Consider the following 51,466-nt stretch of genomic DNA (forward strand, 5'->3'; position numbering starts at 1 on the left):
CGTTGCCTCAAATAAAAAGATGAAAAAATTTTGAAATTTTTTGACAAAACCCATGGACTATCCTCTTTGGCAAAATTCAATTTTTGGACTTTTTTAACTTATTGTTTTTATTGTCTAAATAGACGTTTTTTTCCCTTCTAGTATATAGTGAAACGTATTATTCTGGCCTTTTTATCCTAGACTAGAAAGATAGAAAATTTTCAAATTTTTAACCAAAACCATGTACTTACCTCTTTTAAAAAAATGCTAATTTTTCGACTTTATCAAGTTCTTGTTTTTATAGTCTAGAAAGGCATTTTTCCTCTGTAGATCATCGTGAGACGCATTTTCCTGGCTTATGTTGCCTCAAATAAAAAGACAAAAAAATTTCAAATTTTTGGACCAAACCCATGGACGATTAACTTTTGATAAAATTCAATTTTTGGACTTTTTCAACTTCTTGTTTTTATTGTCTAAAAAGACGTTTTTCCTTTCTAGTATATCGTGAAACGTATTATTCTGGCCTGTTTTGCCTAGAATAGAAAGATAGAAAATTTTCAAATTTTTAACCAAAACCATGGACTAAGCCCTTAAGTTCTTGTTTTTATAGTCTAAAAAGTCATTTTTGGTCGGTAGAATATCGTACTACGCATTTTTCTGGCCTATGTTGCCTCAAATAAAAAGACCGAAAAATTTTAAATTTTTTGACAAAACCCATGAATTATCCCCTTTGGAAAAATTCTAATTTTTGGACTTTTTCAACTTCTTGTTTTTATTGTCTAAATAGACGTTTTTCCCTTCTAGTATATGCCTCAAATAGAAATACAAAAAAATTTTGAAATTTTTTGACAAAACCCATGGACTATCCCCTTTGGAAAAATTCTAAATTTTTGACCGAAAACATGGACTATCCCCTTTGGAAAAATCCTAATTTCTAGTCTTTTTTAACTTTTTGTTTTTATAGTCCTAAAAGGTTTTCTTCCTTTTTAAAATGTCGTGAAACGCATATTCCTGGCCTATTTTCCCACAAATATAAAGATGGCAAAATTTCAACTTTTTGACTAAAACTATGGACTAACCCCATTAAAAAAGTGCGACTTTATTAAGTGTTTGTTTGTATAGTCTAAAACAACATTTTTCCTCTTCAGAATTTTGAAACACGCATTTTCCTGTCTTTTTTTGCGTCAAATAAGAAGAACGAAAAATTTTCAAATTTTTTGACAAAACCCATGGATTATCCCCTTTGGAAAAATTCTAATTCTTGGCCATTTTTAACTTCGTGTTTTCATTGTCTAATAGACGTTTTTCCTTTCTAGAATATCGTGAAACACCTTATTCTGGCCTGTTTTGCCTTGAATACAAAGATGGAAAATTTTTAAAGTTTTGACCGAAAACATGGACTATTCCCTTCGGAAAACTCCTAATTTTTCGTCCTTTTTAATTTTTTGTTTTTGTAGTCTGAAAAGGCGTTCTTCCTTTCTAAAATGTCGTGAAACGCATATTCCTGGCCTATTTTTCCTCAAATATAAAGATGGCAAAATTTCAAATTTTTAACCAAAAGCATGGACCAACCCCTTTGAAAGAATGCTTATTGTTCGACTTTATTAAGTTTTTGTTTTTGTAGTCTAAAAAGGCATTTTTCCCTTATAGAATATCATGAGACGCATTTTCCTGTCTTATTTTGCCTCAAATAAAAAGATGGAAAAATGTCAAATTTTTTGACAAAACCCGTGGACTATCCCCTTTGGAAAAATTCTAATTCTTGGACTTTTTTAACCTCTTGTTTTTATTGTGTAAATAGACGTTTTTACCTTCTTGAATATCGTGAAACGTATTATTCTCGCCTGTTTTGTCTAAAATAGATAGATGGAAAATTTTCAAATTTTTGACCAAAAACATGGACTATCCTCTTGGGAAAAATTCTAATTTTTCAAGTTTTTTAACTTCTTGATTTTTTAGTCTAAGAAGGTGTTCTTCCTTTCTACAATGCCGTGAGACGCATTTTTATGACCTATTTTTCTGAAATGAAAAGGCGGAACAATTTTAAATTTTTTTACCAAAAACAATAGTCTCCCCCCTTAACCCATTCGCCTCTGAACCGCCCGTGCAGATCCACGTCCTTTCTACCCTTTGTGACGTCATCAGTTTTAACGGTCAAGGACAACTTTGTCTGCTAACTTGTGCAGAGTGAAGAGATCTCTCAAACCATAACAGAATGAGCATAATTCAGTCAAGGACACCGGGGAAAGAGGCAAAAAACCATGTAACATTGACCTGAAAATCTCCATGGAAATCTTGTTCCATTGCTCACCTACCTTTCCTTTCACCTAATCCTAAGATCCTAAAAGCTTTCCTAAAAACTATTCCCACCAAAATGAAGCCTACTAAATGCCCAGCAAGAGAAAAAAAAATGAGGCAAGAAAAGCGAAAAAAGAGGGGAGGAGAGAAAGCGAAAAGTAAAAGTCAAGACTGCTGTGTCACTTTTAAACCCCAAAACTATCTCGAAATTTTGTTTTCTGCGCATGCCCGAACTTCGCAAGCTGATATTTTGCATCTGGATCAGAAGGCCGTGAAGTGTACGACCTGTACACCGGTTTGCGGTAAGTTTTTGCTCTTTATAGCACGACAGTGACCAGAAAACCACTCGACTAGCTTCAAAACGCGTTTTTCGGCAAAATCTCCAGGAGCGAATGGGTTAAGCAAAGTACCGAACTTTTTGAAAAAAATTCAATTTTCAGGATAAAACAACCAAATCTGTCTATTTCATGTCCAATCAGGCGAAAAAGTTGGTAAAAAGCCATTTTTACGTTTTTTGATTAACAAGAATTCTCATTTTTCGACTTTTTTGTCTTCTTTTTTTTTTGTAGTTTTAAAGGGCGTTTTTCTTTTCTAAATATAGTGAGAGGCATTTTCACAGGCCTATTCTGCCTAAAATACAAAGATTGAAAAATTTTAATTTTTAACGAAAACTATGGACTATCCCTTTAGAAAAATCCCAATTTTTCGTCTTTTTTAACTCCTTGTTTTCATACTTTAAGAAGGCGTTCTTTTTTTCTACAATATTGTAAAACACATTTTCATCGCCTATTATGCCACAAAAATAAAGACGGAAAATTTTTAATATTTTGACCAAAACCAGGTTCGTTTTTATTCGTTCAAAAGCATTTCTAGGATCTATATTTTTTCTTTTCCCGCTGTTACAGTAATACGGGTATCCCCAAGTTTTGGCGTCCCTATTGCAAAAACCCTAGTGATAACACTGGCTGCCCAAGTTCAACATGAGAGTACGTTCGGTTACGTAATTTTTAACATGGCCATTATTATAAAGGATTTTTATGGGAATAGGCCATTTCCGAGTTCCCCAGGGCCTCTGTTTCGGAACGAGGGTAGCCTTTGATATGGAGATCATTTTTCATTCTCGTGCAAATAAAACTCATTTTCATATTAAAGAACGGTTGTGCACTCAGCCTCATTTTGAAAGTGAGCGCTTTTGGAACTCGGAAGTGGCCTATTCAGGTAATAGATTCGAGAAGATAAATACTCGCATGAATTTTCAATAAAATACGCTTTACCTTATTTACTTGCTGTCTTCTTGCTTCCTGTGTGGTTATTTTCCCGATCAGTTGCGATTTCCCTTATCCCGAGATTGCACTAATATATTATTACCTCCAAGTAAACAGGCTCTAAGACGAAGCTTGAATGAAACAGTTGTCTAGAGCATTATCATATGACCTCCATTGGCCAGGGTTGGAAACCCCGCAAGGGATACCATACATGGGATAAATTCTTTGCAGGTCTTCCCTCTTTCTCCTTCGGGTACTCCGGTTTTCCCCTCTTCTTATAATCCATTGCTTCCAAATTCCAATACAATCAGGAACGCACGAACTCCTCAAACGAGTCTTACATTGAGAAATCCTAACTGCTTCGCAGGTAACCAATTTTTGCCTGCGGAATGAACGTGATTTAGCGATCAACCCTGGATTTTCCTTGCCCTAATCCGCCAATCCAAGTAGTTAAACGCTCAAGGAAATCAGTTATAAAGTGGCTACAGACTGGCCCGGTATTATTGCCACATTTTAAGAGACTTTTTAGTTTTCTCTCATAGGTGATCGAGTTCGAGACAAAAAGAACTTCAGCTACACAAAAGACAACTTACTCCTGAAGACCTTAAATGACTCTTAAATTCCTCCTTTATTTTCCATTAAAAATTTTACATCTCACACCATTTTGTATTAAACTAAAGTTTTCTTTTTCCAAAGTTGCATTCGTAGTCATTACATTATTATAACGTCCCGCAATTGCTTCTGGGATCGTTACTGTGGACGCTCCGGTCAGCTATTGGTCAATTTTTTCCCCTGTGCCTAGTAACAATCCCAGAAGTCTTTGCAGAAGTTAACTGGACCCAGTTCCCTTATCGGTCCTAAGTGGCAAATGAACTGTTGTATCTTACTGCGAAACAGCTTGCCTTCTTAAAGAATATTTCCCCTATGTGGGCATGCATTTAGTAAGCTTAAAACAATAGAGTGCAAGACTCCATAGCTTGAAAATATGGTCTCAAACCAATCAAGTGTCTTTTGAATTCAAATTGCCAAACAGGTTATTCCTTTAAAAATATATGTATATATACCAACAAAGCCCCATCAACCAGTAACGGTGCTAACAGAAAGTTGAAGGCTTGCGCATTTCCGAATTGATTTATTCTATGGCGCAAATTCATTTTCAAAGAGGCTATAACAAGGAAATTTTTTCAGCTGATGCAACAGTTCGATGAAACACATGCGCCCCCGCTTAGGAGCTTGTTGACAACAGCTCTCGCCATGTACGTAGTGGTACCTCCTTTGCCTTCACAGGGTGTGTTGTAAAATTGGTCCCTTACACTCTACACAGAAAATGGCTTTGTGTTAGTATGGAAAATTATAATCATAATCATAATCAGTGTTACAAATCGGCTAAAATTTCATAATCGATCATCGGAAATAGTTGGAATGAACCTATGACGTCTATATTTAGTTGGTAAACAGTCGATGCCATCAATGCTTATCAAGCCCTGAGGGATGATGTGTTAGTGTAGAAGACGATTATGATTGGTTAAGATTATGGTTATGATCATGGTAAGAGTATCGTCTTTCATAGAATACAATTGTAAGCTGACTGGCGTCCAGGCAAATAAAATATGTTAAAAAGCACAGAAAAAGTATCAAGGTTAGATGTATAAGATAACAATCAATAAAAATTTAAAATGAAAATTTATAGCCATCAAAGTGTCGCGGTTAGCAGCAAACGGGCTCTAGATCAATAGGGGGTGTTGAACTTCTTTAGCCTGTTTGTTTGAGAGAAGGGGGGATGTACACAGGCTAGAACTTCATTTAAACAGTGAAAATGTGCAATAACATGTTTGTCTTGAAACAATATTGAGCGTTTACGAAAAGGAAAATTGTATCCTCGACAAAAGACCTCACCTGATTGTCACCTGGTCCAACATCGAAACTGAACAGTTCGATGGCTTCGTCCACAAGCTGACAAAGAAAAGAAAAAGAAAAACAGTGTTGGAACTGTAAAGATGAGGAAATAGTCTCTTCCAAGAAAATGTCCCAGAACATCTTGATACGCTGCAAAAATGTAACAATCGACGCAATGTAACATAGGCGCGAAATGTAACATCTTAAAACGAGACATGTAACTTAAACATTGCATTATTACGTTGCATCTTAAAACACCATGAAGGTTGCAGCGTGGCCAAGTGTTTAGAGAATTGAACTTGCAATCCGGAGGCATTTACTTATATGCGTTAAAGGTTGAGTCGTAAGCTCTTGTAACTTTCGCATGAGTGTTGCGTGTTGTTGAGTAATCATACCTCGTCTAAATCAATACACTGACTTAGCTCCACTTCTGGGTTTCTTTCAAGAATCGTTGCAAGTACGACCAACAACTAACAAGCAAAAAGTAACAAGATCTTGGTAGTGTCATCATAAGTAAGCTTTCAATAACCTGCTTAGACCCATGGCGCTTGGAAACTAATTGAAATGATACAAATTCGCTGACAAGTTGGCAATAAACTGACGATTGCTAAAGGGGACTGGCCTTTGATTCGTCTGATTTTGTCTTAACAATTTAAAACGCACAAGACCTTGAATGGATACTGCTCTCATTAACCTGCAAGAGAGACGCTTCGGCTGAAGAGGACAAGCTCAGCGAACTCAGGGTAGGTGATTCTAAATTTGAATACGCAACGTTTTAAACTCGCGAGCATTTTTCCCGTAAATTTGTGTTGTTGCTTCAGTGATAATTCGACCTAGAACGGAGAATGCGTGCTTGGTACTGTCGTGAAGAAATGTAAGAAGATACAGTTTTCTGAATTGGAAAAACATAGGGTATTGTATGGCCGCGCGGAGATATGGAATTTCTTTTCGAGTGTTGAAAAATATTTCACGAGTGATTTCAGCGCTTCTCAACAGGAGAAGAGAAAATTTCATATCACTAAGCGATCATATCATGATCTGTTTATAACATAAACAGCAATGAAATACCAAATCTGCGAAAAGTGCGATTGTCGTGTAATCATAGCAACGGTAATCCTTTCACGTGTGAGGATTATCATGTTTCCGCGCGAGAGCTCAACTGGTATTTGGTATTCATTGGTTATTATAATAAAGTTCTTTAATCAAGTACGTACCTCCACCACTGTCTGTCTGTATTCCGGGTTGGAAATATCACTAAGCAACTCTTCTACTTTCAGCTGAAAGTTCCTTTCACGATGTGTCATATCCGATATGGTAGGAAGCTGTGAACAAAAAGTACGCAAAACATGCGAATCTCCTCCGGTATCACGTAACTTACACTTAAGGTATTAAAACAAGCTTTTACGTCACTAGACCAATGACGGGCGCTTTCCTTTCAACAAAACTTCCGGTTTAAAATTTCGGAAATTTCACGTGCCTAATGGAACGGTACTTTCCGGTTGCACAGACCCGACCCAAGGCACCGCGCGTTTGGTTATTGTTGGTGTAAGCAGGATACAAACGACAGAAATTTATCAAAGCTATTGCTTATGTTACCATTTAAAAGGGAGTCAAATCATACCAGATGAAGCAAAAAACACCTCATATGTTTGCGGTGAAACGGTTAGTGTCTATTAGCAGAGGCTCGATTGTACATTGTCTAGAATAGCTTTTGCTAACTGCAGGCAGTGTGAATGTGTAAATGTATTTCTTTAAGACTTAATAAAGTTGTTGTCGTTGTTACATTGTCCTGTTCATTTTCTATTGAAAATGCCCGTAAAACACTATCCAATAGGCTTCTTTGGCTTGTATGTTTTGTTTTCTCAATATAGGTCATGTGATAATACTCAAGAGAACTGTTTAATTCAAATTTTGTTTTATTCACGTGCATATTTACATATAATTTATGAAAGACAAAGGGTCAAGTTCCCCTAGGACGTCTTTTGGGAAAACAAAACATACAAGCACAAGAGGTCTATAAACGCGAGGAGGTGAGCACTGGCCACTGAACACCTAAGCCAATATTTTGCCCTTACTGAGAAGTAAGTGTTAAAATGTTGGCCTGTGGGAGACGTAGGTGGGGAGTTTCCCGAAAATGTATAATGATCCCAATTTTATGTATAAGCTTAGGGTGGGGAGAGTGGAAGCGGGTCAGGTCGCCCCCAGACCTACCTAGAAAAAGGGACCTTCCTCGAGAAAGTGGGTTAAAACTCTGATGCTAGTGAAAATAAAGTTATTAAGAAACACCTTTACGGCAAACAGCAAACGCGATTTTGTAGCACCAGGTGACCAAGTGTTTTCTTTCCCAGTTCATTTTACTTTTCATTAAAGCTACATAACAATAAGACGCGTCATGCCAGTTTCATCCAAATGAATTGGTTCGAACAGTTCTTATCTGTTTTTGAGAAGTTGTCAACTAGAATCTGACGCTTGCCGTTTACCGTAAACGAAATTTCAAATCTCTTTGTTAATTCAAAGGAGGGCTTACCTGTGATAAGATGTTATGTTTAGATACTTTTATTCCTTCAGGAGCTCTTTCCAATATACTCCACACTATAAACAAAACAATGGATACTCCTGTTACTTTTTTAAGGCGTTCACGCGAAATGATAGTGAGGTTACGCAACACGACGGCAGGAAGAAGAGGACGGCAAAACGCTTGTGTGTGACAAACGTGACAAGGCTATAACTTGCGTGTTATGTCGTGATCATGTTTTCTGGCCTTTACAAAAACATCTGTTTCAAACATTATACTACTACATGAGAAATTTCTGCAATTTGATTGCCTTAGAACAGTGGTATTTCAGCTTAATTTGAAAGACCTACATGTGATATACACGACAGAACGAGATCATTTGCTACTGCATACTTAACGGCTACGCTATGTTCTCTTCCCTTTGCGCCATTTCAGCGGAACATGATTTACATTTCAAGACTTCAACTGAAAACAGAGAATTTTCCTTGTTTTATCTAACCACGAGCTTAAAAGTGTCTGATTCTTGATGGCTTGAGTACGATTGACAACGTGAGCGAATATAAATAGAGGTAGCTTAGCGCTTGTGTCGGCACTGCGCTTTAATCTTTCTTTCTTTCTTTAGTCGAAGCATGGACCTCGGATGTTAGTAAACAAGAAACCAAACTGACCTTTGTCGTAAAACCCAGAAGGCACTCTATGGACAGCACCGTCCAGTTGTCTGTGCTGCAGTGGGCTCCTAAAACAGAAATACTTTTATTTAACAATTGCCACTAACTTACAACATTGACGTTTAACTAAGGCCTCGTCCACACGTATCCGTTTTTGTTTGAAAACGGGTATTTTTTGAAAACGGTCACCGAAAACGCATCTTTTAAAAAACGCTCTTGAGAGTGGGGATTTCTGAAAACGCTGGCTTCTTGTTTACCTGTAGACGGGCGAAAACGGAGTTTTTCGAATACGACGATGTCATACATCATACACTTCTAGCATGACGCATGCTCATTAAGGAATGCTATCGTATGCTATCGAATACGCTACGTGTCGATGCGTATTTTTTTTTGAAAGCGGAGAAAAACATATCCGATTTCAAAAAATATCTGGATACGTATGCAAGGGGCTAAAGTAAATAAACCTTGCGCAGACAGAGGTCTATCGGAATCTTCGCCGGAGGGAAAATTACCACAAACTTCGCAAATGTCAGGATTACTATTGCGTTGCCCTACGACTTTCATTTTGCGTTACTATACGGTAACTATTAACAACAAAATGAGATAAAAATTAAAATACCTGGGGGCCACGTCCTGTCCATGGTGCGTTCCTTTCGAGGTGAGAACAATCTTGAGTAGTGCCTTGACATCGCTTGGTGACTGAGCGTATAGCGACTACACAACAAAGAAGAACAGTCCAACCTCTATCTTGGTACTACTGTGAGCAGGCATCAGCATTTGCCTCTAGAGTCTATCATAGTACAATGGACCCCCCATCCCCCTCCCCGTCACACCTTCTCATATGGCCTTGTTGTTAATAAGTCCGCTTTGGGAAATGCCCATTCAATTTCTTACAAGCAAAACTCCGTTAACGCCACCTCTCTCTTTAGCGTTAGGCCAACGGCCACGTAGTAAAGTCCCAACGTGTACATTCATATATCACCTCGCTAAAACGGTAACTAAGATCAAATGTGTTTTCTAAAAGGGCAGACGAGTGACAAACGAAAATGCTGAGATCTTGAGAAACCCAATGAAAGGGTCCGCCTTCAAAGGTCACATGGTTTACATTTTCAATAACCATTGTAGTGTAGCAGTGTAGCCTCTGCTGGGACTAAAGTCTTTTTTTCTTAGGCAAATTCTGCGAACAAGCGACATGGCCACCTCGTCACGTGGTTGCAAACCAAGAAAAGCACCCTACAAGATTTGACAGAAAGGAAAACAGCCACGAAATGTGATCCTACCCCGTTAATGGATCTTAATGACGTCAACCTCTTACCAGTTAGTGCGGCCAAATTCTTATGATCCGTTATTTGGCTGACTAATACGAGATTCAATTGCAACAGATGCAACGAATGACACGAGCGCTTAAGATCAAATTTTAATAAATAAACAAGTTGAGGATTTATAAGGCCGGGTCCACACGTAGCCGCTTTTATTTGAAAGTTTTTTCCTCCTGTTTGGCCTGACGTCCACACGTATTCCGTGAAAACGGTCACCGCAAACGTATCCTTTCAAAACACTCTAAGGAATGAAAATTTTTGAAACACCGTTTTCCTGTACTGACGTGTAAATGGTCAAAACGGAGGTTTTTGAAAACGATTACGTCACGGTGTTGGATACAACTACACGCGCATGTCCCGATCAAAGATGGGACCGTTTTCAACCACCATTACATTTTGTGAGGACGAGCAAAAACAATTGAAAAACGCAACGTGTGGACGCGGATTTCTTTGAAAACGGGGCGAAAAATCTCAGTTTTGAAACAAAAAAGGATACGTGTCGACGGGGCCTAAATGCTTTTTTTAAATGCTTAAATATAAGCAATCTTACCCCGAGGCCTTTACTTGCTAGTCTCTGTTTCATTGCTTCAATAATCCATCTGTAAAATAAGCAAATGTAAAGCTAACTCTACCCCGCCAACGGCAAACGTATTTCCGGTCGTCCCTTCTCTTCGGAGGGAGAGAAGCGACAACCGGAAATACGTCTGCAGTTCGCAGACTAAGCTTATTCATGACGAATGACTCTTGTAACGCAACTGAATAGGGAGCTTAAGCAAAAGCATTCTTGAGCGACGGATGTCAACCGGAAGAGAGGCCTTTTCCCTCTTAACATGCCTAGACGATATAAAATTTGTATTGCTAAGCTTCTTTACTTTTATAGAGACGATTTGACTGAAAATTTGGGCGAAACCACCGCTCAAGAATGTAAAAAATCCACTTCCGGTTGACGTGCGTCGCTCAAAAACGCCCTAATAACAATTATTCAAGGAAGCGTAGGTGGCTAGTGGTGGTGGTATTTACCGCGCCGTACAAAAAACCATTTAACTTAGTTGTAGGATTATTTATGAACATGTAAGCTAAAATAAAATAACGAAAGACTTATTTTGCGTTTGTAAACAAAAAACGTTTTCACCGGTTTCATCGACAAATTTAGGTTAAAGAGACAAGGCTTTCCATGTAAAAACTACCAAATCAAATTTCCTCGCCTTCTTCGTGTTTTTCGGGAACCGCTTCTTCGATTATTTGTGACAACAGTGACAACAGTGACAACAGCGACAACAGTGACAACAGCGACAACGGCGACCAAAGATGACAACAGTGACAACAGCGAAAACAGTGAAAACAGTGACAACTGTGACAACAGTGACAACAGCGACAAAAGCGACAACAGTGATAACGGTGACAACAGTGACAACAGCGACGAAAGCGACAACAGTGAAACCAGCGACAACAGTGACACCAGTAAGAACAGAGACAACAGCGACAACAGCATCAACGGTGACAAAAAGTAACAACAGCAACAACAGTGACTACAGCGACAACAGTGACAACGGTGACAACAGTGACAACAGCGACAATAGTCATATCAGTAACAACAGCAACAAGTGACAAAAGTGACCACAGTGACAACAACGACAACAGTCACAACAGCGACAACAGTGACAACAGCAACAACAGCGACAACAGCGACAACGGTGACAACAGTGACAACGGGGACAACAGTGACAACAGTGACAACAATGACAACAGCAAAAACAGTGAAAACAGTGACAACTGTGACAACAGTGACAAAAGCGACAACAGTGAAAGAAGTGACAACAGCGACAACAGTGAGAGCAGTGACAACAGCGACAACAGTAACAACAGTAACAACAGCGACAACAGCGACAACAGTGACAACAGCGACAACAGTCACAACAGCGAGAGCAGTGAAAACAGTGAGAGCAGTGACAACAGTGTGAACAGTAAAAACAGTGACAACTGCGACAACAGTGACAACAGCGACAACAGTGAAAACAGCGACAACAGTGATGACAGCGACAACAGTGATAACGGTGACAACAGCGAAAACGGCGACAACAGCGAAAGAAGTGACAACAGAAACAAGTGACAGCAGTGACAACAGCAATAACAGTGACAACAGCAACAATGGTGACAACAGCGACAACAGTGACAACAGCAACAAGTGACAACAGTGACAACAGCGACAACGGCGACCAAAGATGACAACAGTGACAACAGCGAAAACAGTGAAAACAGTGACAACTGTGACAACAGTGACAACAGTTACAACAGCGGCAACAGTGAAAACAGTGACGACAACAGTGAAAACAGCGACAACAGTAACAACAGTGACAACAGCGACAACAGTCACAACAGGGACAACAGTCACAACATAGACAACAGTCACAACAGTAACAAGTGACAACAGCGACAACAGTGACAACAGCCACATCGGTGACAACAGTGACAACAGCGACAACAGTGACAACAGCAACAAGTGACAACGGTGACAACAGCGATAACAGCCACATCGGTGACAACAGCGACAACAGAGACAACAGTGACAACAGTGACAACAGCGACAACAGTGACAACAGTGACAATAGTGACAACAGTGACAACAGTGACAACAGCGACAAGAGTGACAACAGCGACAGGAGTTAAAACAGTGACAACAGCGACAACAGCGACAACAGTGAGAGCAGCGAGAGGAGTGACACAGTGTGAACAGTAAAAACAGTGACAACAGTGACAACTGAGACAACAGTGACAACAGCGACAACAGTGAAAACAGCGACAACAGTGATGACAGCGACAACAGTGACAAAGGTGACAACAGCATAAACGGCGGCCAAAGGTGACAATAGTGACAACAGCGAGAACGGTGACAACAGTGACAACAGTGAAAACCGGGAAGCTATTTTGTTCGTAACTAACGCGAGTATGGCTTTGCTCGGAGGTGTCAATTGCACTGGATATCCCGAGTGTGAGTAACAAAATCAAGAAGAACTAAAAAAAAGTAATACTGTTTTTAGAGTTCACAGAAGATTTTGAAAGGGGAAGCAAACATTATGGTATATTCTCACAATACGAACTGTAGAACACTTAGGAGAGGTCGGGTATGGCTAGGATGATTGACAATATTCAAAACAATGGACGACTATATAGCTTACCCAATCCTGATTTTCAACATCCCTTCAAAAACGTGAGGAATTGTGGCAACAAAAGAGGCCAAATAGAGAACCATCTGTGGAAAAAAATGCAGAAGGGAAAAACGAGCGACTTTACAACGAAAATCATTTCGAACCATTTGACTAACGTTTGGAAAATGCCAATTGGAAAATGCCTGGAAATGGTTAGCCTGCACCACAGTAGCCTGGAGTGTAGGCGTTTTCTTCGGGCGCGCAAGTGATTTTGCTCGCGAAAGCGCCATGTTGAAACTTCCTGAAGAGAGGAGGAAATGGGGCGAGTCAAAGGGAGCGAGGAGAGAGAAGAGAAAACGGCGTACGTTTTTCCTCCCCTCCCCTTCCCCCCTTTCCTCCTTTCGCCCTTGAACCTACCCTAAGGGTTACTATTTCTACTCTCCCCAATCTTTCACTGACATAAAATCAAAGATGGCGCCTACTATGGCGCGTTTTCAGGGTCAAAAATAAGTGTATAGTTACCACACAAACTGAATTGCCAAATAAATGATTATCTTAGATGATGATTGTCGGTTTATGACCTGTTTTGACGTGCTGTCTTGCGATGGAATCCTTTCGTCGTGTCATGACTTTCAAATCCACACTTCTTACTCGAATTGATTTGAGAATGGTTTACGTGCATGCATAATTACTTTAATTTGAAATCTTTTTGCATGCTTTCTATGGAACCAAATGAAGCAGTTTCTTAAATACGATTTTTTAAACACGACCCGCATCACTTTTGAAATCACTTTTCTGCATGCTTACTTGCGAAGGATTATTCGATGATCAATTTCGTAAATACGTGTTTTTTTTAAACCATCATTACTTTTGAAACCTCTTTGCATTCTTACTTGAGAATTATATAGCAGTAGGATTATTTTATGATAAAAACAAATGAAACAATTTCTTCAATACAACTTTTTTCAAATCGTTATTACTTTTGAAATCCGTTTGCATGCTTACTTGCAAAATACGTAGCAGGAGGATTATTTGATAAAAGAAACGAAGCATCCTTTTTTACATGGGGATTTAGGTTTACCCGCGTCACTGTAGAAAACGCGCTATTGTGCTTCACTGCACCCAACACGAAACGCGACTCAGTGACTCCCAAAATGACTTTTGAATTCACTTTCGCTGCACAACAGGATGACTTGCGAACTTTCAACCAGGCGTTTCTGCCCAGAAAGGCCCGAAAAGAGTCTGGAAACTCCTCCCCAGTGTCTCCGGGTCATCGATCAAAAATGGCCGCTCGTCGTTGAGTTGATCGACCTTGATCGTTTTTCTAAGAAATGAGCTTTACACCTGAGCAATCGCATTTCTTGAAAAACCTTCGTCTACACCTAATAGATCTTTCGTGAAGATTGGAACAGGATGTTAATGAAGATGTTGCTGACTATGTGTTGTTGGTTTTGGGTATTTGTCACGTCTAAGCATGATTTAAACACATTATGATGCTGTGTCCTTTAAAAGTCGTTTTAAAAATCAATCGCTTTGTAAATGTCACTTGTAGTTTTAATATCAGAGGAGAGTATATTAAAACTCAATATTTTTCAATACCATTAGCATGTTGTTTTCTTACCAATCAGTTGACTGGCTTCTTTGTGCCACTACATAATGTGTGTAGTTAAATATAAGTTTACAAGCAAGACCGGCGGTTTCGAATCTTACGATTCTCATCAGTTGCTATATGGTGGGATGGTTGAGGTGAACTCTGAACCATTCCGTATTGTTTGATTTAGTAAGCGTTTATATATCCACCCTGGTTTGTTTGGAGGATCGAAAATGGTGCGGATTGATTGGTTCCTTGCAAAAAACCAATCAGGTTGTTGTAGGTTCGATCCGTGTTTTCCCAAAGCTAGGGTGTGTTTTTATAAAGGTTTAAATTTGAAAAATAGGTGTCTTGCCTTGCTTTTTGTAAAGTATAAAGACATCTTCTCAAAATGTTTAATGATGCATAAGTGTTCCTCAAAATGGCGAGGGACTATGTTGTATATTTTCGTTTCAATTTAAAGCAAGGCTTGCGAATATCCGTCTTTCTTTCGCTTATTGAAATTCCATATTCTCTTAAACGCCTTTTGATAGTGCTTCTACTGACTCCGAGAGCCTCGGAGATGTCTGAAATTTTTAGATTGTAGTCCACGAGGTACTGCAACTGATCCCTTCTTATTTCAAACTTTGGACGACCAACCAATTCTTCATTATTAACATCAGGGTAAATAGGTTGCCAGTTACGCTCAGCGTCTGCCAAAATAGTCGACACTTGAGCAAGAGAGTTTGAACTTCGTTGAATACATCTAAATCCACACTGGCTACCAGCCTTGACAAATGATTCGAAGCTTGTTGCAACAGAAACAACACATAGTCAGCAACATCTTCATTAACATCCTGTTCCAATCTTCACGAAAGATCTATTAGGTGTAGACGAAGGTTTTTCAAGAAATGCGATTGCTCAGGTGTAAAGCTCATTTCTTAGAAAAACGATCAAGGTCGATCAACTCAACGACGAGCGGCCATTTTTGATCGATGACCCGGAGACACTGGGGAGGAGTTTCCAGACTCTTTTCGGGCCTTTCTGGGCAGAAACGCCTGGTTGAAAGTTCGCAAGTCATCCTGTTGTGCAGCGAAAGTGAATTCAAAAGTCATTTTGGGAGTCACTGAGTCGCGTTTCGTGTTGGGTGCAGTGAAGCACAATAGCGCGTTTTCTACAGTGACGCGGGTAAACCTAAATCCCCATGTAAAAAAGGATGCTTCGTTTCTTTTATCAAATAATCCTCCTGCTACGTATTTTGCAAGTAAGCATGCAAACGGATTTCAAAAGTAATAACGATTTGAAAAAAGTTGTATTGAAGAAATTGTTTCATTTGTTTTTATCATAAAATAATCCTACTGCTATATAATTCTCAAGTAAGAATGCAAAGAGGTTTCAAAAGTAATGATGGTTTAAAAAAAACACGTATTTACGAAATTGATCATCGAATAATCCTTCGCAAGTAAGCATGCAGAAAAGTGATTTCAAAAGTGATGCGGGTCGTGTTTAAAAAATCGTATTTAAGAAACTGCTTCATTTGGTTCCATAGAAAGCATGCAAAAAGATTTCAAATTAAAGTAATTATGCATGCACGTAAACCATTCTCAAATCAATTCGAGTAAGAAGTGTGGATTTGAAAGTCATGACACGACGAAAGGATTCCATCGCAAGACAGCACGTCAAAACAGGTCATAAACCGACAATCATCATCTAAGATAATCATTTATTTGGCAATTCAGTTTGTGTGGTAACTATACACTTATTTTTGACCCTGAAAACGCGCCATAGCCTACAACAATGCGAACACGAACTAGGTTTCGCCCACCCAAAGTACGCCTGCACTGCAGGCTAGCACCACAGACGAAACTGAACTCTGGCTGAGTCCGTCTGCGAAACATCGCCGAAATTCTTGATCTTGGCCCCCACCTGTGTACCAGGATTTGATTACGCGCCATGATTGGCCTGTTAAAAAAGCCATTGTCGATTTGCAAATCAAGGATATCAGCGCTGCTTCGCAGACGTTACTGACCCAGGTTAAATTGCGTATACGACGCAGGCGTGGAACTCGGTGTTGCGTTGCGTGACGAGACAAAAACAGCTGCGTGGGAGACTAGGAAATGGAAGGCCATTGAATCACGCGCCAGTTTAAACGGCGTAGTTATTCCATTTGAACTGCCAAATCGAACTTTTCTATGAATAGTTGTATTTTAAACGGGCACGAATGGTTTCTTAGCAAAAACTCTTCCTCAATCCACCCTCCACTCTGCCGTATATCAAAGGTCCAACTATCTGTAAACCGCGTATCTACACATTGCTGGAAAAGTGAACATTCGTCGTCGTCATCATCATCATCACCATCATCTTGATTATCATCATAAATGTAAATAACAGTTTGACAGTATTTGACGGTCATTCTCAAAGATTTATATACATGTGCCCCATTACGGACGGCACAGCCAATGCAGAATTGCATGAATAACAAGGATCTTTTTTGACACTTCTTAAATTCAAGATCATGGTAAAAAATAAAAACACCAGTAAAATGCCTTAAAATAACACACTAGTTTTCAGACCTCTTGTTGAAGGACCGCCTCCCGGACGTCATGAGGAGTACAGAACGAATAAAGGATTTTCTGTTGAGAAAAGAGAAGGAGACCGCCATTAATGAACAGGACAGAGCGTTTGTTTTATACCAGTGCTTGGTAAAATGGACTTGGTTGGTATTACTGTCAGTTAATTCTTTTACGTTGAATTAATAAATGAAACTTGGGACATCAAAACCAAAACTGAGCTTTGTTTTGCAAATTAAAATAGGTAACATTGCTAGTATTTTCTACTTTTCTTTTTCTCTGTTTGCTTGCTGGATTGTTAAATATCTTTTTTTTTCTTTGTCCATTCGCAAAGGCCTGTTTGGATCGACTTCTGCTAACTAGAAAAAGAGCGACACAAGTAGTTAAAGAGTGGCTTTTTCTACAACTCGTGAGTGTAAATTTTCGTGGTACCTATTCTGAGCAAGAACCTAGACTTTAGAGAACAAAACTACCTGAATAGCTGCCGGCGTCAGAGGCTCGTAAATCACTTTTTCTTCATGGCCAAACACACCAATAGTCACCTTAAAAGTAAAAGTAAAAACAACTATTTATTAGGCAGCTTATAAGACGGAGCTGAAATACTTTCGTACGCTCCACCGCTCCCCCCCCCCCCCCAAAAAAAAAGGCTAGAAAAAAGGTTAGATAAAGTAACACGTTCTAGCAAAGCATCTTACCACTTTGCCGCTAACCAGTAAAGTAGTGATCCCGGGCGCTAGACTATCCACCAGTTTCTTCAGCAGAGCGGCACCGCGACGAACCGCTGACCATTTCCTATCATACGCAGCTTGCTGATAAAGGACATTGATCATATCGATAATGGAGCCCTCAGGAGTTTGAAAGTGTTCGCCTTCTCGCTTTAGCAGTTCCTGAAGCAGCAGCAATTGGCGTTCAATACCTGGCTTCTTTTCCAATTCGTTCAGGAGAGCTTCGCGTGACTTGGTTACGAAATCCCTGGGACTGAAAAATGAAACCGGCCAAACCAGACTAAAGCAAACTTTCGGTTACGTTCATTAAGGAGTTGAGCGGTAAAAAAAAAGTACATTTACGGAGTATGTAGTTACAATTTTTGAGTTAGTGAACGAAATCCTATGATGTTACCATTCAAATAAAATCTCTTCAGCAGTACTTTCACATGGTACCATTTATTAAGTATGCAGTTCTAACGATTTTTTTTTTTTTGAGTCTGTGGATGAAATCCTATGGTGATGAAATCCTATGGTGTTACCATTCAAATAAAACCTCTTCAGCGGTACTTTCACATCGTACTATTTATTTAGTGTGCAATTCTAACTTTTGAGTCTGTAGACGAAATCCTGTGGCGTGACCATTCAAATGGAACCTCTTCGGCAGTATTCATCTAATACGCCTTGATTCAGAGCATTAATTTTACAAAATGAAAAATGGAAATATTCTTGAATTTTAACTACGCCCACGGGTTAACGAGGCGGTCGGTTCGGTTGTAGCGATAAGGGGCGTAGACAGCTTTTGACCTAGTTGTAGGTCTGGTTGACTTTCATTTCCACATATCCTGAAAATTGCACGCATGACAAGTCTGACCTCACCAACACTTTGACGTCTTAAGCTTTTCAGCTCACCACAACAGAGCATAATTTATAACAAGCGGTAGAGGGTATCCCTATGGGGATATGATCAATACACTGTTCATGACACCGAAGCTGTCGACCCTACTTTTGTTGATTTCCTTTAGCACTCGCAAACATATGTCCATGGCCGCTCGTGCCATTCTTTCAAATTTCTCTGAAGAACCGTGAACAGAAAACCACCTACAATACCTTTTGGGAATGTCGCGTGCACTTTTTCCGATATGGAAAGTATTAAAGTAAACACAGTCTTTTTTTATGGGCCTTTATACCTGCTGAGCTAATTTTTTTTCGCTAACTTACTTGGAGTCTTCCTCATCAGACATATGATCATCATCATCTTCAGACACGGTCATGGAGCGGGACAAGCGTACCGGCCGACTCATCCTATGTCCCTCGGAAACACAAGGGCTCTGGGGATTGGAGTCTGGTCCTTCTTTTTCTTTGACACGTACATGGTCCAGACCTCCATCGTTATCATCAAGATCGCTAGAGGGGAGACAAGGAAAATACTTGTATCAGGCTATGTGTATGTTGTGGTTCGATTTTAACCTTGGGTCGAACTTATTTACCTTTGTTCTGGGGTATGGTTATGTATGAAAATGAGTTTAAAACAAAGAAAAATGACATTTGAACCAAGGATAAAATTGAACCACAACATATACCACAACATCACATTTCGGATGGGTTTCTGCCACTTTTCGTCTTTTGGACCGTGGCGGAAGTTAATGAATGGAGATGAGGACTGGAACCCACTGAAGTTAATAGTCAGAAATGAGTGCACGGAACCCTTGCGGCCAACCTCTCCGGAGCCGACGATGTTCGACGTGTACGACTTGTTCCGTTCTGTGTCGTTGCCGTTCGTTCTGTACCGGAAAGCTTTTTCGACGATGTTCGACGTTTACGACTTGTTCCGTTCTGTGTCGCTTTTCTTGTCGGAAAAGAACTGTAACATGTCGAACAGATCGAACATTGTCGGCACCGAAGAGGTTGGCCCCAAGGGTTCCGTACACTCATTTCTGACTATTTACTATACTTCCGCATTAGTAAGTTCCAGTCCTTTTCCCTTCTCACGAGGGACACGCGGGAGACAAGGGACACAGGGGACACCGGGGACACAAGAGGACACAAGGGAACACAGGGGAAACAACAGGACACAAGGGAACACAGGGGACACAAGGGATACAAAGGGACACAAGGGGACACTGGGGACACAAGGGGACAGGGAACAAAAAAACACAGGGGACACAAGGAAACACAGGGGACACGGGGGACACAATGGACACAAAGGGACACGGGAGACACAAGGGGACACAAGGGGCACAGGCGGACAGAGGGGACACAAGGGAAACAAGGGGACACAAGGGACACAAGGGGACACAGGGGACACATGGGGACACAGAGGACACGGGGGACACAAGGGGACAGAGGGGACACGAGGGGCACAAAGGGACACGAGGGGACACGAGGGGCACAAGGGGACACGAGGGGACACAAAGGGACACAGGGGATACGAGGGACACAAGGGGATACAAGGGGACACAGGGGACACAAGGGGATACAGGGGACACAAGGGACACAAGGGGACTACTTTCGCTACGGTCCGAATGCCTGTTCACACAACGACGAAACGTGGCAGAAACCTATCCACTATGTGAAGCTCGACTTTCGAGATCGGCGCGGCGCAGCTTTGCTTCGTTAAAGAAATTGCGCCAAAATCACCGTTTTTATGTGTGAATGGAAGACCTTTCTGGTATGGTTTTCGTAGCTGTGCTAGAGGGTTAGAGCTATCCAGAAAAGTGTAATCATAGCCTTAATATCACCGTTTGTATCTTCACGAAGAAAATGCGGCAGGCTCTTGCGCGAAAACAGAAACGGCACGCCCTGTGATTTTCCCCTTTCACCCTCCTTTTTGATCGCCTGCCATAAGGCTATTGTCATGTGGTAAAAAAAGACAAACAACAACAACATTAACAAAAATAACTACATTCAACAAAGAAAAATACCTGAAATAGCGGTCTGTTTGAAGGAAGTCCAAATGATCTATAACTGCCGTTGATATCAACGTCTGCGTTAGAAAAAAAAAACAAAGAAGAAAGAAAGAAACATACTAATGGAATCAAGATATAAATGGATTTAGGGAGTAGGTTTTTTCTTTCCGACAAAAAAAAGGCAAATTACCAAAAAGTGAAAAAAGAAAAAAAAACGAAACCGGCAAGTATGGAACAACAACAACAACAACAACAACTTTATTCTTTGTATACAGGAGTTGGATAGTTTGCCCCGAAAATAGTTGGAAAACTAGTCGTGGCGGGGCAAGACAAGAAAATGAATAACTTAATTATCTACTAAAAAATGAAATGGTATACTAAACCCAAGGAAGAGAGCTGATCAAGCGCGTCGGTTATAGACTTGTAGATTATAATTGAGTACCTGGAATTTCAATCCGCTTGAGGTTCTTCACAGTACAGTACGTATGGGTTTACAATAACACTAACAAATTCAAAACCTGTCTTGAAGTGGGTGGGAAAACATGATACAGTGGAACCTTGATTTCACGAAGTGCCGAGGGACTGGGGAAATTTGTTCGTTATATCGAGGGTTCGTTATATCCAATACCTCCATTTACCGAATTTTCGGAAAAACTACCAAAATGTTCATTATATCGAGGTAAAGTTAATAATTAAGTTACAAAACCTGGCATTTTCGGATCTGAAAAATTACTGTAATAACATTTCAGTACCGAGCTATACATAGCTACGGCACTAGAAACTCAAACACATAAATTTTATCCTTGGTGGTCTGATTGGCATTCATGTTTTATCACATAGTAACATTTATTCGTTATATCGATGTTAATTGTAAGTTTGCGCTTGTGGTTTGTGTTCGCTATAACGAGGATTTCGTTAAAACGAGGTTCTGTTCCATACATTTTACTGTAATTTTAGCCGGGCTGAAGAAAATCGTTCCTTATGCCGAGAACTTTGTTATATAGAGGTTCGTTAAATCGAGGTTCCACGGTACCTGGAGTTTCAATCCACTTGACGTTTATAACAGTACAGTACGTATGGATTTATAGTAAGACTAAAAAATCAAAACACGTTTTCAATTGGGTAGGAAAACGTGATGACTACAAAGAAAACAGAAGCAGCATTCACACCTGAAGTCGTCCAAGTTTGATTTTCACTCCCCCACAAAGTCCTCGCTTGAATGCTGCCAACATCTCAAGCGCCTCGTGAAACTGCTTGCCTCTGGAATAAAGTAAAACATCAGTCTTATGAGTATTGATTCACAAGTTATCTTAAAGATAACGATAACCCAGGGAAGCGAGGGTGGCGCTGCAAATTTCCCTTTCGTAAACTTTCGCTGCCATTCTTTTAAGACACTTTTGACCTGTTATTGAGAGTATTTCTATTATAAAGAAAGAAGACCGTCACCCAGGGTCGAACCCGGACCACGAAGCCGGACCTTTCGTATCCTAATCTCTCTCCCTTACACAACACGCCACAGTTCCGCAAAATTTGAGTCCATGATTGATCGCAGGCTCAAGTTTATGTTTTTTTCTCCCCTGAAGTTAAGTATGAATTTTTGGATTACCTTGCAATGTTTAAAGTCCATTGTCTGACGCAAAAGTAAAACGCATATAGCTCTGGCTAAATCTATATATTATATACTCTCAAATATAGGACAACCACTTGCACAGCCGCAATAATAGGCACAGTTTTTTCGATAGGTTGAGTAGACAATAGGGTTTAGAAATCAGAGATTTTGTTCCGTAAAAGGGAAACGAATATTACGAAACTGATCAAACGTCGATTAGACGTCTGGGATGGGGCCTGCCTCGTTCCTTGGCGTCTCAAGTGTTTAGACAACGGAAAATGCGACTTAACGCAAGCAATTAATGAGTATCGCGCAATGGACCATGGGAAAGTTTAACGTTGACGCAAAGAATGCAGCGAAGGGTGAGCACCTTTCCCATGATACCTAGCGCGGAACCAAAATCGCTCCAATTGCTCTCGAATCTGCTAGAGACAGGGATGGGCCGAGGATTTGTTAATGTCCAGTCTACAAGAGGGATTCCATAGATACAGTTGAACACTGGTAAAAAACAAGTGTTTCAGAGCCCCGGCAGCATACTTTCCTTCAAATTTAAAAAAGTAACCCTCCCTTCCCGCCCTTTAGATATATTCTATTGACCACTTACCGTAGGTTTTTTTCTCTCAGCAAGAGGCATAATGTAGGGCGTCCTTTCATATTCCAATTGTTTCGTGTGAAGGCTAAATTTGTCTACGATAAGAAAAGTGACAAATAAGCTTCGAAAGATCTCTTGACGGTTTTACACTCTTAAAATGAACATTATGAGGGATCTAAGGTTCCATTCCTATATTGAAATTACTATCATTATCATTATTATTATTATTATTATTATAAAACTATTATTATTATGAATTGTAAATAGGTTTTAATAGCTAATTTTGTTGCCGATAAAGTTATTACTAAAATATTATTATTATTGTTAGCGGAGCTCCCGCGCGCGAAGCGGAGCACCATTGGTAACAAAATTTGGTAAAATATCCATCCGAGAAAATTTGGTTATGACGTAGCGTACGCCCGCCCGGCCACCCGTACACACACTTCATGTAAGCCGATGTCAAATGTCACAATAGATCTTGCACAACTTGACTAGCCTTTCAGTTTTGTAAGCCATCCGTATGAGTACGATTAGATTGACAGCTGTCAAAATCAGACATCCGCTGACAATTATCACATGACCATCTCGCGGGCTCACATCAAAGACCAGTCGTTTTGCCCCTGCATGTAAGCTGATATAATATGTCACACTTACCAATTCAACATAAAAACGAAACTACCCCGGGCAAGGCTGTCAGTCGGCTGACAGTTGTTTAAACTTATATTGGCAAGCTAAATTAAGGTCAGTTGACAGCTGTCACTACAAGCCGGACGGATATATCTTACTCACACTCGTAGTCTGTTATTTCGAATATTTGCCATTCTAATGAAGGTTAATTGACAGCTGTCAAACTAGAGTATACGCTGACCATCATCACCTGACTGTATCGCGGGCTCATTTTTCTATCTATTGAGGTCACCCATACATAGCTTAGAAAATCTATCCATCCGAGAAAATTCGCCATCACGTGACCGCACATCGACCACCCGACCTTCCGTCCGTCCGCACCACAGGCATACCAATGTTTAATCTTACACTTTCTAGCTAGTTTGGGAGCCTGCAACCTGATATTGTACATCCATGTTTTGATTAATTGACAGCTGTCAAAATTGTGTTTTTGCTGACCAGTATCGCCTGACCGTATCGCGGGCTCAGGTATCGACCCACTGAGTTCGAGTGTTTTTGGAAGTTATCCGCTGACAAGTTGCTACTTTTCAAATGATCGCAGGCTCAAGTTCAATTTTTTTAAAATGAGGGTATGAAATAAGTCGTGTTCATGAGCCGCACTTTTAAAATTTTGATTTCGAACTGACCTCGGACGCGAAAATTTAACCGGCCTTTACATGCAGGGAAGGCAATCGTTTTTGACTTTTCTCACTGTCACGCGTTGATCACGCTCTACGTCCAATTTTTATGTTCTGATTGGTCAAAATTTGACAGGTGAGAATTACAGGTGAGTTCATGCGGAAAATTTATGCAGCGTCTGGAAACTTGCTTACTGATAGCTGAAGCTGACAGAGTTTTGTGTCATCTTGTAATGTTTTAAACTGTCTTTTTCCACTTGCTGTACAAAATGAAATACAGCTGCTATCAAGATTGTTCTGTAATTCATGGCTGGTTTGTTTATTGTGCTTTTTGTTGACAAATGCACCGCTTGTCAAAGTCATTGGAAATCCGATTTCGGATGGCATCGTTTTCAAAAATGAGCTTACTCACTTGCCCTTGCTTGAGGCGTAAGAGGGTTGAAAAGTCTCAAGTGATTCTGGAACACTTGATGACCTACAGAAGCAGCATCTCGACTGGTAAGCCTGAGCAATTATTGTCTTTGATGTGTTTTTTTTTCGGTTTCCTGAAGTCGAGCGTATTGTTTATGCGGCTTAAGTTTATACACGAGCACTAACCTACAATAGTATCAGGTTTAAAAAGCCTTTAGACATTTTTTTGACCGCAGATTCAAAGAAAAGGTTCCGAAGAATATTTAGTTATGATTTTGGCTGTAAACAGAAAGCTCTGAACGATTTTCTTGCCTCGAGTTCATCTTAAAAAAGAGCAAACACCGGGAAGCCGGCTTAAAACATAAATAAGCTTATGCTTACCTGACTCATGATTTTCAGAGACACTTTACTCTCAATACTTGTCTTCGTGAATGAAAATTATTGTCTCTGTACATGTTTCACCGAATTATATTTATTTTATTGATTGTTAGTAGTCCCTCTTGCAATTTTTATCGCTGCACCGGTTGTTTCGAGGCGAACATAAACATCGCATGCAGGAATACTCAAGACGCCGCGCGTAGCGCTTTTAAAGATTACACATAACAAAACCATGAACAGTTTTATAAATAAAGGGAATAAAACCTAAACATAACAAATTCTCTATCATGTTGAAGCGTAAATGGTAACTCTTTTAATCGCACTGCAAATTTGGTGCCTGTCAAAAGTGAGAACCCGTCCGGCTGGCCGAAAAGGTGATTTTGGGAATTTTTTTATCGTTTTCACTAAAAGCCCATAATTATTACCCTGCATATCACATAGGACCAGATTTTTCTAACTGAAAAGTCCCGGCATTATGGAATTCTGTTCATGAAAACGTTTTATAATGCGGTCAATGCTATAATTTGCTGTGCAAAGAAAGGGCTTGCTTTCATCAAAGGTAACCCAGGCTCACTGTTAGTGTCACGTTCAAATTTCATAACATGCTTAAATATAGAGAACACTTGGGGCGAAGTTTAGGTCTGGCCCCGGTTGTTCAAACGTTGGTTAGCGCTATCCACCGGGTAAATCTCTATCCAGCGGATAACGTAATTAATCATAACTATAACAAAATTCTCAAATCTGATTGGTTCTCAACTGCCCTGATTTCAGCCTTAATAGGACAGTTTAATAGGACAGTACGCGTCATGCCTAAGTAATTGGACAGTACGCGCCATCACGCGCGCGCTTAAATGGCTTTTTTTTTCATAGCTAGCGAAAAAATCATGGAATTTCTTGTGTTTTGATTTTAAAAAGAGCCCTATATATCACAAATTTTGTTAAAGTTATGATTAATTGGTAACAGAACTTCGTGTCGTCCAATTCGGTCTGTAATCATACTCGTGATTAAACAAATCGGACTCCCGCTACGCGGTCGTCCGATTTTGTTAATCACTCGTATGATTACAGACCGAATTGGACTCCACTCAGTCCTGTTACTATTACTAATTTCCGTAATACTTATCCGCTGGATAGTTATTTATCCGGCGGATGGCGCTATCCGGCGTTTGAACAACCGGGGCCTGGAAATTTGCTAGAAATGGAAATAAAAATCGATGAAACTTACCATGTGGCAAGTTGTTGTTGTCCTTAATGTGTACACGAAGTTTCGGGAAAAATAGTCTGCTTCACCGTTCCGTCATAGTATTATATTTCGGGGTTGTCCAATTATTAGTCTCTCAAACGGAGCAATGTTGGAGAGACTAGTGAATGCCACATTATGATGCAACAGTTAATGCAAATACAATACACTTTCCAGGCCTAATCTACTGTGATCAAACATGATTGCTATTTTTGGGTGTACAATTAAGACTATTAACTCGATGTAAAATTTGTTTCACTCTTGGACTGTCAAATTATTTTTCTCTAAGATCACTTAGCCTTTGCCTCAAAAGTCACATGAATGTGCCCTGATCTGAGGATTACAAGTTTATTGTTTGATTTAAATTATGAATTTATTAACGGGAGCTTCGCTTTTAGCCCTGGCTAAATCTATATATTATCTTTTTCTTCTTTCACAGTTTGTACTGTCCAGGGTTCAGAGAAGCAACCAGTTTCCTTGGGAGCGGCTGGAGGGGAGTCATTATTTAATTGGAGTTCCTCGACATAGATGTTTCGAGGGATTTTTCCACGTACTTTCCCAGGCCCTTTTTAACTAGGCCAAGTGCTCCAATAACTATAGGCACAGTTTCTATTATCATTATTATCTTAGTAAGAATGCAATTGACCTTGAACATAGTTTCTTCTGTTTTTGTTCGAAATGAATTGTTTTAATTGAAATGAAATGTTCTTAATTTGAATAATTTTTGTTTTATGAAATGAATTTTTTTTCTAATCAAAACTAAGTGTTTTTTTTTAAACGAAAGGAATTGTAAATAGTATTTTGACGAAATAGTATTTTTTTTAAAGTGAATAAATTGTATATAGGATTTTAATAGTATGTTATCAATAAAATACGTTCTTTATTATTATTATTATTATTGTTTTTTAATTGAAATGAATTTTTTTTAATCGAAATGAACAGGAGCCTACATGAAATGATTTGTAAATAGTACTTTGGGCGAATAGTTTTTTTTTCAGCGAAATTAATTGCAAATAGGTTTTAATAGTAAGCATTGTCATCGATACAAGGTTATTTTCATTATAAACAAATTCAGAATTCATTATTATTATTATTAGAGGTATAAAATTACTTCTTTACCTTTATTTCGTCGATAAGCAGAGACATATCCAAAGCCATGTAAAAGTCGTTCTCGTCGAGAAGTTTTGGATAAGTAACAACTGTTCTTCCTAAGATCCGGTATATCTGCAACAAAAATCACCGAAATTCGTTTGAAATTCATAACTTCGAAATCTCTTTGAATGGAAAAACAAACCGCAACAACCATTTTACCTTGCTAGTTCCCAGAGTTCCTATTGGTCTCGGTGGACGCCCGGATAATCCGAGTTTGCGATTGACGCCAAGACGCTTATAGGCCTAAAAAATACAAAGAGCGAATTGTTTCATTCGCCAGAAGCAGAAAGGGTCAAACAAACTTAGTTCCATTTTCCGCCAAAAACATCCCTCACGTGAACCCCGTCTCTGTCGATTGTCTAATCAAAATGCTGACCATTAAGCAAGCTAGCTACTCCTGCTACTTTAGGCTCGAAGTCTGATGGATAGGTTAAGAACGTTACCTGAACCAGCAGTGAAGGCGGCCAGATCTGTATGGGTTCAATCTGTTGTGGGGTTTGTGTCTCAATACCAAATGTTGCTAAGGTAGTTTGTAGACTGCAAATCAATAGTATAGCAAAGCGGGTGAATAGTATAACTTAGAGTTACTGAGGATGAAAACACACGTAAAAGGTCCAGCAAGACCGTTACTTATGGCAAACATACATACAATACACCAGTTTCGAATTAAAAACTACCGCTGAATACAAACATTAACGGCACATTTATACAGGGTTAGCCTCGACGTAAAGTAAAATATTCAGAAATTCCGGCAAGTAAGTGTTTAAAATTTGAATATACACAATAGACAGAGTAATAAACAGGCCTTTTTCTCGTTGGAATTTGTGAATATATTACTTCAGATGGAGGCTAAGCCTCTAAAAAATGCGTCTTCACTTCTTTAATTCAGCGGTCATAGCCAACTCGAAACTGGACTATTAATGTAGATATTCGATGACACTTTTTCATTGTCTACACTGTTGCGGATCCTAGAAATGACGCAAAAAGATATTCCAAAACCTGCAGTGAAACTACTTGCCTGCGCCCAATAGTTAAATTTCTATAATAAATGAGCCCAAACAATAGCGAACTGCGGTCAATTCTCGCTGGGCCCGTTACAAAGTGTTAGATTCTCCCCCCCCCCCCCGCTTTTGACCTCAAACACCATAATGGTCAGTTCTAAAACATGCAAATCATCCCTTTTGTCTTACAATTCAGAGTCATCTAAGACGGCTCAGATATGGCGAGATATGAACCTTACTTAAAGTTTAAACAAAAACGGATCGAAAGTTCTTACTTTCTGCTTTCTGAGATCAGTGACACTTGAACTACCACATCGGAATCAGCAACCTAAAATGTTAGGGAAAAAATAAATAACATCAATAAACCTAAACAGTTAATAAGGTGTCCTCGATTACTACTTCGAGCAACAGAGCGGTAATGTGATAATTGAATTAAAAGCGATACACTGATACTGATACTGTGACATTCTTTCGTTTCGTATTCCCGCTATACCTTAAAAGAGGAATATCTGTGACTGCTGAAACCATAGCGGTTTTTGGCGGAGTGAGCCAAGTGTCTTCCAATAGGATCAATCTCATTAACATCCAAAAGGCCTGCGTCTACAAATAACGAGAGAAGCCTGGGTCAGCCAAGAGTACCTTACAGGATAGGAATGTTAAAGTGCCTGACACCAGTCTCTAGAACGCTCCAGTATTTATAGTCTGATATAAACATATAGTGGATGTTGTAATAATGGTATCAAACAACCGCTCAATAATAGACGAACCAGTTATGGTAATTATTATACGTTATAATTATTCACTCTCTGTCTTGTCATTAGCTAGAAAGCTACGGTTAATTTTGGAAATCAGCGCGCGCAACCAACCAGATTAGTTAGTTGTCTGCAGTCAGATAACTATAGGTTGCGCGCGCAACGCATGATTACCAAGGGTATGTGTTGTTTTCTTCAAAACAATGTATAATAAAACAGTTATTAGACTAGGTAAGTGTTATCAGCCTCGGTCTTCGGTTCGGCTGATAACATTTACCTCGACCTTGATTAGTCCGGGTATATTTATCACCATTCGAGAACAAGAGCCCAGCACACCTACGTTTCAGTTTTTTTAACGTTGCGTGAAGTAGCCTGATTCTCAGACGTCCGAGGTCTCTCCATCTTCCCGTCAGGCTATGCGTGAGGCAAACTCAAACGTTTTCTACTCGCTAACGGAGAACCCTATTGAATTTGAAGTTCGTGAAAGTATAAAAGCTTAAGAGGAGAAGGAACTAAAACCTCACAAGATTCAATATATAGTTTTTCATTTTGAAAAATGATGACATCATTGTACCGTGACGTCATATGATGATGTCATTTATACCTAACAACTGCATGATGAGCAAGAGGGACTGTCCCCATAGAAACAGGTCACCATGTTCGTCACTAGGCAGTCGGACTTGAGTGTGTGGCTCTTTCTTCTCAGCATCCAGGTAGATTTTGGGTACATAGTAATAATGAGGAATCAGGTCACCTGATAAAAACACAGTCAATAGCTAGGTTAAAGAACGAGCTGAATATGACCTTAAAATGATGTTATCTGCTTCATAAATGATTGATGGAGCTAAAGTAAAGGAAATCTAACGCTAGAGAGTTGCACAAAGACGCACAAACAAAAATTTTGCCAATTTATACCTTTTAATTTTCTTTAATATTAATTGAGGTTAGACCAAAAACTTGAAAAAATATTTCATCAGACACGAGATACCTCGAAGTTAGGTTTAAAAGTCAGCTGAAAGCGCACTGTTTCTTTCAACCCACTTCTACTGACATATCAAGCATTTCATAGTAGTATAGGGCGCTGATATAGGTTCAGCCAATCAGAGCGCAGGACTTGGTTTCTAACGTGAACACGACATCAGTGTAAGCATTCTGGCTTCGGAATTGTAAGTTCTAATCACATGGAGCAAATCTTGTGTTCTGATTGGTTTTCTCCATACAATCATTTTATAATTCTTTCTATGAACACAAACAAACTGACAGAAGCAATTTGCTGGGTTAAGCGATCGGAAGAAAACGTTCACACGTTCTCTGACGAGTAATGGTAAGTCTAGCGACCTAAGAAAGAGTGCGGAACAGATTTAAAAAAAAACAAAAAAAACAAGAAAACAAGCTGTTTCCATGTAAGGGATATAGCCTGCGAGCAAGCTCTCCGGGGCGCTCTGGCGGCGGGGCAGGAAACGAAGGAGAGCTTGCAACCACGTCTCTGGAATTTCATTTACACCTCCAATTCCCCTGTGGCTCCCCGTTGACTGAGCCTTCAGATTTCCGGAAATCAGCAGGAAGCTGAAACGAGCGCGAATGTAAACAAACATTGAAAAACACTTGCCAAGGTTAATGACGTCATTACTAACGTCATCTCCGCATCAGCAATTCGCATCGACTTTTTCGATGCAGTTATTCAAATTCCAGAGACGTAGTTGCAAGCTCTCCTTCCTTTTCCGGCCCGCCCCGTAGCCAGAGCGCCCCCTCCCCCCTCCGTCGCGGGCTATAAGGGATATTGCCAGCTTCCCTAGTCGTCAAACGAACTCGAGCTGGGGGCGGCGACAACGGCACCCGAGGCGAAAGAAGAAATGAACCTTTTGGGGTTACCTGGGTAAAAACAAATTCAGGTGGGTGAATGAAATCGAGGACCTTAGAAAAACGTATGTTAAGGTGATAGGTTCTTGCACACTAAACAGATATTATTGGTAAAATTCAGCAAGAACAAGAGAAAAAGCTTCTTTACCAGAATCTGTGTGTTGTAACAACTCCTCATTCAGCTTTCTGATGTACGATTGAGCAATGTCTTTTTCATTTCTAAAGAGCGCTGTAGATATTAAGAAAACTAACTGTCAAGGCTTCAACTCTTTTTTTTCCTGGGAACAGGTACTGCAAACAGCTTTCTCTAAATCGAGAGCCTCTGGTATACGTACTTAAAAAAAAGAAAATTCGTCACTCCATAAACAACGGCGGAAAACTGTACACGCTCTCGGTGTAAAAAAACTCTAGGATTGTTTGGACGGCCTGTATGCTATGATTTGTTAATGGTTGCGTTTGGTTACCATCGACCAGACATACTTATCAGAGAGCTTTAGATTCTAAGACCAGTACGACTACGAGTACGAGATTTTCCGTACTACGTAGTGCACGCGTTGTCATTTTGGCGGGAAAATGTGAAAGCCGTCGTGTTTCTACTACGAGTTTTAGCGAGAATGTCGTAGGGGAGAAAACGAGTTATCAAATGTTAGGAATTTTATCATTTAGCGATCGGGAGAGGGCTTAACCTCATTCAACCTAAATAAGCGTGCTAATTCTGGTGGTGAAAAAAAAGTACAATGAAGCTTTCCGGCGTGTCTATTTTAAAGAATAGGCGTCCTCGTAGTTGTCCTCTTTCTCGAATCTTAAGCTCTCTAATATTTATACACCAAAACGGTCGCAGAGATCCTTTCACTGAAAGCGTATACGCTCCTTGTAGCCATACGCCCGTAACTTATGGAGTGGCGAATCGAGCATGTCACGCAACGTTTCGCCGAACATGGCCTGGGAAATTAGACTGAAAAAATTAAAGGGGCTCTGTCACGGCAGTCCAGCTCATTTTGTTTTATTTTGCAAATTACTCGCCTTTAATCGCTATGGAACTTAAAGTAAGCAGAGAAATTACATGTACATGACAAAAAAAGAAATCCGAGACAAACAAATATATCTCCTGAGAGTTATTTTTGAAGTTGCAAGCAGCAGGGATCAACTTTGAAAAAATGTTAGGCTGAGCAGTTTTCAAAAACCCTAATTTCAATCCACTTCAATCTTCTTCAGTTTTGCCCATCCGTGGCATCTGTTGTTTATGTTATGTTACTTTAATCTTCCTTTAAAGTTTTAAGCGGTCATTTTTATGTTTCTCTTACTTTAACGGGCATTTTCTAATTCCCTAATTTCGCTTAATTTCGTGACACAGCTCCTTTAAGAGCATTAGTTCAAGACAAGGTTTATGAATATGAAGTTTTAACAGATATCATTACCGTCTAAAGCCAAGTAAATGAAAAAGAATGGCCATTCACTTTCAATCCCATCAAATACCTAAAAACAAAAGGTTAAATATACATGAATTTGCAAATAATATATCGTTTTAATGAAGAGTTGGAAAGTTTAAACAATATTAGTTTTTTTGTCCGAGTTTTTGTCCGTAGTCTTGTCCAATATTTTGTCCGATTTTTTGTCACATTTCTCGTCGGATTTTCTTGTCCGATTTTTTGTCTGATTTTTTGTCCGAATTAATTTGTCGGATTTTTTGTCTGGTTTTTTCGTCGGATTTTATATCTGATCTCTTGTCCTATTGTTCGTCCGATCTTTTGTCCGATTTTTATCCGATGCCTTCTCCGATTTTGTAGTCCAATTTCTTGTCCGATAGTTTGTCCTATCTTTTTTTCCGATTTTTGTCCAACTTGCTGCCCGTTTTTTTGCCCGATTTGTTATCCGATTTTTTTGTCCGATTTTCTCCACCGATTTCTTGTCCGAATTTTTGTCCGCATTTTTGTCGGTCTTTCGGCCGTTTTTTTCCGGTTTCTTGTTTGGATCTTTGTCCGGTTTTTTGTCTCGTTCTTTATCCGTTTTTTTCCGGTTCTTTGTACGGACACAGACATCAGATATCGTACATCGCACATCGCGATCGGACATAGGACATCGGACATCAGACGTCGGGCATCGGACGTCGGACATCATACATTGGACGTTGGACAACGGACATCAGACATAGGATATCGGACGTCGAACATGAGACATGGGACATTAGACATCGAACATCGGACATCTCGCGTCGAACTTCGCTCGTCAGACATCGGTTATCGGACATCAGACACCGCAAATCAGACAACACCGTGACATCGGACATCAGAGGTAGGACATCGGACACCCGTCGTTGGATGTCGGACATTGGTTATTGGACATCAGACATTGTACATCGGTCATCGAAAATTAGACATCAGACGTGGTATATCGGGCATCAGACGTCCAACATCGGACATCGGACATCGGAAATCGGACATCAGACACGCAATCGTTGCAATAGATTGTTTCCATACTATTATCTCCACTGCCGAACTCATTTTAACGCGACTCTGGATATCGAAACGATATCCGGACGATTATATCAAGACCAGGATTCAGCGTGCGCTTGATACATGAAGTGGTGACCTTTAAGAAACACGCTTTAGGTGTTCAGTAAGGATGCGCAGAAACAATGGGTGTGGACGTTTTTGAATGTCCCTCGTGGTCGGCACTGGGTGAGGAACATCGGATGAAGCCAGATTGGACACCTTAGAAGGTTTACACAACGCATTATTCTCCTAACGTAACGAGACTGGAACAAAACCCCCGGATCCGAGTTAAGCACTAATCTGCAGTGATCAGGGTCAACCACTGAACTAAAAACGGTTAGCTTTCAAATATTGGAATGGGATAAGGCGTGAGTACACGTATATTTTAAAAATTACTGGATTTGGCAGCTAGTCCTCGATGGTGATGTAGTGGATATGGATGTAGGTTATGTAGAAAACGACTCGGGTCAAAGCATCCCAGTTCTGTTTATCCATCTTATTTTATTCATTACACAGTAAAGTTGGACTTAAGTTGTTCCTCATGTAATTTTACTGAAAGAAACTATCTGGCTTCAGCCGTTGTTACCTAATGCTAACCGTCTTTATTAAAAACTGAATCACTGGATAATGCAATTCTAGAGCTCTGATTGGCTTAGCGATCATGGTATATGAGCTACTATACCATGCTCTCCAAATATGGTAACTGTACGCGTCTGCTCAAAATTAAAAAGAAGTTGAAAAACCGTTGTTTTTACAAATAAAGTCGGGAAGAATTCCTGATATTTTGTGGGTGCTTTTAATAAAACAATTATTCCACTCGCGCTTGTTGGGTATGAGATGATTATAGCAAACTCGGCGCCACGCGCCTCGTTGGCTATCTACCATCTCATATCCAACGCGCACTCGTGGAATAATTGTTAAATATTAACCTGAAATTACCTGTAGCTCTCTCTTCTGGTAAAATCTCCGATGTCTGTCCTCTAGAACGGTTCTATACCCATCACGACAGAACCGTTTTAATCCATAATTTCCCTGCAGAAAATAACTGATGTTTAGATTAATCGCTCTAATAATGGACTTTAATATGTAGGTACATTTCTTATATGAACTACCAACCATCCTTTTGACAAAATCTAGATAAATTTGTCATACTATCTATTTACATGCTTGTTTTAAATTTTCGCCTTAATTTATCAGAAAATTGATTTCACGAGGTAGAATTAACTGTTGCGGCCAATAATTATATCGTGAAACGGCGACATTATTTATTATACGGAAACCCCGTTAATAAGGACACTTTTAAGGACCCCATCTTATTAAAGGGCTTTGACTGTATAATTTCTTGACATTGCCCATGTTAAAACTGCTGGAGCAGGCCCGATGATCTTTCTTGAAATTGAATCTGAGCTATGCTCTTCCTACCTCAGCCTCAATATTCTTATGAAAAGGTTTTTTGCAAGAGACAGCAGATGTTTTCAAAATACTGTGGAATCTCCATATAGAGAACCCCTATTTAAAGGGGGGGTTGGGGGTGTTCCGGAGGATTTAGGGTTAAACGAGGTGAAATTTAGCCAATCCCCCTTTGAATGTTACTTCACTGAAATGATCCCCACTAATAACATTTGATGAATTTCGCGATGACTTCATTTTCCAAGCAAATTTCAGTGCCCCACCCACCCCAACCCCCCCCCCGCCTCCGAATCCTTCCGACTTTTTCAGTGATCCCCACTTTTGTTACGACTGATCCCCCCTTTTGTTCTCCTTAAAATCAAATGATCCCTCCCCCCACCCCCAGGCGATAATTAATGACCGGTCCCTACTGACCTCGGCCACTTGGCTATTTACAAGCGTGGCCAAGGATTTGAACTCGTGACTACCGAGAGCACAATTCCAGCTGGCGGTCAGGGCGGGACTTGAACCCGGGCCCTGCAAGTCCAGCGCTATGAGCACTGGATCAACCATGTTACCTCCCTAGTGTAATCTAGCCCTTTTAGGTCCTGTTTACAAGGAGAAAAGTTATCCAACCCAAGTCAACTTTAGCGAGCTTTCATATGAGAAATGAGTTCTGTACAGTACCGGAAATGATCCCCAACCGCAAATGATCCCGAGACCGCAAATGATCCCCAAAATGGACCGCAAATGATCCTCGACCGCGAGTGATCCCTAAAGTCGACCGCAAATGATCCCGTGAAAACTTGAGGAATGGAATGGATTTTATGGGACTGATTACAAAAAAGGACTGATAATAAAAAAGAAACCTTTTTCTCTCGCCTTTTAAAGAATTTAAAGAAAAAGGGAAGGAGGACGCTACATCTCAGGTCAATTTATACAAGGCGAAAAAAAAGTGGAATAAATCTGAAAAGGTGTGGTATTAACCGTATACTTCTTCCTTTGTCGATTGCTTCAATTTTCTTTCAAGAATGTTTCGTCTTTTGAAAAATTTAAGACACGCAGGACGTTACGTAGAAAAAACTCTATTATTTTAACGCCTAGAAGCTCAACTTTTCTATTGAGGAATACAAAGCCGGGCACCCTCTACATAACAAGAGCTTTACTGACTTTACTGATCTTTTTGAAAGCGTGAAATTAATCAGCCAGAATATTTCATTTTGATTTTTCTCTGAAGTGTTAATTTTACGTGATAAACAGCAAGACATTTGTTCGTAAATTAAGTGCCCGATAGGAAACAAGACATGATTTAACATAAACAAAAGTGAAAATGTCCCCGAACTTATCAATGTCCACAGGTTTCGGTTTATTTCGAAATAGCAACTTTCTTACGTCTCATGAACGTGTTGTGAATAGTTATATTAGCGTTTTTATGTATATTCATTTGTTGTGCTTTGCTGAAGACAGTTACCAGGAATCTAAACCTGGTAATGAGAAACGCCAGGTAAGCGGTAGTTATTACGTGACAAAACATCGTAGGAAACCGTCACATTCACGGACTAAAAGAAAATCGCTTATGATCATTCGGATCCAGGAGGCACTTTGGAGAAAATTAAACAACTTAAAACCCTTATTTAGCGGCAATGAAGGGCACTGCATTTCAAAAGAGGTCAAAGGAAATGCTCTTGCATCAAAGGGCAAATCATGCCGACCAGAAACAACAATAACCGCAGAAAATGCGTGTCATGATCTCTCAGTATGAAATAAGCGGCAAAAATCACATTTGCTCAGTCAAAACGTTTTCTTCAGAGGTATAATCCACCCGCCACACCCGGAAAAAAGTCATTGGAATAAGCAGCATTTTAGCATGAGGTAAAAGTCGTGTGTTGCCTACCGACTTCGTTTTTACTCTTGAATGATTTTTTTTTCATTTAGTTTTTATTCATATATTTATTTGAGAAGTAAAATTTAGCTTTTAATCTGACTCATTGTAATAATAATAAAGTCGACACGATGATCCGCTAACTTGAGTCCACGTCATTCCTATTTTTCTTTCGGGATCATTTGCGGTCGACTTTGGGGATCACTTGCGGTCGAGGATCATTTGCGGTCCATTTTGGGGATCATTTGCGGTCTCGGGATCATTTGCGGTTGGGGATCATTTGCGGTACTGTACAGTTCACCCTTTTGCCTGAGCCAAGAGCTTACAAAAGCGCTCAAGCAAGCTCTGATTGTCTCTCCTTGACCTAATTGATCCGGCTGAGCGCGTCAAAGTGTTTATATGATGAGACAATGTGCTGACTATGAGGGTGACCCGCCGAGCCAACGTTTTGTTTCTTCGCCAAGTTTTGCAAGGAAATGTAGGACAGGTTGGCCCGCATGGGGTAGCTCAGGTAGGAGAGTTACCCTGCTACTCCAGACGGGACAGGACGGGACAAGTTTTCTCCATATGAGCAGGGCCTTAGGCCCAATAATGTGCTAAAGATACCTCCAGTTTTTCTAGCACCATGGCTTTTGCTTGCTGACTCAAAGTTTCATCACCAACAGCAAAAGCAGGAAATCCAGTTATCATCAGCAAGGACGCGTCAGTCTCCTATTTGCGAGAAAGGTATTTTTTTTATCATATATCACTATGAGAACAATATGAGTGGTTACATAGCAGTTTCACGATTTTTTTAAAATTATATAACGCTTTATAACAGCAGAGAAACGTATAGATATTACTGAAAAAAGAAACAACGTAGAGACCTGTATAATTACATAATTACAAATACGTCAACGGATAAAACTGACAGCTGCATGGAATAGCTGAGGTTAAGTTTACGCTTGAATTCGCTTAGCTACTTACATAGTTTTGTTCAAAAAAGGAAAAGAGGAAAAAAGGGTGGATGGTTTAACTTTTTTTTACAGTGGCGGATCCAGGGGAGGGGTCCGGCGGGCCCGCCTCCCCTTATGTTTTTGAAATAAATTTTTTTTCGAGACTGTCCCCCCCCCCCCCCCCCCCCCTTCTTTGGATCCGGCACTGAACAAAGCGATTAGCTAGAGAGTAACAGGTGCAATCCAACAAGTTACATCAAATATGAATATGAATCATAGGTTTTTGAAGGTCGCTGTCATATTTGAGGTTATTACTGTAGGGATAGCCCATAGAAATTACTCATTACGTTTCATACATTCAAGACATGAACAGGGATAAAGTCTACTTCGAGAACCAGTTTCAAGAAAAAGTGAATTCAGGCGTTGATGTTAGCGGTTTTTAGGACTACAAATGAATTTTTAAGAAGCATAACATTAAACACTTAATGACTGGTCCGGTGGGAAACAGTTAATTTTGTTTCTCCGCCTCGGAAAACATTGAGATTCGCGGTCTGTTTCCCAAGGGACCAGTCTTTAAGTGATTTGTTATATAGCTGGAAATTCATTAAACGTCGCTGTAACGGCGGTTGTCAGTCAGCATTCCCGAATGACAATGCACTGTTACACTCTGACGTCATAGATTTTGTAATGTTGCCCACTCAGAGATTTTGGCTGAAAACAGTTTCATTGTCAGATGTCATGTGACCTGGAAGTAACCAATGAGAGAGCGAGCTGTTGGAAAAAAATTTCCAGCTTTATAACAATACCAGAAATAAGAATGCAATAACTCTAACTTATGTGCGCAGTGCGAGGATTGAGGTCACAATGTTATCTGACCCGTGACAACTTTGCCTGCTTATTAAGAACATTCAGCCATATCAAAAAGAATAATTATGTTGTCCGAAAGACGAGAGAAAACACTTCACTGTTAATACAATCCTGAATCATTGTGGTTAAAAAATGTAGCTTGGAGTCTGAATATTCTTCGAGTCTTGAGGGAGAACGGAAAAATTTTCGACAAGGCAGTCCGGCAAAGCTGTTCGCTTGCAAGGAACTTACAGTATGGTTTTAATGGCCGCTGATCATGCGCACAATCTGTGAACGACGTGAAAGTTCGTGAAAAGATTTTCACGTGCAATTTTAGGTGATGACAAACATCGCAGCTGTAAGTCTCGGATAATCATAAACCAACCAATTGCGAATGGTTACATCCGACAAAATAAGGAATCGCGTGCTATCTCGCCGACGCTCGGTAGCAAAAATATCAAGTTAAAACAAATGTTCCACATATTACGCAGGTACTTAAGATAGATATACATAGATATGGGAGTGTTATTCAAACCTTTGATGACGACGCTACAGGCAGCATTGAATGCATGATGGTGTAGTTTCTGTTGTGAGCATCTGGATCCACGTAAATAACAGATGACGAGGTACCCTGTGCAAAGCAAGACATTCAATAGCAGAAAATCCATGGAAAATAGATACAAAATAGCGATCTTGTAATAGAATAAGCAGCACAGTGCCAGCTTGGGGAAGCTCCTCACTTGGGGGGTATAGTGGAACCACGCGAGAAGGACACGCGAACCGTGACGCGCGAGGAAGGGACCCTAATCGTGGTAACCGTTCGCTTACGTGTTCTCTTGCGTCTCGCTTCGCTTGCCACTCGAAATGAAGACCTTGCTCGCAGGCTGACAAAAAGCTTGCTTGCTTTTGAGCAAAAAAAGTCGCTTGAAGCTACTTTGTTATGTAAGCTTTGGCTACACCAAGTCCCTCATTTCCTCAGAGTAAGCACGGCCTGCGTACCTGGCCGGAGGGGGGGGGGGGGGGGGGGGGGGGGCGGAGGGGGTTATTGTGTAAAGTAGCGTGACAAATTATGACGAGTAAATTTGACAGCCCACAACCATTTGCGCATGCCCGGCAAGAGTTACAAGTAGTGCTTCAAAGCCGTTTTTGAATGCTGAAAATGGTGATGTCACAAGTGGTACCAAATCGTGTTTCCACTTAAGCGGTGGACGGGTTGACTGGCAAAAACCATAGAGAAATGCATGTAACTAGTAATAACCAAAGGTTAGAAAGTGCGGGCGACAACGATCAAAGTTCCAAACGCTTTTGCTCCAGCGCTGAGCTTTGAGTAACTTTCAGGTGACAGATGGTCAAAACACGAGGGGGTACGAGGGTATACGATGGGTAGAAGGTCCAACCGCGCGTGATCAAATTGTGTTTTGTACATTCCTTTCATTCTTAGTGGAATTCTAAATGAATGTTGGCTACAAACATGCCACGCATGCGTAATAACAACCTGGAGATTAGGATTGCGGGCTCCTCTTGTCGCCCGCAATTACTTTATAATAATTCATACAGAAAAGAAATTAATGTTTAATGAGTGTATTTATATTTGATAAAGACACGGCTTAACTTTATGTCCAACTTTTTAGACCAAAATAAACCCAAATCTAAATATTAGTGCAAGAATGAGTTGATCTATATCACAGATTTTGAAGCCGCTCAAAAAATTTGCAGTTGTGAATTATCAGGTTTAAAAACTCGACGCGAAGCCGAGAGTTTTTAAACCTGATAATACAGTCCTGCTCGTTTTTTAAACAGTACTTTATTAGTTCTTGTTGCGCAAACAAGCTTAATGGAGAGTTTGCTCGCAGGCTTATTGAAAGTTTACAATTACATCTCTGCTGACCTGCATTCCATAGATATTAAATCCATTTATTGCCTCCAGTGCAGCCTTCGCCATACCAATAGAACTAAAAAGATAATTATAAAACACAACTGAAAAAAAGAAATAAAACTTGGTTATGAATCGATTATGTAGATAAATAATTAACAATTAATGAATAAGGCTGAGTATCTTATGAAGAATTATGGAGATAACACCCTCCGAGATCGCCATAATTCTTCATATGATACGAAAGCCGAATTCAATAATTGTTTTATTATTCATTCAAAATAATTCCTAGTTTAAAAACATAGCTAAAACATGCTTACCTTCATCGATGTTAAGTTCATCTTCGATAGTGCACGTTTAAGGTTGTTCAGCTCCGCAAGTATTCTCCAAATAGCAGATGTCGCCCTTCGAGTTGTCTTCTTGCTGTTCTTGCCATGCTATTAGCTATTATTTAGCCTAGTTCTTACTCTTGAAACGAGTGAAATGTTCGCCATTTTTGTTTTCACAACCAAAACAACTCAACCGCGTCCACAGGTCTTCTCGGTTAACGGTGCATTAACCTGCAAGAAGGCTGCACTTTTGACGTCATCGGTTCATTAAACGCAAAATTCTTCCAAATTTGGTCATCAGTAGCTGGTTATGGTGAATTATGTGTGCGCTTTTAGCCAATCAGAATTGGGGAAATATTTTGAATGAATAATAATAATGGTTAGTGAAGTTCACAAACCGAAAGAAATTGAAGTAAAGAAAGAATGAAAATAAAGGCACCAGGAACGACCAAAATAGAGTATAAAATGCTGCAACTATTATTTTTTAAACTACTCAAAATGAATATTGGTGACAAGTTTTGTTTTTAACAGCCTGCAAAACAGTTGTTTTTCCCTTAAAAAATTAGTTTTCAAGGCGCGCGTGTGGCCGTCTTAACCGTGCACAGAAATACAGGCTGCTTTGTAGTACTTTTTTTTAAAGAAAAAACAATGCGGTGCAGTTATTGTATTTACTGAAGGCCTTATGTACGTTACTGCTTTAAAGGGAATTTATTTTACAAACATTTCTTTAGAAAACACAACCCAGACCATAGCATGAGAAAAGACCCATCTCTCCTGGCTCCTCGACGTCAATAGCGGCGATAAGCAAGGAGAGACGGCTGTATTCGCAAGCTACTCAGCCCATGAACTGTGCCAATCCTAACGTTAAATTACAATTGGCAGTGGTGTCCAGTGATTTGTTAACCTTTTTGGCAAAAACAAAAGCTAACCAAAGGATCAAGTATTTAAAATTACTGCGCTTTTCACAAACATGCGAATTCTGAAGTTCAAAAGCCAACTAACGATTGCGTTTTTCGCTGCCGTCAATCATCTTAACGGACCTCTTATGAAACAAAACTTTACTTAAACGGGTTCAAAAGGTCAAGGTTTGTGATTTGTGATTGGTGGATTTCGATCCGTTTTGCGTGTTTCTGTGTTTCAAGGTTCGTTGCTTGTGATCGTAATTATGATTGACGGCAGCGAAAAACGCAATTGTGAAGGCGGCTTTTGAACTTTAGAGTTCGCATGTTTGTGAAAAGCGCAGTAATATCCAAACATTAATTATTAATACCTGGAGTTTAGTTCTTTGTGTCCAATATTTTCCTTGCTTCCTCTTTCCCACATTCCATAGTCAGGGGTTCTATAGGCACGCTCGATGTAGTACACAAGATTTTGTACAAAACTGACCTCATCATTGGTGTAAATAATCTGGAGAGCGAGACAGTCACATGATATTCAGAATCATATGCAGAATGCTAAAATCTGCATTATTTGGCTAGTCTGTAGAGCGATTATAATAATAATATACACTTATATAGCGCCTTTCTCTTAGTGATCCAAAGCGCTTTACAATTAGTAAATACTTAGAAAACAAATAATTCAAACACAACATAACAGGATTTAAAACCCCAACTTGGAGGAGGCAACCAGTTGGCTATTTACACGCGTGGCCAAGGATTTGAACTCGGGACGACTGAGAACAAATCCAGCAAGTGGCCAGAGCGGGACTCGAACCCGGGACCGCCGGATTGCGAGTCCGACTCGCTGACCACTCGGCCATGCAGCCTCCCAGGCTATTAACCGGCAAGCCACGATAAACAAATTATGTGGAGGAGTAAATAATAAACAGCAGTTTAGTGGTAACACATCCAAAGTGGTTCATGGACGACCATATAAGATTGAATTGGATTTCGAAAAATTGGTAATATTGATTTTTGAAGAGAAAGGAAAACCATAGTATCCAGAAAAAAGGATACAAAGGCCAAAGCTTAGATGCAAAGACGTTAATGTCAGATGTATAAAATAAGCAGGCTAACATCTTATGTTCAGCTATAGTAAGCCAAACCCTTTATTTCAACTACAGTCGTTAGCAGTTGTAAACATCTGATATAAGGTTTAAATGCAAATTGCTCTAGAACCAGCCACAAACTCAATTCAAATAACTAGTAATAGCTGACACTAAAGCTGCCCCCACTCTCTTTGTTTTTGGTCAATTGTATCCCTGGTGTTTGTGTAGCTCTTTGAAATATAACCACGATTCATATTAAAAATTTTCACAGATTATACATACAAAAGATGAGATAATAAGTTGCAAAAATGTTGAGACACCCCGACGAAAAAATGCTTCAAATCGCTGCTAGTCACAGGCCTGTGAGATATAATACTGCCCTCTCTCCTCCCTACCATTCAAAGTTGTTCCTCCAGCTTTTGAGCACAGTTTTGTATTGCTAGCAACTTTGATAAGGGGTGGAGGGGGGATCACAAGCACAAGATAATCGACAGGCCATTTAAGCCAAAATACGGTACAGTGTCTCAAGTACTTTTGCAACTGTAACTTGATTCACTTGTTCGCTCAGCAAAACTTGTTTGTGGGGGGAGTTACACATTCACGGCCCCAAAGTACTTTGTGTCTGAAAATTTGAATCGTTTCCTATCAAAGATTTGTTAATAATAAACGTGTGTGCTTACACCAAGTTATACACCACTTACAACTGAAAATTCTAGTTTTGCTCTAATACTTTCAAACCAGTTGCTCCACAGAATGTCACTGAACACACACGTAACACAAAAGAGTATCGAAGTATGACTGCACAAATGGAATATCAGAGAAATTCAACATGAGCGATCCCTTTTTACGTCATCCTAATCATTTCCTACTTGCAGGCATTCAGCATTCTTCAGCATTGAAACGTTATCATTACCCAACAATTCCGCGCACCCCCTGTTCAAGCAAATCAAGATTTTCTATGGCATACTGACAGCATATTTTAACTGTAAGTACACTTTCCTTTATATACGCGCAAGCTACTACATGTAAGATGCTTCCTTGTGATTTCGCCTTCTGGGCAAAATCCCTGAGGGGGTAATTATGATGTCATCTCCTGGATTCGAGATTGAGGCACATAAATGTGCTTTTTTTAATTCTGATACGTAAAAGTGAGAATTAAAATAGTATCATAGTTTTACTTACTAGATGACCATTTAATTTTATTTAATCAGAAACATTTACCTGTAATCCTGATGCTGTCATTTGCACAAGGGTTAGGAGGTACAATGAGACAGCATCAATCTAAATGAAATTGAAAACAACTCTGATATTCTAACTCAGTTACATTCTTGCTGTTTATATAATTCACACAATTCTGCCAAATGAAGTCGGTGGCTCTGATTTAGCGAGGGCTGTGAAATACTATGTGAATGTGGTGCATGAAATAACAAGTCTTCTTAGATTCAGCAGAATTCTCAAAGTGCACTAACTACTGGTTCTAAACAGCATTGACTGTTGGAATAACTAAGGTAAAGACAAATGCAAGCCAACAGAGCTGCAAGCTCAACTTTTTTAAAAGTCACAGTTGGTGACCTAAAGGGCACGGGACACTTTTTGCAATATTACAAATTTTACTTTTTGGAGAGGCACCCAACATCTCAAGGACACAAGGGTGAAAGAGGAAACTTTTGCTTTAATTTTAATTGCCAGATTGTTTTTGCTCGCCATGGCAAGCAAAATGGTCACAGCTTGGAGCACTGAAAAGGCCAGAAATCATCCTATTTCAGGGCTGTGCTCTAGCAGAGCCCAGTGGCCCCTGGCACCTAACTTTTGCCCTCGGGCGACTAGAAAATCTCAGATTTTTCATACAAATCATATGCCGGGCACCCTAGATTTCTCAGTTTCAGAGCACTGGGCTCCCTTCAATTTTCCTTAGAGCACAGCCTTGTATTTAGACAAATTTTGATCCATTTAAATTCATACTTGGCTCCAAGGCTTAGGGGATTAAAACAAAAGAAATCATCTTGAACCTCAGCAATGAATAATAAATTTCTTTCATTTTATTCCCCCAAGCCTTGGAGCCTTAGTGTGAATTTAATTACACTGAAATTGGCCAATTTTGGTCTGTGATAATATTGAGTATTGCTAACCCTCCCCCACCCCTGATGGGATGCTAATGCATCAGAAGGCTACCTCCAGCGGTATGTCACTAGTTCCCATTTAACACCTGGGTGAAAGAAACAAAAATGAGACAATTTTCTTGTCTAAGGGATAAATGTCACCCCCAGGCTTGAAACTAAACCCACAAATCCAAACTCAGAGGTGTTACCCTGTAATGGCTTGCCAACTACTGCTTCACATGAATTTTAGAGTAAAAGGTTAAAAGAAAGGCAGAGTATAAAAATTAGATGATTAACAAAATCATTGATTTAATAATGATAGTAATGACTCAAGAAATGGTAAATACTTGAAGATGAGCCCAATCTGAATCTGAGGCCACAGAGTCACCAGTGTTGACATTAAACTTGACATGCAGTGAATGATGCCCCAACTGGTTTTTCTTGAATTGCTCCACCTGTAGTGCATAAAAAGAAATTTTACAATAATATTTTGACAATGAAAAGAAGCCCAGATAATAAAATTAATATAAAGGATAAGAGAAGACATTAATTTTATTTCATTTTGAATGAGCATCATAACCCTTCCACGGGCGTTTTCAGACACTTACCTTGTCAGCTTGCCGCATATAACAGAACAAGATTCCTCTCATACATTTGACAGCTGCCTGTTGAAGTTCATATGCCCGGCCCTGACTGTCATCCATGTGTCTATAAAAACAAGCAGACTGTAGACCTTTCCATGGTTTTTTCAATTTTTTTTTTCATGCATGGGCAGGTTAGCTAAAATCTATTTCATCTATTTCATGAATATCAAATTATGATATTCATGACTATGACACTACGTCTAAGGATAGGTTATCTATTGATAAAGTTAATCTCGAGTTGACTAAGAGGGTCTATTTTTATAAAAGGGGCTACCCTTTTCAGCGCTCCAAGCTCATTTTTTCAATAAGTCGCCTTTTGGCGACCTTCATTTTTAAAATGGTCGCCAATGGAAAATTTCGGTCGCCCAAAATTGTCGTTTCATTAACGCAAGACACTTCATGCTACTTACATGAAGGAGCTACTGCTGAACGTTGAGTACGGAAATTAATCTTGTTTTTAACACTCCATTGTTACTTGCCTGCGGGTTGTAAACGCAGTACAAGATGGCAAAAACAGGCAAAGACATTTATGAGAGGTAACCAGAACAATTTACTACAAAGTCGGATGTTGAAATCCGGAACATGTATTTGCAGTGATATCATTGAAACAAATCTGATCAGATACGATTACGTGAATATACATTTGTTCGTACCGTCTACTTGCTAAGAAACATCTTTCTTTAGCTAAATCATTGGCATTGAAACCACTCACATATGTAAATTAAAACTTGAATCAACAATAACAATAACAATAACAATACTTCTGGCCTAAATAAATGTTTCTTACTTCAAAGTTGATGACAAAAATACTGTTTGTATGTGCTAAATGAAACTTGCCTGAATAACTTCCACTCATTGTTGACGTATATCAGTATCAAGTTATTCTTAGTTATCCTAATAAAAAATCACGTTTACCACTGATTTCGTCGATTTTTCGCTGATTTTTTATATCCAAAACAAATCCCGCTCATACAAAGCCTTTGAGCTCACTGCATGTAAACTTTGTCATTCACCAAGGGGTCTATCTATTTTTAGTAATTGTGCACAGCACCATCAACTCCACGTGTTGCCTAACCTGCGAGAGCATCTGGTTTTTTCGGCACTAGCTTCACAAATCACAACGCTTGTGAAACTAGAGCCGATAAAACTGAATTCTCTCGCAGGCTACGTGTAGCCAGATCAGCGTGAAAAGTGCCTGACTTAACTTTTCTCATGGGAAATTTAATATTTCTTCATGAAACACATTTACTCCAACAAAAGTATTTTTATTGATGAATATAATAAAAACAGCTTTTATTTAAAAAAAAACGCAATAAACGCAACTTACAAGAGCATACGACTTGCCATCTTTTGTGTCAAAAATTTAACTGTTTCTGTCGGGGTGGCCTGGGTGTAAGTCAACCCCCGCCGGAAGTAGTTTGGGCTCTCCCCAGTTTCTCCCACCTGAGTTTTCAAAATGGCCGCTCAATGAATTCGAAGCTGCGATACGCAGATCCTTATGCCAGAACTGTACACGTGTCTTGCCATGCAAGAGGAACAGATTCATCATTGAATTTACACAGAAGAAAAGCTTCGTAATATTTCTTTAATTTAACGATGATTCAGTTAAAAAGCGATAAAACGTGAAGTCAACTTTTTTCTTTTGAGCTTATATCCTTTGGTCGCCAAATGGCGACTTTCGCCGATAATTCAGTCGCCAATTTTTTTTTTCACTCGCCATGGCGACCAAAATGGTCGCAGCTTGGAGCGCTGCCTTTTTAATGATTTTATGTAGTTTTGTTCATAATGAGGCTACCTTTTTTATTGATTATATCTATGTAATGTATCCCAGTTTCATATATAATTAAGTTTTTATCTATTTATTCATTTATTTTTAGGCAGGACCCATATTGATAGCAGTTTTTATAACTGAAATGGTCATCCTGTTTAAAAATGTTATTATTATTATTATTATTATTATTATTATTATTATTATTATTATTATTATCTATTGACTCTGCTGGAAAGAGCGCCCTTAAATTAGTAAAATTGCCAAGTTTGAGGATTATTTGTTGAGAGGTACATCTTGTTAATAAAAAAAAAAACATATTTTTTTTTACTAACAAGATATACCTCTACAAAGTTGCGAAATTTTACAGACATTTGTCTGATGCACCTTACAAATGTCTACGTAAATGTTTGCAACTTTGCAGAGCTTTACTTCCGCTCACTTAACACGTATCACTTTCAAACTTGGCAAGTTAACTAATATAAAGGGCTTCTTTCTTGCATTGTCAACCGATTTTCACTTACATGTACTGGTACATGTCAAAAGATGAAAATACCAAATACTTATTGACCAAGTGTTTTTACATGAGGCTCTCACATACTGCATATTTAACTGCGACTCCCTCCCTCCCCCCTCTTGCATCTAAGTACACAGTCCATTGCAGTATTATCCTCAACATTAATTTTGAAGTAAAAACAAAAAACAAGTAAATAGATAAACAAATACACTGTAAATTCTTGTAACAACCTGCTCAATAGTAATAATAGTCAAGTGCTCACATGTGCTAAACCTGTATATTATGATACTATAATCACTTTCCATACTGGATGTCATGAACAAAGAAGGGAGATCATTTCATTTTAGTAAAGCCCAAATGAAACATCCTTAGAGGCACAAAAACACAGAGCCCTGTACCAGCTCATTGTTGATATCACCATTATTATTTTCACAAACTTTTTAAACAAAATTACAGATGTATGATGGGTTATCTTTAGGAAATCACGAAATAGCCCACGTTCGATATATTAAAATTCCGATGACTTTGAGGCAAAATTAAAACTTTTCACGACTCCATTTTTTCGCAATTCCTAGAAGAGAATTGAGCACAAAGAAAACCAAACCAAATATACATAGGACATGTAAAATGACCAGAAAGCCTCAGAGTCATGTAAGAATTTTAATACATCGCACATGGGCAATTGCCACTGCACTCACCTGTAGGCCAGCCCAAGAGCCCACAAAGCCATGGCACAGTAAACATTGTCTCGTACATGACTCTCTTCATTTCTACCAGATGTGTGCACGGGAAACAAACCAATGCTTCCACTTTGGAATTGTAGTATTTGCTTTTTTGCTAAAGAAAACAAAATGCCAAAACTGAACTGTGCACTAGGTGAGGTGAGCTGTTGAGGGTTTGAAACCCTTTCCCTCTTTAATAAGGACAAAAAAATACATACCCTGTTTAGGACAATCCCTCAATTTCATTACCGTGCATGTATAGGACAAAGGAGAAAATGCATGCTGGCCGTCTTGCTTTTAAGCCATTTATTTATACTGCTTTTGTAATTTGTCTACTTGGAGTACAAACAAATTTCATCTAGCAGATCAATTCAATCACGCAGGCATTAATACCTTGTTTCCAAGTAGGAAAGACTCACACAACATTATATACCCTGTTAAGGAAAGACTCTCACAAAATTATAGACGCTGTTTACAAATCTGTGCTCTGGCACCTAACTTTTGCTCTTGGTTGACTAGAAAATCATACAAATCATATGCAGGGCAGCCTAAATTTTACAGTTTTAGAGCACTGGACTCCCTTCAATTTTCCTTAGAGCACTGCCTTGTGTTTAGGCAAAAAGGTCAAAAACCATACCCTGTCCAGCGGCACATCCCTGTATTCATTCCAGTTACATGCCATGCTCCAAACCCAAGGAAAGTTGGTATATTAAAAGCATTTTCTTTCACAACAATTAGACTACATGTTGTCGAGTTTCCTATGAGTCAATAGTCAACGACACACAGAGCAGAAAGTTGGTAATTTGACTTTTAGAACATTTAGTCCATACAATGTTTTAGCTGAAGGCTGAGGCTGATAACGTTTATCAAGAGCTTGATTATTATGGATATCACAAAAACTGAATCTTTTAATTGTTTTATTATACATTTTTTGAAGAAAATAATGACAAACACACCATCACAAGGAACCTGAATTGACATTGCTATTGGAAACCAGTCAGTGTAAAACACAGACTGCAGACTGCAGACTGCAGACCACCGACTGGGTATAAAACCAAACTAGCTATAAAATGTGGACTAAGGACTGTGTCTATAAACATAGCTTTAGAAAGGTGAAACTGAGAGAAACCGATAACTGACTAGCATTAAACAGTAGTCCCAGTTTCTAGCTTGCCTCACACACAAACATAAATTCCTTTGGCTGGTCAAGTAGTCTGTTCTCGCCAACGCCGGCATGGAGAAGGAAAGCATAACTGGATGGGCAAGGAAGGTTATGCCGCTGCTCAAGGCAATTGGAAATTGGAAATGAAACTCTGAATTTTATAAAGAGAAGGAGTTTAAAGAGAATTCAATTTATAGTTTAATTAACCAATAGAAGATATGAAATTGAGAGACACCAAATAACAAAATTAGTATTGGTATCTAGTGGGAGTGACATTCTTATGGATGCAACATCCCCAATTCAAAGCCTTAGGGGTGTGAGGAAAAGAGAACATCAATATAGGGGCAGTCAAAGCAAAAACGCTGTATTTAGGCGGGGGGGGGGGGGGGGGGGGTTAACCCACCAAAACATGAATAATAACCGAAATGAAATATATCATCCAACAGTATATTCTAAGTGATGATGACATGATTTACACCTATGTAAACATACACATTGCGTTTGTGACCCCTGTCATGGATGTTAGAGACCGAGACCAGGTCTAAAAATGGATGTAGAAAAGAGTATTTTGGTCAGGCTCAGATTTGGAGAACCAGGCAGTGCACATCCACCCAAAATTTCTAGCAGTATTTATAACTTAAACTCACGTATTGTGCTATTTAGCAATCTTTTGATCTTGTTTTACCTTACCTAAGACCAATTAGCACAGTTTTTACCAACATAGTCCATAGTCCGCATTTTATATCTAGTCCGTGTGTCCGCAGTCCGTACGTGTTTTGACCGTATTGGAAATCATGTATTGTGAGCGAAACCTACAGATTAGTCAGTTATCTCCTACCAGATAACTAACTTATCTGTAGGTTGCGCTGATTTGCAAAAGTAGCTGTAGGTTCTTAGCCAATGAGATGACAGCTAATGAGTACAATGCATAACAACACTCATAATAAATCCAAAGCCATCCTAAGTACTTTAATTAAGTAATTTTAAGGTTTTAAAAATACATCAATCAAGCATACTATTTGAGGGTTGTTACAAAACCTTCTGAGTGAGACCTAAGACTCATCCTAGTTTTGTGATTATGAAAACTGTGCGCCTTTAAGTCCAATTTGCTGAGGGAATATAAGCTTATTTATATCTTTCATCCCAGATCAGGAAAGCGCGCGCTCCGCACCGAAGACACAAGTTTTAAAACAACCCTTATATGCATAATTTACCTTGATGGTAAAAGACATCTAGACTATCGGCCCTCTTTTCGTCTTCATCCATTTCTTGTGTTAGATGTCACATCACCGATTGGCAAGATGAAATTTACGTGCAACTGCTTGCAAGTGTTGATTCTCGATTCGCCATGTTTGTTTGCAATGCTTGCGCAGCATTGTGGGAACAAATTAACAAGGGTTTTTTTACTATCCCCCGTCCCCTTCGTGCACTGTACAGTACCGCAAATGATCCCCAACCGCAAATGATCCCCAAAATGGACCGCAAATGATCCTCGACCGCAAGTGATCCCCAAAGTCGACCGCAAATGATCCCGAAAGAAAAATAGGAATGACGTGGACTCAAGTTAGCGGATCATCGTGTCGACTTTATTATTATTACAATGAGTCAGATTAAAAGCTAAATTTTACTTCTCAAATAAATATATGAATAACAACTAAATGAAAAAAAAATCATTCAAGAGTA

General features: G+C 39.5%; 1 protein-coding gene across 1 annotated transcript; it reads right to left on the reverse strand.

Moving 5' to 3' along the window:
- Window positions 1-4,186: 4,186 nt before the first annotated feature.
- Window positions 4,187-51,141, reverse strand: LOC140927748 (phosphorylase b kinase regulatory subunit beta-like). The gene is made up of 34 exons (XM_073377431.1): window positions 50,998-51,141; window positions 48,598-48,736; window positions 45,579-45,678; window positions 45,318-45,425; window positions 44,093-44,152; window positions 42,155-42,291; window positions 40,571-40,634; window positions 39,218-39,313; window positions 37,508-37,612; window positions 34,570-34,662; window positions 32,557-32,614; window positions 31,287-31,367; window positions 29,883-30,032; window positions 29,020-29,126; window positions 28,802-28,854; window positions 27,969-28,062; window positions 27,685-27,768; window positions 27,493-27,597; window positions 23,053-23,135; window positions 22,009-22,099; window positions 20,855-20,916; window positions 19,152-19,337; window positions 17,922-18,204; window positions 17,700-17,768; window positions 17,230-17,289; window positions 13,117-13,190; window positions 10,491-10,539; window positions 9,241-9,335; window positions 8,622-8,689; window positions 7,966-8,030; window positions 6,653-6,760; window positions 5,834-5,908; window positions 5,439-5,495; window positions 4,187-4,858 (listed from the first exon to the last, which is right to left on the reverse strand). The coding sequence occupies exons 1-34, from the start codon at window positions 51,047-51,049 to the stop codon at window positions 4,727-4,729; spliced, it is 3,243 nt and encodes a 1,080-aa protein (XP_073233532.1). The 5' UTR covers window positions 51,050-51,141; the 3' UTR covers window positions 4,187-4,726.
- Between the last annotated feature and the right edge of the window lie 325 nt (window positions 51,142-51,466).

Source organism: Porites lutea, chromosome 2, assembly GCF_958299795.1.
Source record: "Porites lutea chromosome 2, jaPorLute2.1, whole genome shotgun sequence".
In the NCBI taxonomy this organism is placed as follows: Eukaryota; Metazoa; Cnidaria; class Anthozoa; order Scleractinia; family Poritidae; genus Porites; species Porites lutea.

What these genes read in the sequence shown, in the direction of transcription:
- LOC140927748 (XM_073377431.1), bottom strand. Translation starts at nt 51,049, where the DNA reads ATGGATGAAGACGAAAAGAGGGCCGATAGTCTAGATGTCTTTTACCAT. An exon ending in GGACAGGACGTGGCCCCCAG is followed by an intron (nt 8,690 to 9,240) that starts GTATTTTAATTT and finishes TTTCTGTTTTAG; the next exon opens with GAGCCCACTGCAGCACAGAC. An exon ending in TTGGACCAGGTGACAATCAG is followed by an intron (nt 4,859 to 5,438) that starts GTGAGGTCTTTT and finishes TTTTCTGTGTAG; the next exon opens with AGTGTAAGGGACCAATTTTA.